This window comes from Electrona antarctica (assembly GCF_951216825.1).
Source record: "Electrona antarctica genome assembly, chromosome: 8".
NCBI classification, from domain to species: domain Eukaryota; kingdom Metazoa; phylum Chordata; class Actinopteri; order Myctophiformes; family Myctophidae; genus Electrona; species Electrona antarctica.
Window position 1 is genome coordinate 17644207 of NC_136789.1, and position 70877 is coordinate 17715083.

Sequence of the window (70877 nt, forward strand, 5' to 3'; positions counted from 1 at the left end):
TAGGATCTTCACCTTTGACCTTTTCAACGCAAACCTCAATCATCTCTTTTTTTATTATTATTCTCTCTCGATTTTAACTAAAGTGTCTTTACACAGTCAAGAAATGCATAGATACTCAAAATGGTATTTTGTCGGTGTTGCCAAGCACACAACAACATCTTACATAAGTCTTAATGGTACAGCTTTCATTGCCTGGCAGCAACAATTGGTTGTTGTTTTTGTTGTTGGAGTCTCGTGTTTCATTTTCCCTGGCAGATTCCAGGTTACAGCTTTCAGCCTGTACAGTTAAACTTTGCCTTTTGTGTCATTCATTCAGTCAAACAGAAGAGACAGACACAGGCTCTTTGTTCCCTCTCTACATAGGAAGGAGGTCAGATTTTAATAATTAAACAAATAACTTTCTCTCTTTCTAGGCCCTGTCTTTGTAGACCTTGTTCAGAACTCACCAGAAACATGTCCGGCTCCAGAGACTTACCAGGTGCGTAGTGGTTCTGTATCCTGTATCTCAGTGCTTCTCAATAATTTTCCTGCCAACGACCCCCAAACGTATATGTATTTATTTGAATGAATGAATGCTACTATTTAGCAACAAACTCCCCCAAACCTCCATAAGAGACAGGAACTTATTCCAAAGTTTTCACAATTTATTTTGTAAATGTTCAAACATTTGTTTCAGTTGGTCACATTTGTGCACTCTTTGACACTGAGGATTTCCTCACATGATTCCCCCATTTCAGTTGTCTCTGGTTTGTAAATCTGAGTCCTTGATGAACAATTCAATCTTTGGCAGATATAAATTACATATTGCCCATTTTAAACGATTAATCGTGAGAGTACACGGAACATCCACACACCACATGCTGTACATGCTGTAAGTTAACTATTAAGTGCAGAATGCCTACAGTAGGCTAAGCTTACACATTAAACAGCAGAAATTCTCGTTACTCATATTGAGGGATGGCATCTGACTTGGTTTTCAAAGCAGTGGGAACGGGTTTGTCAGTGCTTGTTTTTTACACCGTTATATCAGTACACCAGTATATCAGAGATCACATTAACCAGGAAATAGTCCCTCTCGAGCCAGATGTTCCAATGTCTTTAACTGCCACAGTGCCAAGTGTCCTCTACGATGTCCGTGGTTCTCAACCTCTTTTGGGACAGGGCCCACTTGAACATTTTAAAAGCTTTCGCGGCCCACCCATCTGACCACTTAACCCGGCAGCCGAAAGTGTTCAGATGGGTGGGGATTTTCAGAGCATGTTTATTTTAATCATCATTAAGTCAATCGATTGTGTTCTGACTTGGATCAATGGGACTAATGTAGTATACGTATTGGTAAGTTCTTATTGGTATCACAATGAAATAAAAAAAAGTTGTAAAGGCATTTTCCTTTACATGCATTCATCTACATAATCAATATTTATGTTATCGTAACATTTACAATCTTAGTGTTAAGTCAATGATTTGATTAATATCCTCATAGCCCACTTGTGGTCCCCGTCTCAACTGGTTGATATTATCACTGCTCTCATGTCCACAGCCATAGAAGGCTCCTGTATGGGAGCCTGGGAGGGATGTCCCTGCCTCTTGTACAGGATGGTAATCACTAGGGATGTCCCGATACACTTTTCTCGTTTCCGATCCTATACCGATACCACCATTTTGGTGTTCACCGATACCGATACCAGTGTTGTGTTTATAGCTATCTAGCTATATATCTCGTGTTGTGTTTATAGCAGACTCCTCACTCAAATGTGCACTTGCAGTTCGGGCAACTCCAAAGCAAACTCCACATGCCCCAACATTTTATTTACTTGCCATAGTGTCAACCCCTTACCCCTGTGTCGGATCGGTGGTTAGACTGGCATATTCGCCGAAACCGATATGACCCGATATGACAAATGGGGCCAATACCAATACTTTTACGATACCAATACAGTATCAGGACTCTCTAATAATCACTGCTCTCATGTCCACAGCCATAGAAGGCTCCTGTATGGGAGGGATGTCCCTCGGGATGTCCCGTCGAGCCTTCAGCTACGACGACAACCTGGAGGCTCCCATGTCCACGCCCCCTCCTGACATCAGCATAAACAACCTGTGGAGACGGCCAATCATACCGGAGAGGAAGTTTTCTAACCTGTCCGAGGTTAGCGGACTATTAGCCTGCACTTATAAAATCCTTGTGTATCTGTCGTGTAGACAAATCCATACATATACTACACGGAAATATCTGAAATCCAAACGCAGCAGCTAGTCTTAACGACTGGGGCTACGCAGAACAATACATGTGAAATACTTTGATTTAGCAAAGATTTGTTGGTTTGTGATTTGTGAGATAGATTGCTTAGGCCGTTCCAGAACCTGGGTAAGGGGGGAAAAAGTGGTTCTCCTAGCTCTCTCTTAACCACTTAAACCCCAGCATCCGTATGCTGGGGTTTAAGCATGAAATAGCAGATCGACAAGCCCACAACATGTCACGTTGCGACAGGTTGTGAGCTTGTCGATCGGCTATTTTCAGCGACGGTATTTAATGTGGAAAGACATTAGACAAGACACTAGTATAGAGCCATGAGGGACTCCGCTCAACAACTTCAACTTCAAAGAACTTTATTTTTCCTTTTGGAAACTTTTGTGCAATGATTAAAAAGACAACACAAATTCACAATACATGGATACACAGATGCTATAAAAAAAGAACTATAAAAACTGCTTTAAAAAAGCACAATATATTACAGTCCATATGGAACAATTCTATATACTGTAAGTGCTGTATTAATGATAATATAATATACTGTAATATGCAAGCTATGTGTTCAGGTGGTTTAGTGGTTACGTTCTTATTTCCCATGGTGTGTGTTTTGCAGGAGGATGGGGCTGTTGTTTCCTCGAGCCAAACCGCAGTGTCGGACACCGCCCCCACCAGGTCACCAGCGGTAGTGAAAACCAAGGCATCCTCCATGATCATGAGCTCTCTCATCACTAGTGAGATGTCCTTTTTTAATATACTGTATATAATTATACATGTATTCTTTTAAGTACACACGGTAAAACTGTTCCCATAGTGAATCCGAACCAATAAGCGGTACCACAGTAGGCGCTTGTAAATGTAACGTTGTCATGTCAATGAATACAATATAATACACACTGTTGGCTCATGCAATAGGTGTGTGGAGGCGTATTCTTTACATTATATGTTGTTCTTGTGCAGTAGTATTTATAAGAATTATTTAAAAAGTTGAATAAAGTTGTATACTGCCTGGAACACTTTCTGTTCTGCCACTATATACACACACTCATTCGTGCCATCATCAACAAGGGAAGCAAGAGGAGGTAGCTGCTGTCTAGTTTCAGGGGTGGGTGGTGAGGATTGTTGTAGTCACACTTTGGTTGCACTTTGGTTGTAGTTGCACTTCATATTTAAAATGTAATATTAGCAATATTCGTTATAAAGTTTACTGTATGTTCTGTGTTTTTAGAGTTTCTTTTTATCATCTGCTGTAATATGAATTGCCAAGTGTGGGACATACAAATGAACTTGACCTCTCTCTCTGTCTCTCTCTCTCTCTCTCTCTCTCTCTCTCTCTCTCTCTCTCTCTCTCTCTCTCTCTCTCTCTCTCTCTCTGAGTAGAGCAGACCCATGATAGCATGTACAGCTTTGAGCAGAAGGCTGGCCTCACTGACAGCGGCTACACTCCACACAAGGGACTCACCGCGGAGGAGACACGATACCACCACCGTATGCCGGACTCCTTCCAGGTACGTTAGACCTTGGCCCCTGGGCCCTGGCACATGCACTCTCTACAATACATGGAACGGTACATGTTTGTGTCGTTCGGTGCCTTGCTCAAGGACACTGCGCTCACACAGGCATGTTGCAAAGCTACGCCATTCATTTTCTGTCTGATGTTGTTATATCCAATAACGAGTGTTAGAGGCGGGGGAAAAACAGAGGGGTCCGCAGCTCAGAGCATGCGTGCTGGCTGGGTCTTATGCTCGCTCACCTTGTTACAGAAGCCCTGTTGGGGCAAAACACTGCACGTCTTTGGTCATTATGAAAGACAAAAATCACACCCATGTGAAGTTAGGTTAGATCTACACTATAGCTGAATATCTTTTATTAGCGATTTAGCCTAAGACCCAGCGTGCACGGTCGGAGCTGTGATGCACTCTGGACGTTGTTATGTAATGTTTTGCCTCTAACCCTCATTATTGGATATAATTACATCAGATTAAGGTAAGAAAGCGGTTAATCCGGAATTCTCCTTTAACACTACAGGATTGTACAGTGTGTGAATGGTCCATGGATTCAACGACCATGTTTTTTGTGTCATGCAGAAAATGCAGATTCAGAGCATGGAGGTAAAGGAGGAGAAACAGACCTCATCCGCTCAGTCCACCCCCTCCAATACCCCCCACAGCTCGCCTAAACAAAACCGCAGGTACGGTATCCACACACAGAGCCCTGCTGTAAGAATATCTAACAAGAAAAACACATGTTAATGGACAAAGGCATTGCTACATTCATGTGTGTTTGCCCATTTATTGTCTGTCAATGTTGGCCATATGCCCTAGTAACATGTGTGCTTGTGCTTGTGCGTGTGCGCGTGCAGGAGCTGGTTCAGTAGCACAGGGTCAGATTTGAGTCTGGCTTCCAACGCCAGTGCGGACAGTGGAGCAGATGGTGCTGCTGCAGGAGGTGGAGTGGTCGAAAGGTGGGGCGTGTTTGGACCGCGACCTATGGACCATAAGTCGACCTCTGACCTGGGATCTGAGTCCACAACCACAGGTAAACACAGACACGCATTGTAACAGGCTTGGGTTGTATGAGAGAGCTTTGTGGGTGTAATGACAGACACAAACACAGGTTCTTCAATTCCCCGCTGGCAAGTGGCCAGGGCATTTATTAAATCAAAACTGTTCAGGAAATAAAAAATTAAAAAAATAAAAGTCTCTGCCCTTCTCTGGGAAATAAACTAAGTTATCTGTCTGTAGAGAGCTCTAAACTAAGTTCTCTGTCTGTAGAGAGCTCCTGCTCGGTCCGAGGTCTAAACACACACAGTTCAGCTGTTGAACTAAAGCATTGCTGATCACGGTTCATAAAATGATGTTTTGAGTAAAAAAGAAGAATAAAAAAAAGACGATTTAATACTGAGGGCTTTTACTTCCGTTCATGACCTGGGGTAATTTTAGCCTTAAGCAAAAAGCTCAGAATGGAAAGACATCGGCATGGTCGCCTGAGGGTGATCTGTGTCTGCACAGACTGGTCAGGGTGGCTGTTCAGTGGGGTGCAGACTGGTCAGGGTGGCTGTTCAGTGGGGTGCAGACTGGTCAGGGTGGCTGTTCAGTGGGGTGCAGACTGGTCAGGGTGGCTGTTCAGTGGGGTGCAGACTGGTCAGGGTGGCTGTTCAGTGGGGTGCAGACTGCACAGACTGGTCAGGGTGGCTGTTCAGTGGGGTGCAGACTGGTCAGGGTGGCTGTTCAGTGGGGTGCAGACTGGTCAGGGGTGGTCAGTGGGGTGCAGACTGGTCAGGGTGGCTGTTCAGTGGGGTGCAGACTGCAGAACCGCGAGCATTAGTGTGTTATTATGCACTCCACAGGGAAGGAAGACTGGCGACATCACTTGCATCAGAGGAGACAGGTTGTCTATTCTACTCCCTAGTCGCTACTTAACTTATCAATAAGAAAAATTGGGAGGGGGAAAAACTCAGAATAAAGCCTTCAAGTACTACGAATTATTTTATTTCTGTTAAAGTTTGAGGGCATACTACGCGTTACCCGCATAATCAAATATTCTACGCTGCCGAGATTGTTTTATTACCTTTTAGATCATACGCTGAAGTATTTGGGCTTTTGATCGACGAAAATAGGTTCCTCCGTGTGTTATTTACGATCGCACCACCCGCCATCTTGGTACGCCACAAGACGGGTGCATAAGACCCTCCTCCATGAGACCGTGTCCCCCGTTCACTTGCATTGGACTCAATTTCCCAGAAGCCCTAGCAGCCCAGCGCATGGGTCGATTTCCGGTTTCGTCATCATAACAAGAAGGTCTCATCTCCAGGTCCGCGGCAAAGCCGGAGTTTCTTTTTAATGATTAAAATACAGCGAATTAAACGCATTAAACAAATAACAGGAATGTCGTATTACGCAGCGGGGGAACACTGGAGTAAACAATTAGCGGCCGTCAAACTATTTTAATCAGGTTTTCAATAATTTCCATCCATATGAAATTATCAGATTCCTGTTTGAGATATTTAATAATTTATACTGGTGTCGACACACAAGGTTTTCCTTCGTCGTTATTGACCATCAGTTTCTATAAATTAGCTGCAGCACAAGTTCAAGTGAATTACTGCGTGAGATACAGCAGAGAAATGAGTGTAAGAAGCAGTCTGTGTAAACATTGCCATACACTTGCAGTTGACCCTGATGAAGGCCTATGCAGTCCGAAACGCATTGGTCGTGTTTTAACCCTTGTTTTTAATATTTAACTAATTAATGAAATAAAGGATTTTTCTACTTCTACTGGACAGAGCTGCCTTGGACCCTCTTTTAAGTTCGCCACCTTATATCTTCTTCCACAGTGACATTGACTCAAGGTATAGAACTTTTTAAGAACTCTTGTGCTTTGCTATATGAAACCCTCTCCAAAGAGCACCTGTCAACAGTTCTCTCTACATATAAAGGACCCACGTAGCGCTTCTTCTTTTCTTTTTTTCTATTGCCATACACTGTTTGAATAAAGGAGCCATTGAATGACCTTCAAACCTAAGGCAAACAGTGATCTGTGCTCCAATTCTTTTTTCTCCCTACACCAACGTCACAGAGACCGTCTTGCACATTTATTACAACTGTTGCAACAACAACAACTCATTTTTCATCAACCAGGGATGTAAAGCTGTGGACTTGTGATGTGTGATACACTTGACTTAATACTGAATTTGGGCTGGTTTATACTGACTTGGAAATTATTGGAATCACTTTTCAGGATGACTTTTGGTAGGTACTGAACACAAAATCACGATGATTGATCCGTTTCTGAAGGGATTCGAAAAATGGTCAAGATCAGCTTCATATTTGTTGTCTCCGTTTGTTTGAGTTTGAAGCCATGCCTTTCAATGTATGGGAAAAGTCTAATTATGTGTATGAGAGACAGAGAAAACATTACAAAACGATGCCAAAAATCTCAGGTAATTTGGGGGGAATTACATTTCTTAATTATTGTTACTACTACTAATGATAATAAATAAGTAAGTTCTGGCTAAACATTTTGATCTAGGATTAAATTAATGGTATCCAGTGGCTTCCTCATAAGTAAACACTGACTGGACATTGGTCAGCAGTAACATCAAATTGACTGCAGTGTTGATTTTTACAGTAACTAGATCTGTATGACGTGTACGTGCCCGTCGCAGTCGGCCACCGGCCTACTTGGGAACGATGCAGCTTGGGAACCTAATGATATACATTGCCATAGCACCCGTTTTAACTGTCAGCCGGTGTCCCACATGGAGATCTGTGTATGTGCCTGTGTGTGTGAAGACTGAAAAGTGTATCGACTAATTATAAGATTTTAGGTGACTAAATCTACAGTTTATTTTGTCAGCATGCAACACTGGGTTGCATGCTGAAAATAGCAGATGTATAAACTCACAACACGTTGCAAAATCAGCACTGTTACCTGTTACCGATCCACTTCATGCCTTGTGGCACATAAGGCCTTCACAGAGCGCTTCCACTTTTCACGGTCAGCTGCTGCAATCCCCACTTCAGACCATGATTTCCGTCCTGCTTCTTGTCGTTCTTTCTCAACGGTGTGCCTTCAGGTGGTCTTTGGTCTTCCTTTTCTCCGTTTCCCTTCTGGTGCCCATGTCAATGCTGTGTTGCAGTCATTGTGGTCCTGTCGTAATATGTGTCCAATCATCTTCCATCTACACAGCTTCACTTCCTCACTCAACGGCTTCATCTCAGCTCTTTCTAGCAGGTCTTTAGTGCTGATGTGATCTTGCCAATGTATATGGAGTATTCTTCATAGGCATCTGTTATGAAACACGTGGGGTGCATACTTAGTTTAGACTAGTCATTGGTTAGACATGGGTTATGGTTAGGTTTAGGTGTGCTGCCCCGTGGGAGGTTAGGGTGAGGGTTTGAGATGGGTTGTCGTTGTAGGACTAATGACTGGTCTAACCAATGACTGTCTAAACCAAGTACTGTCTAAAATCACTAGTGTCCTGTACAGTTTTAGCTTGGTTCTTCTCATGATGCTGTTTGAGCTCCAGGTCTTTTTCAGTCTGATGAATGCACCTCTTGCTTTTGACAAAATCAGCGTATGACTCATGTGTGAGTCATACTGTAGTAGTCAGTCGGCTGGTATGGTCATTTTAACTATTCTTCAATGTCTCCCATTCAAGATGTATAGAGTTAACTGTATTATGTACTGTGTGTGTATAATATAGAACTGTTTTGTTTGACACCAACATTCACTCCAGAAAAGATTGAATCTAATCTAATTTGCCCAAAATGGGGACACCTGCATTAAAGTGGTTAAATATTCCTGCTAATTAATTCAAATGTTATTATTTTCTTTTTTTCCAGCAGGCTTTGCGTTGCAGGCATACCGTGGTGCCCAAAAGCCCTCCGCCATGGAAGTGATGAAGGCCCAAGCCACTCGACTGGCTGACGATGCCGCACAGAAGGCAGCCCCGCCCATCATGGAGATACCCGTGGTGGAGGCCCGGAAGAAGAGGCCCCACAAACTCAAACCGCGAGACATGAACATCCTCACTCCCTCTGGCTTCTAGAACGGAGGTGTCACTCCTCGTCTCACCTCACTCATTAGCTTTCCCAAAAGCAGCTTCACGGTGAATTCACCTTAGTCCCATTAGCAGCAAACTGGCAGCCACATTTCAATCAATATATTACTTTTATTACTTGGCAGTGGTTCTCAAATGTTTTAATTTCACAGACCTCCAGTTGTGTTGTGACCCCTATGATTAGGCCACAGACACTACCCCCCCACCCTCCCCCCCATAAATCTTGAGTGTAGAATTGGAACCCTTTGGTTCCATTTGTATATTCTCTTGATCTACAGAGCTATACAGTTCCATTTGGTTTCCTAACTATCAACAGTTTAGCTGGACACCCAAGGACCCCTGGGGTTAGCTGGACACCCAAGGACCCCTGGGGTTAGCTGGACACCCAAGGACCCCTGGGGTTAGCTGGACACCCAAGGACCCCTGGGGTTACCACGACTCCACTTTGAGAACCACTGGTCTGGTCTGATTTAGAATAGTCTGCTTTCTATCACTACGTGGCAGATTGAACAACAACAGGGCCATCTGCAACAAAACAAGCAAATCACTTTTTTTTGTTTTGTTTTTTTAAACATGTTTCCAATACCTTTTTAAGATTGTTCCAGGGAACCAAGCCCACTTCCAGTAAATCGCCAACCCTCAAGCGTTCCATCTCTCAATGACTTGGGGCTAACGACCAAGTGTAACCTAGCAGTGTAAAAGCACTTTATTTGAAATCCTTTCTTGGTAATTTCTTGGTATTTCATCAGTGTTCAGAAACTAGCTTTTGCTCCCTGTTTACCATGCACTATGGTCCCGTGTGTGTGTTGTGTGTGTGTGTGTGTGTGTGTGTGTGTGTGTGTGTGTATAGTGGATTTATAATATTTTTGCTGTATGTGAATGTCCCTCAGACCTTACCACTGCACTAACCATAGTCTGTCTACTCGCTTGCGTCTGCTTGTCCGTCAGTGATGACCAAGTGCTAATGTTGGTTATTCTGATTTATTAATCTCATCTCACTGCCATTATGTGTAGCCTTCTCAAGACAGGAAAAACACTGATCATCTTCATCTACCCCATTTTAAATCGTTTCCAAATCATTCTTTACTACACATTGCCTTGTGTGTGTGTATATATACAGTATGAAACCCAAAATTGCAAACCTGTTGTAAGGCAATCCATTTGATTGGTCTTGTCTGGTGCTGTCGATCTTGATGTCACGTCTATACCTTCAAAAACCAATTACATGCTTGTAGCTATAGTGCAAGCTGGGGATGCACAATAGTCCAAGTGAAAGTAAAGCTTGAATTATACTTATGGTCTATTCATACTCCAGTTTTAGGTGATAAGGTTGAAAACTGCAACATGACGCGACTGACGTCACACCGCGGTGATAAGAGAATCGCCGCTCTCACTAGGTGATAAGAGACTCGCCGCTCTCACTAGGTGATAAGAGACTCGCCGCTCTCACTAGGTGATAACTTGCTCATCTTTTAGGTGAAAGTTGAGCGCTGAGTATCAAAATCACATTTTAGGTGATCACCCTTTAACCCAGGTTGTCACCTAAAATGGTAGTATGCAGCTACCTTAAGTATACATCAGGCATAAACCCACAGATGGGGGACGAGGGGAATAAAATGCTGGTAATGTATATAATCATTCCTGTGGTGTTGTCAGTGAACCATGCAAACTATGTTTCATTACATCTTTCAAAACCCCTATAGTATCCGTTTACACAAATTAGGAATTTCACCAAGGTTGGGAGAGATGACGTAAGGACAGACAAATTGAGGAAGGCCATTAATGCCGTTTTGAGGTTGAAGCAAAGATGGCTTTGTCACTATTTCTTGATGGATTAACCTAGAACAAATACTAGTAATAGTAATTGGCTGCCTCCTGCTCACTGGGACGTTCCACTTTATTGTTTAGATGTTTATTTCGTGTTCCTGTTGCAATGAATGATCATGTTCCGGTGTATATAGAAGTAAAACAATTCATTTCAGAAACTTGAGATTATTTGTATGAAGTTGGGTTTTTGACATTTTATAACTTTTTTTGTTTTTGTTTAAAGCTGGATTAAATATTTTCACATACATGTGGGACAAAATATAAGTCTCAAGATAACTCTTGTGGTCACATGTTTTAATGCACTCCTGTAACTCATTTCCAATTGATTTCCAAAGCTGTTGATGGCAGAGGTTGTTCAAGCAAAATCAAACCAAATGGAAAAGTTTGAAATACAAGATTTTTTCAAGAGTGCAATTAACCCGAATGAAATGTCTTTGTATCTTGTGTTGTTTACCCTTGCAAATGAAGTAAAGTTATCACTTTGTCCGCTTGTCTTACTGAATATTGTTGTTAGTGGCCGAGCGAGGCTGCAGTGCCAATCACATTCCCAGAAATCTTTAGTTACATTTAAAGTATATGATTTGAGTAAATAACCTTTAAATCATCCCTGACTGTAAAAGGGCACATTTTAAAACGTGCCCACTCTACTGCCATGTGGATTGAAGTTGGCTGTGTGATGTTTTGGATTGATCCTTGATTTTGTTTGTTTGATCAATGTTCATGCGTGTATATGACTGAAAATCCCCCATACACGTGTTGTAAATATGGGAATAAATTCTATTTAATTCTCATTACACTGCCTTAGCTATTTTGATTTGAGTGACACTCTTAAGGACTTATTGAGTAAGATCCTGGAAAATCTAGTTTTGCAAATAATAGTTTGAGTATTATAGTGGGTGTTATAAATAAGGTTACAGACATTTTTGAAAGGATAAGCCCAGGGCTTGGCAAATGGTAAATGGTGCATTTATATAGCGCCTTTATCCAAGGCGCTTTACATAGATTGTGCATTACATTCACCCATTCACACACATTCATACACCGATTGCGGCGGAAGCCGTGCAAGTAGTGCAAGGTACCAACCAGCACATCGGGAGCAATTTGGGGTTCAGTGTCTTGCCCAAGGACATGTAGACAGGAGGAGACGGGATTCGAACCGCCAACCCATGGATCATTGGACGACCTGCTCTACCTCCTGATCCACAGTCAGTGCCATTATGGTCGTGTGTATTCAATTCATCAAGACAATAATATACAGTAATATGCAAAAACAATCTGTTCGTACCACATGCATAGTTCGACGTGACTATGAGTGACTATGAGTGTTCCAGCTTAGCTAGTGTCCTCACTCCATCCTCAGTGTGTTCCTAGTTCCTGAACTGACCACCACCGAGGAGATCCTGAATAGAAACCTGTTCTTTGGTTGACTTTTTCTGATTACAGGACAAGTCTCTGTTCACCTCCACCACCTGTATCTACAGATAGGATCTCATCATCCAGCCCACATCAAAGCATAAGCAAGTAACAAGTTAATTCATCATATGAAAAAACATTTCTATTATGAGTGGTCTCTTCCAAGATGACAATGGGTCGGGTTGATGAGTATATGCAAATGGTAATGATGTGAATAATTATATGCTTTCGCAGTTATCGATTGATTAAAAATCAATCAAATTAGTCATCAGATCTCAACCTAGTTGGGCCAAATGAGGGAATATCTTTTCCCTGTTTATTTATCTTGTTGAAATGTCTATCTTGAATTCCTTTTCAAAATGTGCCATTATTTGAGTGTCATCATCTCTCTAGTCTTGTAGATACAGAGCAGTGGTTCTCAACCAGTGGTCCGGGGACCACTAGTGGTTCTCAACCAGTGGTCCGGGGACCACTAGTGGTTCTCAACCAGTGGTCCGGGGGCCACTAGTGGTTCTCAACCAGTGGTCCGGGGACCACTAGTGGTTCTCAACCAGTTGTCCGGGTACCACTAGTGGTTCTCAACCAGTGGTCCGGGGGCCACTAGTGGTTCTCAACCAGTGGTCCGGGGACCACTAGTGGTTCTCAACCAGTTGTCCGGGTACCACTAGTGGTTCTCAACCAGTGGTCCGGGGGCCACTAGTGGTTCTCAACTAGTGGTCCGGGGACCACTAGTGGTTGAGGGGGTTCCAGGTGGTCCCCATGCTAAATGATGGAGAGTTGGTAAGCAAATGGACCCTTATAGATCTTTAACCCTTGAGAGTTTAAAATGAAACCAAATTAATGGATTTGGTTTCACTTTACACTCTCAAGAGTTACATTATTGTTAAACATCTGCATTACATACGTTAATTTACAAGCAGTCTACAGTACACAATTAGAGAATGTAGAAGAATTGTTATTTTGGTCAATGTGTGCCTGTTATCTCTCCTACTTATGGTACCAACATCAACATACTCTAAGGTGGAAATGTGTATTCTTTAGTTTCGAGTCAAATGGTGGTCCGTGGCTCAAATACAGAATATATAATGGGCCTTGAATTGATGTAGAGCAGGGGTAGGCAACCTCAGACACGGTTGCCAACATCGGCACAGGGGAGTGTGATCACTGGCATAAGTGTGAGAGATAGTTTAAAAAAAAAAGTTAAGCCCACTCACATACAAATTACAGCCTGCACATCATTTGACATTCATTCAAACTGATAACAGACTTGGGAGGGAGTCTTGGAGCTAGGTGGGTTATTGCTCTGAGTCTAATGATAATTAGGCTACATCCTGATGGGAAGTAACATATACATTGATGTATAGCCTATGGTCAGACAACAGTTATAATATGTAATTTTTAAGTGATGTCGTATTCAAACGTCATGTTGATATGGCACACACACTGACTATCAAGAAAATGAAATGAAATGAAATGAAATGATTACTATATTTACCCAGGGTATCTGGGCTAAGCTCAAGAACTTGTTTCCAGCCAGGCCCTGCTCATAGAACACATTTCATCGTAGTGGTTCAATGCCTTGTTCAAGGGCACTTCATGTCAAAACGGTTGCTGGCCCCTGGTGTAGAGCAGGGGTTCTCAACCCGTGGGTCGCGACCCCTCGGGGGGTCGCCAAATTATTTTAGGGGGTCCCCAAATTATTAAAAAAAAAAGATTTATTTTTAAATTTTATTTTCACTTTTTTTCAAAAATAGCAGACCTACAAGCTCGTAGCGCGCCACTCGGTGGCGCGCTATGAGCTTGTAGATCTGCTATTTTTCAATAGCTAAATTATAACAATGCTTAAAACACTAAAAGGGGTTCCCGCCCAAAATGGTTTAAGGTTATTGTAGCAGTCAATTTATATTGGGGGTCGGGGGGGGGCGGGGCGGGGGTCCCGAGACATTGCCAAAGCATTTCCGGGGGTCCCCGGCCAAAAACGTTGAGAACCCCTGGTGTAGAGTATGGTAGATGTCCGCCAGCAGGGGACGCCAGCTCGCTTCTGAAAGAATTCGAAGACGAGCCGTGCTCGATGCATCCCGGACATGACGTCACGCTGCCGGAGGAGTGGAGGACTGGGGTACCATTACAGTTTTGTCTCAACAACATTCTGAAGACCGTCAGAAAACCATCGTTGAACTGAACCCACTCCTCTCTGCGGAGGTATATTTATTTACATTTAAACCCTGTGTTATTTGTTTTTGCAGGGGTGTTTGTTACGTTGTCACAAATGGCCCAGAGTTGCTGCTGTTGTTGACGCCTCAATGCAGGCTAACATGATGTGATGCTAAACGTGTTAGCACGAGCGGCGTTGTGGCTCAGAGAGGCCTTGTTATACCTTCTGTCGTTACTTTGTTCTCTTGGTGGCACTTGGTTTAAATCCACTGGAAATCCATTCCAACCAATTCACCCATATTTAACGGACTGACACGTCGCTTGATCGCATGCAGGATCAGATAACGTTTGTTTCCGCTAACATGGCTAGCAGCATTAGTTCGTGGCTAACGCTAGTCAATGCAGAAACAGACAAGTCGGACACTCACAACAAGGTCGCATTTCGGTGTCCAGTGTGATCTTTTAGGTTCTTGCCATTATGTTATGCGTGCGATGGATTATTATAACTGGCCCCAAAACGACCGTACTTTGTCTTGAACTAGGTATAATGTTCCTCACTTGCAGGATCATTTAATAACTGTACAGATAGATCTACCCCCTGTCATGACACTATTTACCTTTAGTGTATTTGCAGGTTTTGTAGCATTTGTTGACTGAGAAAGGCTCGTAGTCACGATGCCAACAAACATTATTTTTCCAAAAAATTGTAGCATTTGTTGAAATATTTGGCCTTAAATGTATTTTAACATAACATTAAAGTCCATAGGCTTGGCTGGCAACAGGGAATTTATAGTTAAGCCAAGCTATGACGTAATTTCAGAAAGCCATGCATTGGAGGTACTAGGTGCCCCTCAAAAAAGCTAGAAAAGATACATCACAGCCCATAACAGTACCTGACATTTCATAATGTTAAAATAAAAGCTTTACAGTGAGTCACTAACAACTTTCCATACTTGTTTATCTAAACAAGACTGTACCGAACCGAAGAAACATATTATGGAAAACTTGGTATTCTATTTATACTGACGTTTGTGTTAATTTCTCCGGACTTTCAGACATGTCGGACTTTATCGAAAGTGAGGCGGAGGAGTCTGAGGAGGAAGAGTTTGAAGAGAAGGACCTGAAGCCCAAAAAGACGCAGAGGTTTATGGAGGACGACGGTAAGATGAACTGAATCTTCTGCTGACGTGTTCTATGGAAGCATGTCAGCTATTTTCAGTTATTTGTTAATTTTAAGATCAAAGAGTATTTGAAGTGATCCAACTATCAATAGAATACATTTCCCATGACATGAATGCTCTCAGATCATTATAATGTCATAAAAGCAAAAGGTTAAAGATGGAGTGCCACGATTGTTTCCCACCCTAAAACAAGATCATCAGGTATTATTATAATATAAGGAGGAATAACTTTTTCCAAAAAGTGTACAGTATTTGTTAAAATCATGCTTTTATGTGGACACGCCCACCAGTTCATTAAGTATGCCTGGTGGGTGGTGATGGGTGGTGATCCACCTGAACTGAAGCCGCACCCACAGCTGTAGTTGTATGATAAAGGGAGAGGGGTTAGGGGAGGGGCTGATAATGTGATGTATTACTGTTTATTTCATTGGCCCGTTTGACTGTCAGCCTCCAGGAAGAAACCCTAAATACAAAGTAAATACAACATTGCACATAAAAACGACTCCAGGGTGTCTAATTAAGTACTGTCACCTCATAGACACATGAAAAATACAAAAATTGTGGCACTCCATCTTTAAAACCTCCAATCTGCTTGGCTGTGTGTGGAACAGCAGAGCAATATAGCTTTAGAATGATAATAATAACTAAACATCATTACATCATTAGACTTTCATGAGATTTTATTTAGCTTTATTCCATGTGTTTGTCTGGTTTCCACTTTCCAGGCTACCTGTGATTGTGTTTGTTTTACTTAACATACATCTGAAGAACAAATGTCCCCACAAGTATAGTAGAGTTTGAGAAATAGACATCGTTTGAGGACCATTTTCAATGTTCAAGAGTTTTGGTGATGCCACGCAAATATATTCTGCCATTTTCAATGCCGTCCTTAAATTCACAAGTATCATCATCACCTTTATTTATACTCGGAAGTACAATTGATGGCAAGCCCTCATTTTCAATGTAGCCGAGGTTACAATATTGTACAATCAATACATCCAAAACAATACATTATAAATCAGGGTAAATTACAAAGTAACTTTATGCAGAGCAACCAGTCAAACAAACAAACAAAATAACTCAGTTGAAACAGGAGCAATCACAGTTAAAACGGTTTTGAAGCATTCCTTTGAACTGACCGAATGATGGCAGGGAGCTCACTTAAAGAAATGTGAGTTCATTCCAGGATGTTGGGCCGCTGACAGTGAAGGCTGACTTACTAATGCATGTGTGAGTGAGGGCTGTTCGGGTGAGCTTGGGACTGTGTGGTGACAAGCGGTGTGTGAATTCTGTTATTGATCCACTCCTCCTGGGATGTTCCACAACAGATGAAGATGAAGAGGAGAACACAGAGGACCAGGACGAGAGGGGAAACCTTAGAGGTCTCATTGATGATGGAGAAGAAGAGGAGGAGGAGGAGGGAGGCGGTGGTGGTAGCGGTGGTGGTAGCGGCAGCGGCGGTGGCCCTGCAGGGAGTCGTAGTGGTGGGAGTCAAGCAGGCAGTGACTCCGACGAGGAAGTCAAACACCGACGGAAGAAGCGCAGTAAGTGCCTCCTGACCTAAATCTGACTAAACATGAAAACATAAGTGCATTTAAACCATAGGTCTTCCAACGTTTTTCCGGACAGACTCAAGTAGCTAAGAGAGAAAGATGAAGCAGCCCCTCCCCCCCCCCACACTAATTCACGTGTCATACTGTACATATTGGTAGCTATATTAATTTTGCTGTTAAATAATAGTCTATAAAGCCAACACATCTCACTTGAATATGTTGATAAAACCGTCTATCAGAAGCGATGCTGTGCAGCAGCACTACTGTGGTGTTCTTATGAAAAGTGTGTGTGTGTGTGTGTGTGGGGAGACGCGTCCGGACCGTGTGGAGACGCGTCTCGACCGCATCCTAGTGAAATCTTGCAGTGTGTGATCCCTTGTCAGCGACCAATCGTGTAAAACCACAACGATAAGAGACTTGTGTAGTGTGACATACTTAACGATTCCACGACTTTAAAAAGTACTACAGTGTGTGTGTGTGTGTACCTGCCATTAGTGTCATTGTCCAACTTGGTGGATATATTAGTAGTCAGCCAGAGACCTGGGGTGGAGGGACGGACTAGGGAGCTTCTAAAATGGTTTATCACACCGTTTTATAGATGTGTTCTTAAAGATTCCAGCCAATCATAATGAACATTTAAACATGTGTATATGCTGAATTGAAGCACTACAAGGGCTATTTCAGTAGCCTATAACAATAAGCACATTAATGCCAAGCCCCATTTTCATTTTGGTTCTCATTGCTGTGTTACTACGTCAAAACTATCAAACTCGAATATATGCAGAAAGTAGCAGATCTACACGCTTTGGAATACCCTGCAGTAATATGTACTGTGGTCTCTCTGGACGTTGCGACGAGCTGCACTTGGGAGGCATTAGGATCTACCAGATTAGTTTTTATTCTAATTAAAGATTGTGTCGGTGAAATAAAAAAACATCTTGATTTGTGACAGCTAAACTGCTGATTTCTGTGCATCTACTTCCTCTCATTCAGGCACAGGCCTGAAAAACTGTGTTTCCAGGGAACTGTCTTGAGACTTAATCTTCTCTTTTGCAGGTTTTGATGACTTAGACCTAGATGACGACGATCTAGACCTCATTGAGGAGAACTTAGGTGTTAAAGTGAAAAGGAGGGTAAGGCCATATTTCTGTCTTTACTTATTGTGATGATAGACAAATGTTTATCATCCCATATTTTGATCACCTGCTCGCAATCAATTCCACCTACCTAGTTTAAAGAATGCAGTAATGGCATTTTTTCATATCAAGGTCCATTATTTATTTGAGCCACGGACCACCATTTGATGAGATTTAGCCTTTCAGACCCAAAACATTGTTGGATAAGATTTTGACCACAATTCCATGCTGTATTGAAGTTGATACATGGTACCATACGAGAGATAACAGAGAAACATTGATCAAAATAACAATTCTTCTACATTCTCTAATTTTATAGACTTATCCTAAATAAAGTAATGCAGATGTTTAATTAATAAAGAGTTAAAGATCTATAAGTGTACATTTGGTTTACCAACTCTTGAATCATCATTTAGCTGGGGACCACCTGGAACTCCCTCAAGGACCGCTGGTGTTCTTCCCCGGACCACCGGTTGAAAACCACTGCCATATATAATAATCATAACCTCATAATAAAAAAGTGTAAACCTAATGTAATGCAAACCTATTTTTTCATGCCCTTTTTCCAGAAAAAGAAGTATGGCCGCTTGAAGACCTTGGACGACGATGATGACGATGATGATGCGAGGGACATGATCGCCGGCGAGATCTTCACTGGCGAAGAGGGGGACGGCGAGCTGGAGGAGGGAGAGACGGTCGATGCGCCGCTTCAGCGTGCCGATGAGGAGGAGGGAGAGGATGAGGAGTCAGGTGGGTGGACACAAGGGTGTATTCCAATGGTGGGGAATACGGGGTGCGCACGCTTATCCGACACACCAAAAGTCCGACATGCGCAAATCACCCGTTGGTCCGACATGCGTTGCATCGTGTTTGCGGTTTGGGTTTGGGGTAGGGTGTCGGACTAATGACTGTTGGACTGTTTGTCGGAACTTATGCCTGTACACGGGAATACTGCAATATAGAAATATCATCTACAAGTGAAAGTCCGGAATTCAAAATATACTTGAGTAAAGGTACAAAAGTAATGACATCAAAAATGTACTTAAAGTACATTCAGAATGTCCCGTTTCAAGTTTTCAAATGTATACAAATCTTTTGAGAATAGATGGATCTACGAGCTCACAATGTGTCGCGATATGACTCATTGTGAGCTTGTAGATCGGCTATTTTTTCAAATATATATATATATATATATATATATATATATATATATATATATATATATACACCTTTCAAATGGCTGAAAGGTATATAGGGCTGAAGTAGTTAATGTATGTTTTGTAATAATCAAAATCTACGTAGTAACTAAAGTTTTCAAATAATTGTAGTGGAGTAAAAGTACAATATTTGGATCTGAGATGTAGTGGAGTAAAAGTATTGGAAATTATAAATACTGCACAAATACCTCAAAATTGTACTTAGTTACTTTCCACCACAGGTTTATTCAGAACTGGTGAAGCTATCATGGAATACCAAACTTCATCTCATTTTGACCTTTTCTTTTCAGAAGGACTCTTGCACACTCGGATCTTTACTGTTCTTTTTTTTGTATCTCCTTGTAGACATAGATGACTTCATTGTGGACGATGACGGCCAACCCATCACCAAGAAGAGGGGCAAGAAATTCTCTGCATACACTGACGCGTGAGTGTCAGCAGAGTAGCGGGGAGGTTCTCAAGCAGCCCTAAAATAGTTAACTTTAGCTTGGTTCAGTTTGAAGTGAATAGGAAATGACACATCAGCTGACGTAAGAAGAGCACAGGGCCTAACAAGTGTGTTTTAAAACGGCAAATGGAATAACGCAAACAGGAAATTAGGAACTAAATAGACGGCGTGACAAAGCATACAGTCGGTGATAACGAAATTAAACTAAAGGAGATGCTATGAATATATAGTAAATAAACAGGATGTTGGGCAGTGTTCATTTTGACAGCAAATTCTGATTTAGTCTTTGTCTTTTGAATAACACATCATTTAGTTTTAGTCCTGTTTCTGAAATTGTTTAGTCTAGTATTATTCGACTAAATATCAAAACCCTTAGTCTTTTTGTTTTAGTCTAAAGCGCGACCACACCAATGGGTTGAGACGCAACAAAACTGTTTTAGCGTTCGTCGCAGCACTGTCTTGTTGCATGTCACCGCATGGTGGCCCATGTCGACGCAAGTCAACCCAAGTGATTCAATTGGTTCAATTCAATGGCTCCTTGCAACTACATGTGTCAACATGCGTGTGCTCGCAACCGTTTGGTTGCAAGGCGACCCATTGGTGTGGTTTGGGCTTTATTCATGCTACTGTTACATCACCGTCCCGTGTCGATGTACCCCCAGAGCCCTGCAGGAGGCCCAGGAGATCTTCGGCGGAGACTTCGACTACAACGACTTTGTGACCGACGCCTACGAGGGGGGCGAGGAAGAGGAGGAGGACCAGGAGGAGGAGGGCTGGGACCGACCCAAGAAGCAGACCAAGAGGCGGCAGGGCAGGAAGAGTATCTTTGAGATCTACGAGCCCAGCGAGCTGGAGAGCAGTCACATGACAGACCAGGACAACGAGATCCGCTCCACCGACATGCCCGAGAGGTTCCAGGTGTGTGTTCTACGGCTGTCACGACTGACATTTTACTTGGCGATTAATTGTCACTCAAATTATTGCGTCGTTGAACGGTGGAACATTTTGAATCAAAATTACATTTCAGTTTACCTTTTAGCCATCGTAAAAGGCTTGCACAGGTGGGGCAGATATGACAAATAACACATATTTAATGACCTTAATACTTAACCTTATACGTAAAAAATAAACATTAAATAGTGAAACTATCCGATCTAGAATAGACCTGCTATTTCCACTATTTTTGAAGTTTTGGTAAATGTATTGATATTTTTAACTTCTCATTCAAATATAAATAATTGTGACTATCTCAAATGGTTGCCATTATGTAATAATTGTGACAGGCCTATTTGTGTGTGTTCTTGTACCTGCACTGTTTGGTTTTGGTGCGTTGTGGGTGCTTTGGATCAGTCAATCGACATGTATGACATCTGAGACCTTTCGTTTCTTTCATCTGTTCTCTCACCATTTTGTGTTCCGTCACGTAGATACGCTCAATCCCCGTTAAGTCTGCTGAGGATGACGAGTTGGAGGAGGAAGCAGAATGGATATTTAGACATGGCTTCTCCACCTTAACGATTTCCATGCAGGTACTACTGTCAGCTGTGAAAACTGATGAGATATACGCACACGGTTGTCATTTTGTGCCAAGATATACATATTGTGTTCCCAGTTGCACGTCTGTGTCGATGTGAGACAAACAACCATATTAGAAAATTGAGGCTAAAAGTTTGTTAGGTGATATTGTGTTAGCTTGAAGGAGAGATCATTTGATTTGTGTTAACTTTGTTATAACTATAATATTTACATTGCCTAAGAAAATTACCAGCTAAAGATTAGCAGCTTGTTATACAAAATGTAACTCATGCCAATTTTCATTATCCCACAAGATCTATAGATTAACATGTGACGCAATGTGAAACGTCTGTTTCTTAATCAGGAGAGCACGGATTACCTAGACAGAGGGACGACCACAAACTTCAGCAGGAAAGGCCCAAGCACAATTGCCAAGATTAAGGAGGCCCTCAACTTTATGAGGAACCAGCACTTTGAGGTACATATTATCTGTCTTACACTGAACCTTATTTCTTTCCTCATCTCTTCAGACTAACCCATACCATGTTGTGATCTATACCAGAACTTAAGCACATGGCTAGTGTTAAAGCTTGTCAAGATGGCTTAACCCATTAAGATTTGAGGCCGAGGCCTGGGCCATGGCTCAGTGGTCCAGACACCTTGGCTGGTAATCCAGTCTGGCAGTGTGCCGCGGGTTCGACTCCTGATCCCGACGGCCTTTACTGCATGTCTTCCCCCCCATCTCTCTCCCCATTTCCTGTCAGCCTACTGTCTGTCCCTCCATAAAAATGGAGGCCCAATTGAGGCCGATTCCGAACAGTTTTCTGAAAAACCTACGTTGCTATATCAGTGGTTCCCAAGCGTTTATAGCATGTCTATATTTGGCTGCCTACTCCCATCTCAAAATATTTTGTTCCAGGGAACCCCAGAAACAATGATTTGAGTTGAACAAAATAACATATCTGCTTGATGCTTTCTCAATTTGAATGGGTTAAAGACAGGACAAATGGTACGCTGTTCAGAAACCAGTTTAATTGTGTGGCTGTCTCTCTTGTCCAGGTTCCATTCATAGCGTTCTACAGGAAGGAGTATGTGGAGCCAGAGCTTAACATCAATGACCTGTGGAAGGTGTGGCAATGGGATGAGAAGGTATGATTTGTGTATTGCTCTGTAGTATTTTACCATGTCATGACATTTCGCTAGACAACAATTATTCCAATTATTTTTAATACTTTACTATGAGAAATAATTCACCCAAAAATGAAAATGATGTCATTATCCTCCCACCTTTATGCCATTTGTCTGTGCAATGCAAGGAATTTGCAAGCAAAACTTCATAGCAGCTTTCCACCAAACAGATGTAAAGTAAACAGTGGCCAGTCTTCTCTAAGAGTTCCAAAACGGCAATAGATGACCATAAAGTTACTCCATACAGCTTTCGCAGTATGATACTCTTCAGAAAACAAACAATTGTGTGTTCACACTTTGGGTGTTTACATTTGTTGAGATCTACACCACACAAAGCGAAAGAGCTGTTTGCGGTCTGGGTGTGCGCAAATCAGTGGTGGGTTTTGCGCTTTTTGTTCACTTACTGGCGTCCTAATCAACAACTTACTAACCCCCCCCCCCCCCCCCCCCCTCCACCAGTGGACTCAGCTGAAGAACCGCAAGCAGAACCTGACGCGGCTCTTCCAGAGGATGCAGTCCTACCAGTTTGAGCAGATCTCCGCAGACCCCGACAAACCCCTGGCAGATGGCATCCGTCCCCTGGATACCTCCGACATGGAGAGGTATCTATACTATGGTTAAACATTTAACCCATTGAGACCTGGAACGCATCCATGTCACGTTAGTGTTAGCGTTTTAAACATTATGTTATAATTTAGCTATTGAAAAATAGCAGATCTACAAGCTCATAGCGCGCCACCGAGTGGCGCGCTATGAACTTGTAGGTCTGCTATTTTTGAAAAATCGTTAAAATCTTTCCGAAAATTGTCATGATTTAGAAAACTTTTTTTTTTATTTCGACGTCAGGCCTGAATGGGTTAAAAGAACACCCGCAATTGACCTAACCGACTACCGAGGCGCTCAGCCAGGGAACTCGGATCATGAAGATAGATTTATGACAAAAGCTGTTGTGCTGTTTTGCTCCATAGGCTGAAAGACGTCCAGAGTCTGGATGAACTGAGCGACGTGTACCACCACTTCCTGTTGTACTACGGCCGAGACATCCCTAGGATGCAGAACTCTATGAAGGTCGTCAAGAAGAGACTCAAGAAGATCAAGGAGGTGAACGAGGATGGTAAGAAGGATTTATTAAGGGTGGATGGGTGGCAGTGTTCATTTTGTACTAAGGTTTTTGATATTTAGTCGACTAAGACTAGACTAAGGCTAAACAATTTCAGATGACTAAATAGGACTAAAACTAAATGGTGTGTTATTCACTGACTAAATCAGAATTTGCTGTGAAAATTGGATGGTGGATAGAAGGACCAGTGATGGAGGGATAAAACGCTTGTGGTTTGGCAGGTGAGGAGGAGGAGGTGGAAGTAGAAGAGGAAGAGGAGGAGCAAAAAGCACCAGATCTGAAGCAGGCGTCACGCAGGGACATGTACACCATCTGCCAGAGCGTGGGACTTGGTGAGTCTCACAGTCTTCACATTTCACTGGTCAATTCTGTCATCACTGGCCCATAGTTGTACAGCACAGTCAGACTTTTTCATTTGAAATTATTTTTAGAAGAATGCCGATGCACACCTCAAAGGATTGTCTGTCATGATGAAGGTCTTACGACCGAAACGTCGACTTAATAAAGAGCACACTTATTTTTGCAAGTTCCAGATGGAACTGTGCGGGACCTCCTTTTTTAAATTTGATTATCAGAGATCCCCTTCTGAACATTGACACCGGGTGCAACCTATACATTGTTTTACCTTTGAATCCGGATGCTACCTCTGTTTCTCATTAATTATTGCTATACATGTAACATCATTATTTTATTGAGCGGTGCGGTTAAAATGATTTATTGATTGATTTACAGTATCTAACATCTCTCACACACTCTTGTTAACGTTTCGTGTTACACTCTGCCTCTATCAGATGGTTTAGCCAAAAAGTTTGGCTTGACACCAGAGCAGTTCGGAGAAAATCTGCGAGACAGCTACCAGCGCCACGAGACGGAGCAGTTCCCAGCTGAACCTGTGGAGTTGGCTAAAGATTATTGCTGCAGGTTAGATCCCCTGCCGTTCAGACCCTTAAAAACAACATCTCTGCATATTTATTCTCAGACCTTGAGGGTGGAAATGGAGAGGAAAGAAATATCACACACTGACTGATTGCCACCCCTCTTGTTTATTCCTCTAGTCAGTTCGCCACTCCCGAGGCAGTGCTTGAAGGGACCAGGTATATGGTGGCAATGCAAATCGCACGGGAGCCACTAGTTCGACACGTTCTCAGGCAGACTTTCCAGGAGAGGGCCAAGGTCAACATCAAGCCGACCAAGAAAGGCAAGAAGGAGATAGACGAGGCTCACCCTGCCTACTCTTTCAAGTACCTCAAGAACAAGCCTGTGAAAGAGCTGAACGGGGATCAGTTCCTCAAGATGTGCTTGGCTGAGGAAGAGGGGCTGCTGACCATAGATATCTGTATTGACTTGATCGGCATCAAAGGGTTTGCCGGTGACCAGACATACTATGATGAGATCAAACAGTTCTACTACAGGGATGAGTTCAGCCACCAGGTGCAAGAATGGAACAGGCAGAGGACCTTGGCCATAGAGAGATCCCTCACCCAGTTCCTCTACCCTCAGATGTCCAAGGAGCTCAAGAACAAGCTCATTGCTGAGGCCAAGGAGAACATTGTCCGGGTAAGTGAGCCTGATATTAGGAATGTGTAAATGTGTCCAAAATGAAAATCGATTAGTATAATTCAATATTATCGATTAATCGGACCCATCCCTACCTGATATCTGATACTCTATGCATGATTGTGCACACGCAGTGCACTGCACATCTCCTGTATCATAACCAAGGGGCTAGCATTCGGCTTGTACATTGAAACCATATAGGAAGTGACAGTTCATAGGCCTGTAGTCTCGCTGTTTCCCCCCCTGCTGGGGTCCGAAGCAATAATGCTCTATTCAAGCAGATGGGTTTTTGGATGAATTTACACTTGATGCTTCCAGTTGCTAGTTTAAAGTCCTTTTTCAATCACCATGAAAAGAATAGGGTATGCTGTACTCTACGAGGGGTGGGCTCACCCATTGACCCATCCCTGCTCTGGTCACAACCTGTAGCATTTCCATTCATTTCCGGTTCCATTTCGCGCCCGTTTATAGAAATCACTGAAAAATTCGCTACATTTCCGGTCTGTAGAAACCAATGGCGTCACGCTGTCCCTATTCTTTACGGTGTGTGTGATCACAGCGCTATCTGTCCCTATTCTTTACGGTGTGTGTGATCACAACGCTATCTGTCCCTATTCTTTACAGTGTGTGATCACAACGCTATCTGTCCGTATTCTTTACGGTGTCTGTCTGTGTTTGTAGTCCTGCTGTAGACGGTTATACAACTGGCTGAAGGTGGCTCCATACAGGCCAGACCAGCAGGTGGAGGATGATGATGATGACCTGATGGATGAGAGTCAAGGCAAAGGCATCCGAGCCCTGGGAGTTGCCTTCTCTGAGGGCAGGTGGGTGTATACTAGTATGGTTATAATCTGTTTTTTTTTTGTATGGAGTAAAATATAAATCATGACTTGCATCCTTGCATGTGGTTGCTACAGGGATACGCCAGTGTTCTGTGCTCTCATCAACGGTGAAGGAGAGGTGATTGACTTCCTACGTCTGCCCCACTTCATGAAGAGGAAGAACGCCTTCAGAGAAGACGAGAGAGAGAAAAAGGTAGGCAACGAAAAAAGCGGATTCAAGGGCCATGGCCGAGGCAGCCGCATTTTCTGCAGAAAATGCTTGAACATGCATTTGAACTTTATTTGAACTTTATTTACAATGTGTTGGGCTGATATTATATTTGAACTTTATTTACAATGTGTTGGGCTGATATTATTTCTTCCTATCATTCTCAGGCTCTTGATATTGAAAACCTGAAGAAGTTTCTGAAAGGCAAGAAACCTCATGTGGTGGCTGTTGCTGGAGAGAATAGGTGAGTGTTTGATTCCCTTTCCTTGTTCTATTTTATTTATTTTAACCCAGATTCATTACGGGTGGTTTTCTTGGTACTGATGCCAAGCTTGTTTTTCACATGTCTGAAGAGATGCTCATATGATAATGGAGGACATCAAAAGGGCCGTCGCTGAGCTTGAACAAGAAACGTCTCTGTCCCCTGTGGGAGTGGAGCTGGTCGACAATGAACTGGCTACACTGTACATGAATAGCAAGAAGTCTGAGGTAAATAATAGGACACACACACACACACCACCACCAGTGTTTTCCCCAGGAGCCTATGTAAGAAGCCTATATAATCAGGTTTTAGCACTAGTACCTGTGCCAGGTATGTATTCAGTGGCTCAACACAATTCGCCAAAACAATGTTTCTGTACCTGAAAATCATATGCTATGATGTATTTCAAGTCTGCCCAAAAGTTGACGAACACCCACAAGTTACCACAGCATAAACACACACTGCCACAGCTAATGGTGTCATCTTCTTCTACCAGATGTGTTGTAATATATGTGTGTCCTGTCCTCCCTCTCTGTCTGTCCCCCGTGTGTCCAGGCTGATTTCCGAGACTACCCTCCCCTGCTGCGCCAGGCTGTGTCCATAGCCAGGAAGATCCAGGATCCTCTGGTGGAGTACTCTCAGGTCTGCAGCACTGATGAGGACATCCTCTGCCTCAAACTGCACCCTCTGCAGGTGAGAGGGGACGGGGAGGGTGGAGGTCAGGCGGTGCAAGTGCTATATGCATTGCTCCCATGGCCATGACATGCTTTTTGAAATTAGAAAAACTGTTTTCCAGTGTCACGAAAAGGTTTGGCATTACTCAAATGTTTTGGAAAATGTTTGTATATTTGTCTCTGTCGGGAGGAAACCTCATGTGTCCAAAACATTTTTTTTTGCAAAAGTAGTAGATCTACAAGCTGAAAATGTGTTGCTTCGTGCCGTGTTTCGACGTGCTGTATGATCAAGTAGGGTGTCAATTTACAAAAAACCCACAAAGTTCAAATATGGAGATAAGACGTTTCTGCTAAATACATTGGTTTGTCACGTGACACCTTCGCGCCAGTCTGTCTTGGTGCATTGATAGCACACTGGTTTAAACGCCGCCTCATTGCACCGTATGATTGCTATATGCCTGGAAATATGGGGTAAAATACTTTGGAAAAGCTATGCAAACAACTAAATTATTCAGGAAAGTTCTGTAACGTTGTAATGACTGTAAACAAACAAAACAAAGATAGTAAACTGAGGGTCCTTGAAATGAAAACGTTTGACAATCACTGATCTATATGGACCATACTTTGGACGAGAGTGCAGTCCTTTAACTGAATAACTGCAATGTTACCCTAACTGAATAACTGCAATGTTACCCTGTCCCTTTTTTGTTGTTTTATTTCCCCCGTCCATCAGGAGCAAGTCGTGAAAGAAGACCTGCTCAACGCTCTGCACTGTGAATTCATCAACCGGGTCAACGAGGTGGGAGTGGATGTGAACAGAGCCATCGCCCATCCTTACACCCAGAGCCTGGTCCAGTTTGTGTGCGGCCTTGGACCCAGGAAGGGCTCTCACCTCCTCAAGGTGTGTGATCCTCCTCAGGATTTCATGTTATGTCAGCATGATCACCTATTAATATGGGACAGGCCTGGTTCAGATGTGACTGGGTGTGGACTGTGGAGCAGGGCATGTTATGAGCCAAAGATTGGTAACATGCAGTTCTGTTTCTGAATTCAAACTGCACCGGCTACATGTGAGATTTCCTTTTCTGAGCTGCATTTTACTATACCTGCTAGGGGTGGTAAATAAAATCGATTATTTTAGTATTGTAGTCGCAAATCACGATGCATCGGTAATCGATTTATAATCACATCGCAGCCCTCCGAATCGTAATCGAATCGTCAGGTACACAGACATTTTTGCCCCTAATACCTGCTATATATTAGTGGGCCTATTTATGCAGATCATCCATTTAGTTTTCCCCTGTCTTTTCAGATTCTGAAACAGAACAACACTCGTCTGGAAAACAGGACCCAGCTGGTCACCATGTGCCACATGGGGCCCAAGGTCTTCATCAACTGTGCCGGTTTCATCAAGATTGACACCGCGTCACTCGGAGACAGCACAGACTCGTACATCGAGGTTCTGGACGGTTCCCGGGTCCACCCGGAGACGTACGAGTGGGCTCGGAAGATGGCCGTGGACGCCCTGGAGTATGACGAGTCGGCGGAGGACGCCAACCCGGCCGGAGCCCTGGAGGAGATCCTGGAGAACCCTGAGCGTCTTAAAGACCTGGATCTGGACGCCTTCGCAGAGGAGCTGGAGAGACAGGCGAGTGTCCCTGCGGAGCACTAGTGTTTTTGACAGCAGCAAATTTTGACTTGGTTTTAGTCATATTTTAGTCACCTGAAATATATTTCTGTTATTAAAAGGTATTCTCGTCAATGAAACGGAGTGGCATGGCGTATACTGTACGTCATTATGACTGTATGTTTTGTTTGCTCTGCCCCTGTAGGGTTATGGTAACAAGGGGATCACTCTTTATGACATCCGCGCTGAGCTGAGCTGCCGGTACAAAGACCTGAGAGTTACCTACAGAGCCCCCAACACCGAGGAGGTCTTTAACCTGCTCACAAAGGAGACGCCAGAGACCTTCTATATAGGTAACCCAAACGCTCTAGATTAGAAGAGACTCTGAGATGAGAATAATTTTGCAAACCGCTGGGCGGATGATTGCCAAAATTCTTGTATCGGTATCATGTCATCTTGTATCATACGTCGTAGATGCATGAGAGCATGAAACATAACAGCAGAGTTTATTAATGGATTCAATTTGGGGCTGTCCCAATAAAAAGGAAGCAATAAGTAGTCATATGAAGCACTTATTTCACTGTGCATGTATTTCAGTCTTTAGAATCTTTTCTACAAAAGGCAGCTGCTGCTGTATCCATGACGGTAATGAACACCCTTTTCTTTGATTCCCAGGGAAGCTGATCACCAGCAACGTAACGGGCATCGCTCACCGGCGGCCCCAAGGGGAGAGCTACGACCAGGCCATCCGCAATGACTCCACGGGGCTGTGGCAGTGTCCCTTCTGCCAGCAGGACAACTTCCCTGAGCTCAGCGAGGTGTGGAACCACTTTGACAGCGGCTCCTGTCCGGGCCAGGCCATCGGTGTTCGGACCAGGTTGGACAACGGCGTCCAGGGCTTCATCCCCACCAAGTTCCTCAGCGACAAGGTGGTCAAACACCCAGAGGAGAGGGTCAAGGTGGGCATGACGGTCCACTGCCGGATCATGAAGATCGACATCGAGAAGTTCAGTGTAGACGTGACGTGTCGCACCTCCGACCTGATGGACAAGAGCAACGAGTGGAAGCTCCCCAAGGACAGTTACTACGACTTTGACGTTGAGACAGAGGACCAGAAGAGGGAGGAGGAACTGAAGAAGAAACAACAGCGAACACGTCAGTATGACAGAGCAGCAACGCAGTCTGCTGCAATTATTAATTATTGTTATAACTTTACTTTATTAGATTTTTTGATTTGTTTCTCTTATGAACACATACAAGTACAGAAAGCAAAGAGTCAGTAAAATCAAGCAGTAATAACAGAATAAATGGCTTCCAGAATTTGGAACAGATAAATACTTGAGTGTTCAAGAATTAACCAAGTAGATTACAAATCCTATTACACTCGCCATGACAATGGATGGAATGTGTTGGCCTGCAATCGAGAGTGATTCGCTCCGTTCTGCATACTTTTTCTCACTTTGTCTGTCTGGCCATGGTCCTATTTGACTCGTATTTCCAAATGTCACCAATTACATAGGCAAGTCAGGAAGTGACTCGAATTTTACATGGGAAGCCACTGGTCCCAAACCCCCCACCCCCTCACTGACCTATCAGAAGCCGTGGCAGGGGCTGAATCTTGGAAATTGGATCAGTACCAGACTTACCAACTAAGTGAAAAAATAAAATAAGAACGCAGAACGCTATGTGCACTACAAATAACTAATGTGTTCTCTTCCAGCCTACATAAAGCGTGTGATCGCCCACCCCAACTTCCACAACATCAGTTTCAAGCAGGCAGAGAAGATGATGGAGTCCTTGGACCAGGGAGACCTGGTGATCAGGCCCAGCAGCAAAGGGGAGAACCACCTCACTGTGACCTGGAAGGTAAGCACTGATGCTTACCTTGTCATTCCGGACAGCCAGTGAAAGGAACTAATTATCAACGGTTGGGGGATCAATCATAGTGGACATAAATATTCTGTGACTACTTAAAAAGTAAGAAAAAAAAACGCAAAATCACTGGCACTGGGTGAATTAAAATATTTTGTCTGGCATTGAATAAGTTATGGTATATAACTGCAAATCATAGACTGTGCATTCACTTTATCACAAATCACGATATATACGATATCTCTGAAAAAAGGCATATCGTCTCGATGATATTTATCACCATATAGCCCATCGCATGAAAGAAGATTCTGGAAGCTGTTTTTGTCATTTCCATTCACTTAAAAAAATAGCGAGAGTTCCACTTTACTCCCGGTTTGTTTTCAGCGCTTCCGTTATACAGACTGTATGCATTTGAACATTGTGGAAGGCTCAAGAAACGTAACACTTTAAGAGCTCCCTGGTGTTCATTTGAAATGACTGCAGGCAGCCAGGGTATATCTGTGTGTATTCACGCCAACCACTTCCGCCCAATACAATGAGAGGAGGAGCAAAACGTTTTTTTTCGAGCACCAGCCAACAGGTCTTAGTTTTCACCTCAAGCAGTAATTTGGCTGGCGTGATGCGATCAGAAATCACTATTTACATCTGAACGTCGGGCGGATTGGACTAAAACTCAACTTTGGAGTGTTTTTCGGGGGAAAACGAGCAATAAAGAAACGACAATGAGTGGATCCTTATAGGAGGCGCGTGCATTGATCCTCACGATGGGAAGAACGTAGGCGCTGTCTAGCAGCCTGGGCAGCACGAAAGGTTGGTGTTGAGCTTCAGCTGCTTGGTATTGATTATAAACCTTACTACCCGCCATCTGACGGGTTCGGCGACCTCCGGGGTTAAATCTTAACACGTCATTTGACGGGTTCCGAGGCGTTCTGGCGTCCATCGTGTTAAGTACCTGCATGCACACCGACGGTTGTCTCTGGACCAAAGCATTTGCTGTACACCCATAATGTATGGTTATTGTGACGTCTATATAGCCCGATTCAGAACCTTTGTATATTTGGTCCTTTTGTGCTCAGTCTATGATGGCTGTCATACCCACAAGTTGCAGCAGCGAGACAGAAATGTGTTCAGTTTTTAGAGTGCATAGTATTCTGCAAATACTGTAGAACATAATATTTTTTTACATGGTGCATCACAGTGATTATTGAAATGGTGATATTTGTTTTGGTTTGAATTTCGTCACTGATGTTTTATCTGATGATCGCTTGATTAATAATTTCCCCTGCAATCGTCAGAAGACTCAGAAGAACCCTTGGTAGTTAGCCCAGACAACATTCAACTGTTACAGAAGGGTGCCAGAACCAGTGAGCCACAGGCCATACGGCATAATTCTTTGTTATGCTGTGATTTGGTAGGTGGGAGATGGAATTTACCAGCACGTGGACGTGAGAGAAGAAGGCAAGGAGAACGCCTTCAGCTTGGGACACACGCTATGGATCCACACAGAGGTTGGTGGCACTCGCTTGTTATCGTATGCGGTGTTCATTTTGTCGACTGTCAACAAATAAAAACTAGACTAATATGTTATGTTCTGGGACTAGTGGAGAAGAGATCCAGTAGAATCTACTCCTACTGAGTAGGATCTACTCCTACTGAGTAGGAACTACTGGATCTCTTCTGGACTGCACTAATCCCTACATAATATTTTAGATCTAAGAAAACTACAGTAAGTCATGTTATGCTTGGCTATGTGTGGGCATCACGCTCTGAAAATAGCCGTTCTACCAGCTCACAACACGTTCCATTTAGTATGACTACTACATCAAACTGTGCTGTGAAAATGAACACTGATTGTATGTATGTACAGTGGGCGACGTGCTTGTGCGTGTACAGTAGAATCATGGTGGTGGCATCGTGCCTCTGAAAGAGCTGCTGCTTTCTTCCTTCTGCAGGAGTTTGAAGATCTCGATGAGATCACCGCTCGCTTCATTCAGCCAATGGCCGCCTTTGCCCGAGATCTACTAACACACAAGTACTTCCACGATTGTGATGGAGGAGACAGGAAGGTAATGTTAGTGAGTCTTTGGCTCAACTGTAATTTACTGTATTAACTGTGTTTTTCTCATGTTGTAGTTAGATAATACTCAACCTTGTACTACTGCCCTTTTTTCAGTGCTGATTCTGTCTTCCTTTCTCCACTAGAAAATGGAAGAGATGTTGATCAAGACGAAGAGGGAGAAACCCACGTTTATTCCATATTTTATTTCAGCCTGTAAAGACCTGCCAGGGAAATTCATTCTTGGCTACCAGCCTCGTGGGAAACCACGGTCAGTGTCAATGTCTTCAACTTTTCTCTTCAATCTGTTGTGAGAAACAGCCTAGCTTCTACATTTGTCCATATAAGCACTCACTTTGGCGCAGTGTTTTGGTGTTGTAAATGTTTAGCCATCATTTTCCTGTCCATTTTGTACATTGAATACATTTTTTTCCCTCAACTTGAATGATAAATGTAGTTAATTACATTTTTTGGCATTGCTGTTGCTTAATACAATTTAAAAAAAGGGCTATGCAGGAAAGCTAATTAACATTAAAGCCGATGTTTTGATCTTTACATGCTGTCGTTACTGTGGTGCTTCCTCAGGGTTGAATATGTGACCATCACCCCAGATGGATTCCGTTATCGCTCTCAGATGTTCCCTTCAGTTAACGGACTGTTCCGCTGGTTCAAAGACCATTACCAAGAGCCCTTACCAGGTGTGTAACCATGCTAGTACTACTACTAGAATGCACATATTTACAGATGTCAAGGTTTATCAATTCCCTATCACACCCTATTTATTTTACATCATATTTTTATTTTTCTGTTAAAGGCATCACCCCAAGCAACAGCAGCAGAACAAGGACACCTGCGTCACTAAATGCCACGCCGGCTAATATTAACATTGCGGGTAAGTTACCGGGTTTTGCCTCCATGGATGGCTTGGCTGGGTTGACAGAATTAGCTGGGAAACTGGTAGGGTTTGGGTGAACTCTGTCGCTGCATTAGCAACTCCTACAGGTCGGGGGAACCGGGAAGGATGGTGTGTTAACGTCCTACTGGTTCTATCTCACATGCTGTTTTGAATTAGTCCAACTTTTTTTTTTCTCCTCGTTTCTTCCCTACCAGACTTGACGCGAGCCGTCAACGCACTGCCACGCACCATGACCAACCAAATGTTCAGTGCCATCGCTGCGGTGACGGGCCAGGGCCAGAACCCCAACACCACGCCAGCTCAGTGGGGCTCCAGTCAGTACGGTTACGGTGGCAGCACCGGGGGAGGCGGCGGAGGCAGCTCCTCGGCCTATCACGTGAGTGTGAGACGGGGAGATGTTTTCTTCACCGTAAAAGTGAAATGCACAGCCATGTGTGTGTGTTTCACTAGGTGCTTTGCAGTGTCAGGGATTTATAAAGGGCCCATTGTACACTTGGCGGCACACTGTTTTGCCTGCAGAAATTGGCAGGTCTACAAGCTTGCGCTGAAACATTTTGTGCGCTTGTAAATCAGCTATATTCAGTGCGCAATAAGTATAAATCAACCTTGACAGACACGCCACTATGGAAAACGGAAAATAATCATAACTAATTTATATTATTGATCTATTATTTGACTCTTTAAGCGTTATATTTTGTAATATAACGCAAAGATGAACTCCAGTCAAACGACCCACCATGTTCCTCGCAGGTGTTCGCCACGCCTCAGCAGCCCATGACCACGCCCATGTTGACGCCCAGCTACTCGTACACGACGCCCAACCACCAGGCCCAGGGCACGCCGCAGTATCCCGGCTCCACCCCGCAGCCGGCTCACGCCCACTCGCATCACGGCGGAGGAGGAGGACACTCGTCGCACCACGGCGGACATCACAGCGCTCACCATAGCGCACACTCGTCCGGCACACCCTCTTCCACCACCTCGTCCAGGGGCCGCACACCGGTGACGCCACAGCCGTCGCAGCCAAAGTATGTAGAGCAAGTAGTTCCTGAACTTTTTAGCCTGTGACCCTAAAGGGAAATTTGATGTCTCCCCCGCGTCCGCCGTGTATTGAGCTTGTCACTTCCACGTAAAAGTTACATTTGTGGAATTTTTGGAATTTATTTTGACTGTTTAAAATGTATTCATGCAATTCTTTGGAAAATTGTTAGATTTTATTTTGAATGTATGAAAAAGGAGGGAGATATTCAGTCGCGACCCATAATGTAGAGCAAAATGAGTTTAAAAACAGTTTAAAGCACTTAAGCCCTATTTTATTTTTCGGCTATTTGAAGATTTAAAAGCTCACAAGCTTGTAGATTCAAAATCAACTAGCTCAATCTACAAACTTTGTGAGCTTGTAGAAAGCCTATTTTCAAAACGTTTTTGACAAATCTTTGCCAAACATCGAAAAATGTCTTAAGGGGGACCCAAAGGGGTGTCCAAATACATATCAATATGGGAATATGGGGATCCTTTTTATGATGTTTGAGAACCACTGATTTGAGGTGTGTGCGTACGCATATGCTGCCCGTGTATGCATGTGCCAACGTACACGCGACACTAATAACAAGTCATTCAACAGTGTGCTACAGTGCATTGTCCCCTCACATCACACTTAAACGAATGTCTGTGTCTATTTGCAGATCCAGCACCAGCAGCTCAGCGGTGGACTGGGGCAAGATGGCCGAGCAGTGGCTGAAGGAGAAGGAGGCAGAGGGGAGGAAGAAGACACCACGTATGACCCCACGGCCGTCGCCGAGCCCCATGATCGAGAGCACGCCCATGTCCATCGCTGGAGACGCCACGCCCCTGCTGGACGAAATGGACCGATAGGACAGGCAGAGGGGGCTCTGCTCCCCCCTCACCCAAGACCCTCTGCTCCCCCCTCACCCAAGACCTTAGTCCTTCAGCTCTGCTCCCCCCTCACCCAAGACCTTAGTCCTTCAGCTCTGCTCACCCAAGACCTTAGTCCTTCCATTTTTTACCATCTCCTCATCTACATACACTTCATTAGTTGTCATTTGTTCCTCTCTTTTTTGGTTGGCTTTCCAACCAACCAGTGTGTTGTTGGACACCCCACGCCCGCCCCCTTCATTGCATCCATCTCGTTGTCCACCTGCAGTCAAACTTTTACTCCCATCTCCTGCAACAGTGGTTTTCAAAGTAGGGTCCAGGGACCCTCAGAGGGGGCCCTTGAAATGAAAAGGTTTGAGAACCACTGTCCTGCTGGCATCCACACCCTGTATGAGTTTATTTTATGTTCCCTTGTGTCCCATCGGTTTTCTCCTATCTTGCCTGTTCTTTTAATGAATATCTCTCCTCCCTCAGCTTCTGTTGCTGTTTCTGGCCACATGGTATTTTATATAGTAAACATAACACTGCATCATGTCACTCAGCAAGTCGTGATAATGACACAAATACACTTGAAATGACTGACTGCGATTGCAAATAGGACATGGACCTACTGTATATATTGATAACATCCGTTATCATCATCATTGGTAATTGGTGGCTTTCGTTTGGTTAATTTAGTGGTTTTGACAGAGTGGGCAATCATGACTTTCCCCCCCTAGTTTGTAGTTTCAAAAACCCACCAGTTCCCCCGCCCCCTCCTTGTGACGGGTGGATTTTGCCAAACGAGCGCTTTGCCAAGCTGATCAGCTAATTGACCACGTTGTTTTGTTTTCATATGCAACATGAATAAAGACACCTTTTTCCAGTTTGAGCCAGAAACCTGCACTCTTCACATCTGTCAAGGCAACCACACAACACAGATAGCACATGCAGACAGTCTGGTCTGTCTGTTATTCACTGATAATGACTCCTTCAAATGAGGGGGCTGAATAATATCTAGAAACCAGGGAGAAGTGACAGGGGAAAAAACATTCATGGCACCTTTAAGTTTCTCCCATGTGTAACAAAAGCCTGCTAGTGGGTCTACCAACCAGGAATCGTATTATCAGAGAGCCTAATATGTATTTTGATAAAAGGTCTTGACTCTTTATATGTATTCTCGTGCCGACTGTTAAAGAGGCCCTCTCTAAGAACTGTTCGTATGATGGAAATGACCATGTTAGATAAGTATGGTAACATTGCTTGCATGACGTTAACTTGAGAGTTAATGGTGGAATAGTGAGGAGTTACACTTAATACTTTTTTGTTGCTTTTGCTGTGTCAATTATTTTGCTGGCAGATGTAACGTGAGTGTTCCCTGCTGTGTTGAGTGTCCATGCTAGTTTAGCAAAGCATCAGTTTTTAATGTGCTTCGTCTGGTTAGTTTGCAAATCAGTGGATGTTTTACATTTGCCATGTACACTAGCATTTGATCTCATGGTACATCATTACTGAACTGATCCCCCAAGTAAAAAAAAATGGAGTAACGTGATGAAGGTCATGGCAGGTATTGTGCTTTTTGAAAAGAGGTGATTACAGCTGCCCATTAAAAAGCAGGGGCCCAGATTTATTTAAGCAAAAATAACGATTAAGAAATTATCTTACACTAAGAGCAGCAGATGATTACTGACAAAACCAGTTAATTATCCAGCTTAACTCCACAACGGTAGAATATTCTTTAATATAGTTTTAATAGTATGTTTGAAAACATTGATTATCTTTTATGATCTCCATGAGCCATTTCTTGGGCTGTCGGCATGCCTCACAAAATGTTAAGCATTCTGGCTAATGTTCTTTTTTTATTTTATTTTATTACTGTGTGTGTCCCAGTCCAAACAAATGGCGCCAGTATGCATTGCTGAGCTTTATTTAGGAGACTGAAAAGTAACGGATCAATAAACGTTTATTTTTAAACAAGAAATGGCTTTGAGTAAATTCCAAATTACTTTAGAGTACGAATGCATTGTGACCTTTCTGTGGTGCATTTACTGTGACTATCCAGCTATCTCCCAAGAGGTTGTGATTGGTTATCGGTGGTAGTAGGTGATTTCTCTGCTATTCTACTGCTGTTGACCTTTTCCACCTGTGATCCCTTTAATAAAAGTGTTAATATGGAATCCCAAGGCTTGTTTGTTGTTAATATGGACACAAACACTGCAACACTGAAGCCCAATTAGTCATGGAGTAAGTCTGTGCTGGAATGTATTATTTGTAGAACTGGGATCACGCCGGGCAAAGAATGTAGGGAATTTCCGTATATTTGCCACAAGGTTATGCAATTTAGTCATTTGACACTTAAAGTTATGCAATTTAGTGTTCCTATTTTGAGAAGGAAAATTGCAGCAACAATATCTCTGGTATATCGTTTATAATATAATCAATGATCCATAAGAATATATTGGTCATCCTTTTCATGAGGCACAAACATACACATATATGATGTGGTTAGTGCCAGTTAGAACCATCGGGTTTATCATACAGAGCAGCACAAACATACACATATATATGATGTGGTTAGTGCCAGTTAGAACCATCAGGTTTATCATACAGAGCAGCACAAACATACACATATATATGATGTGGTTAGTGCCAGTTAGAACCATCAGGTTTATCATACAGAGCAGTGATTCATGACTTTTAGGCCATCATCAAAAACACACTTTATTGATGATATAACCAATACTAAATGTAAAAAGTTGTCATGGCATGTTTTCTTTTAAAACCTTCTTTTAAAATGTGTTTTCATTTGTGATATGCCTACAGATAAATAAGATTTTTTTTCCATTGATCCAAGCCAGAACACAATCGATTGATTGATCATTAAAGGTTTCATGACATACATTTTCATTTATTTTTATTTTAGGTTTTATGACCTCAATTACACCCCCACAACCTGAACTTTGAGTGGATTTTCTGTGGTCTGGAATTTTCTTTGTGTGTTCTGAAGCCTTTTGAGCTGCAATGAAAACAGGCAAAACCGTGAAAACTGGCAGATTCCTATGTCATATGGGATTTGTGGACTTTTACCTCACAGGCAAATCAGAGCACTTGCGTGAGCCAGAAAACCCCAGACCACAGAAAATCTACTGAATGTTAAAAGTTTGTTTTGGGTGCAATTGAGCTCAGAAAACCTAAACCCAAACTTGCTCTGAAAATTCACGAGGTCCAGCCATCTGACCACCACTCCGTGTTAAGTGGACAGATGGGTGGGCCGTGAACGCACCCAACACATGCTTTATTGTTTCCTGTGGGAGAGTAAATCAATTGGTCACAGATGTAAACACAGTCTCCAAAAACAATCCCTCCATTTTTTTAGATCATGAGAGTTCCTAATGTCAGAGGAAAGACGAGCCGTGCGGAGTACTGAGAGCGGTCATGGGAGACGGTGTGTGCATCACATTAGCACAGAGAGAGACACATGACAGCCAGGAGGAGAACACAAAGAGACTTTATGTCCGTTGCTGACGTCTTATCCACACGCAGAAGACATTTCGCCTCGAGACAGCCAAGTAGGGTCAACCACTCTTTGCTATTGATTGAGGCCTGGTGGTCAAAGTTCACCAAAGTTGAACTCCAGGCAAAGCCGAAGGTGTGAATTTGCTTTGCCACCGCAAATTACATTTCCTCCACTCTACGCTCACATACTAGTAGTAGATGGAAGTGAACAGGAGCGACCGTGCCCTTATTATACTTTACTTTTCAAGGGCACGACTAAAGAAAGACAAAGTCTGTCTTGTGTTTGCGCGTGTTGTTGGCACTTAAGTGAATTATCTGATCCATGTGCTTTTCTGTTTTTCTTGTCGGTCGTGAGTTCAGTGACTTCAGTCGTCCCTCGAATCTCCAGAGTGGCTGTAGTTTTTTTCTTCTTTCAGCAACAATTAGCTTTCCTGTTGGTGGGTTTCTCCTCTGTGCTCCCAGTGATTCCTGGGGAGAGTAACCAAATGAAATCACGTGCTGTACATTTCACATTAGGAGACACTTTGAAACATGTAACATGAAAATGAACTTACAGTCGAGATCACATGCATTCCAAGCAAGCAACACAGTACACTGTTTTATATGTATATGAAATTTGAAGATGCTTAATTTTTGTCTGCTGACACTGTCAAGAGACACTTGTTTTACAAAGCCATAGGAAAGTCACATAGCCAGCAAAGTCACACAATTGGCCTATGGTTTGGTCCCACTTCAAAGTTATTACATGGCATTCACAGTTGGTGGTTGACAGTTTTTCTTTCTGTATGTTTAATTGAGTGCTGTTACGTGACTACAGTTTTTGCGTATCTGTACTTGTCTTTGCTTTTTTAAGCATACAGCATTACTTTTCAAAGACGAATATCATACTTTTGACTACATTGACACTACATTTCTAATAAGGGACCCGTGGGACCCCAGCATGCAACAATATGTTATGAATTAAGCACCTATTTCAATAGTGGTATCGCATAGTGAGCTTGTAGAATCGGATGGTTCCTGGTTCAATCAAAGGACTACCAAGCACTAACCCATGGGTTAGTGTCGAAGCGTCCTAACTACACCGACAATCAGGTTGGTGCTTTGCATGGGTTCCTCTGATGTTTGGTGTGCCAATGGGGGTGTGAATGGCTCCATCTACACCAAATGTATTTATTTGTTTATTTCAAACAAATAGCGGTTCCTTTTCATTTCCTACAATTTAAAAATATATATATTTCAAATGATTGATTTTCAGATATTTTTACCAGCCACACTTTTTGCCTCTATTTTTTTCAAAAGAACTTCATATATGAGGAAATAAATGAATGAAACTAGCCTAGTAAAAATAGCCCATCTACAAATTTGGGAATCACTGCTATAGCGTATTGCCTATAGAGCGTATGCACGTGACATCATCATCGTACCCGGAAGTTGTCCGGGAACGCCTACTGAGTGGCAAAAACTACTTTCTGGCCTTGGTAGCCCTTACATCCAAACAGAACATTCCTATCTGATTGCAAACAACGTTAAACTCACCTTGCCACTCGATTTGCCACTCACTTCATACCCTCAAGCTCACTTTGTAGATCTAGTATTTTCAAAAGACTAACAAAAATTTTAATATATATATTGAAACAAAATCTTGGGATCCCTTGCACAAAATATTTTCAGATCGGGGTCATCAGCCAAATGCACGTTAACTCGGGTGTCATGGAAACGGTTGAGAACCACTGGATTAACGAGTAATTATTTGAGGAAGCCAACTCACGGATAATATCACCCACGTTCCTCGAGCCGTTCCTCTCGAGCTCCGACAGGACGTTGGCTTCAAACGTCAGAGACGCCACGCGGAAGAATAAGTCCCTGATACCGTCCCCTGACAAAAGAAAGAAGACAGAATAAGTCCCTGATACCGTCCCCTGACAAAAGAAAGACAGAAATATAGCTGTATATGAGAAGAGAAGTTAAGCATACAGGCCTCTGGACAGGGCCCAATTTATATCTCCATATATGGAGCTTGCCTGTTCTGACATCACAATGACACAAAAGCCTCTGCCCGGGCTCTGGACAGGGCCCAAATTAGCCAATTGATCACACCTGATCACCCCTAGATCTCCATATATGGAGCTGGCCTGTTCTGACATCACAATGATGTTAACGGGCACCGCTCTTGTGTTAATAAAATTGCCATTGTGAACTTTTTCCATTTGATGTCCTCACAAGTATATTCATACAAACGTGTGCGACTGTGTGTGTGTCCCACCTGACTTGGCGGACACAGGCCAGTACTCGGCTTTGATCTCCTCTGACAGTCTGACAGCCTCCTGCTCTATGTGAGCCAGCTGCTCAGGAGACTGCAGAGAGAGAGAGAGAGAGAGAGAGAGAGAGACAGTGCATGGTGGAGTTTACAGCAGGGGAAAACACAGAGAAGAACAGGCAGGTGAACCACAGGCTCCACCAACACAACCATGTCTCTCGGTCAGTGCCAAATTAGCCATTGGGCCAGTGGGGCTGGGGTCCAGGGGCCCTTGGCTCTCAGGGCCTTTCGGGGAAACTGGACTGTGTGGTACTGGGTTTGAAGCCCTGAAAAGGGCTTGTGGGGCCTTCATTGGCTGTTGATTGTGTTAACTTTAGGTCAGAAAGATAATAAAAATCACACCCGTGTGAAGTAAGGGGCGCTCTTATCATCGTACATCATCATGGCGATGTCGATTTGCTCGTCCACGTACATTCTCCATTCATTGTCAATGGGAAATTAATATTATTTTGTGTAAGATGAAAATCTACAGATACATTTGTTTTAGTTTTTCTGAAGAATTCAGATTCATTTTTTTTAATTAGATTTGCGACCCAAAAATGGTTCCTCCTCCCAGGCCATGGTTTGGGAATCAGTGCTCTATCCAAAAATAAGACGTTCACACGGTTAAGTATAAATGATTATGCATTGATTGGGTGGTTGAGTTGTTAATGCCACCCACACTGAGGTCCTTCTTGGTACCGACAAGGAACAGCAACACACTGGATGGGTCATTCTCCACCATAGCATCCTCCAGCCACTGCCTACACAACACACGCACACAGAGAGAAGGGGGGAAAGGGGTTACAAATACTTAAATAATTGATATATAATTGTGTAATAATGTACTTCAGTTGCATAAGATAACAATAATAAGGCTTACCTGGCATGTACTAAAGACCCGACATTGCTCAAGTCAAATACCACTATGATAGCTGGGAAAATATGAATGGACAGGCACATTAGTAACAGTAGTAGTACAAAGAAATGATTGTGTGTGTGTGTGTGTGTGTGTGTGTGTGTGTGTGTGTGTGTGTGCGTGCGTGCGTGCGTGCGTGCGTGCGTACACGTGTGCTTGAGTGAGTGTATATCACATTTTTTATGTCATCATCATCATCACCTTTATTTATACTCGGGCAAATATAGGCAGGGAGCAATAGCTTTATATAAATATAGGTACCAGTGTTTATCTCGCCTCTCAGTCCTACATTGTTCGATGTTTCATTTTTTTCATTGAAAGAGAATATTCACAACAACCTCTGTAATATGTAGGACATTTACCCTGTGCTCCTCTGTAATATGTAGAGGACATTTACCCTGTGCTCCTCTGTAATATGTAGAGGACATTTACCCTGTGCTCCTCTGTAATATGTAGAGGACATTTACCCTGTGCTCCTCTGTAATATGTAGAGGACATTTACCCTGTGCTCCTCTGTAATATGTAGAGGACATTTACCCTGTGCTCCTCTGTAATATGTAGAGGACATTTACCCTGTGCTCCTCTGTAATATGTAGAGGTCATTTACCCTGTGCTCCTCTGTAATATGTAGAGGACATTTACCCTGTGCTCCTCTGTAATATGTAGAGGACATTTACCCTGTGCTCCTCTGTAATATGTAGAGGACAGAGGACATTTACCCTGTGCTCCTCTGTAATATGTAGAGGACATTTACCCTGTGCTCCTCTGTAATATGTAGAGGACATTTACCCTGTGCTCCTCTGTAATATGTAGAGGACATTTACCCTGTGCTCCTCTGTAATATGTAGAGGACATTTACCCTGTGCTCCTCTGTAATATGTAGAGGACATTTACCCTGTGCTCCTCTGTAATATGTAGAGGACATTTACCCTGTGCTCCTCTGTAATATGTAGAGGCGATGCACTTGAATCGCTCCTGTCCTGCCGTGTCCCACCTGACCACAGTGACAGAGAGAGAGAGGGAACAGAGAGTTAGTGACCCTTAGCGGTTATGTCTCACGTGTGTGTGTGTGTGTGTGTGTGTGTGTGTGTGTGTGTGTGTGTGTGTGTGTGCGTGCGTGCGTGCGTGCATGCGTGCGTGCGTGCGTGCGTGCGTGCGTGCGTGCGTGCGTGCGTGCGCGTGTGTGCCTTACTATACTTGTGAGTGAGTTGTGAGGACCGAATGTCCACCAAATTACAAATGTCCCCACGAGTATAGTAGAGACATATGAGAAATGGTTGTTTCATGGTTTAAAGAGGATTTTAAATACAGGTTTACAGTCAGCTACATTACAGTTACATTTAGGATTAGACATGTAGAGGTCAGGTTTGGGTTTTCCCTATTTTTTTGCAGCGAATGCCACAAACCAGAAAATAGCTGATCTACGAGTTGGCATTCATAAAATCGGTGTCCTAATGTTGTTAGTATAGTAACTTGAACGTGTGTGTGTGTGTGTGTGTGTGTGTGTGTGTGTGTGTGTGTGTGTGTGTGTGTGTGTGTGTGTGTGTGTGTGTGTGTGTGTGTGTGTGTGTGTGTGTGTGTGTGTGTGTGTGTGTGTGTAAAGTTCCATGATATATGCTCACAGCTGTAAACTGAAGGGAACTCCTAGCACCTCAAAGCGCTCCATCTCAAAGTCCACCCCTATGGTTGCCTTGTAGTTCTTATCAAACGCATTCTTGCAGAACCTACAGGACAGGTAGAAACGGAAACCGCTTGAAACCGTGAACGTTCTCATTACACCGGTGCCATCACTCTAATTTACTAACAGAGAGCTGATCCACCTGTCTACAACAAAACGACCTCACAGGACATCAAAGAAATTATGTCCATTTTCTTCTCTCACACCTGTTCAAACCAATTAAGGAACCCATGCACAAGTCCCAGAAACATACTGTAAAGCGTTGTTTATATTATGTTTAAAGTTTGCAACTGTTCAATATTGAATGGATCTCAAATCTTTTCATGTCAAGGACCCCCACATTGGTATGAATTTGGCTGTGGATCCCCATCTAAAATGTTAACAACAATAATCCAAAATGCCAGTGTATTCACTGTATTCAAATGTTAATTACAACAAATTGACGTTTTTGCAGGCACATATTAATCAGAGAAAGAACCTGCCGTTGTACCATTGTAGTCCAAACCACATTCACAGGTGAAGACAGATTGTACACACCAGCATATTAATACGCTTTGAGCTTCGGCCTATGCCTTTTCGATCAACCAAAAAAAGAAATGTGGCATGTAACATAATTTTACTTGTTATAGAGTTGATGATGATCGAAATAAAGTAAAGTAAACTAAACTAGAAGCACTGCACTAGGGTTCACGTGGTGAACACAAACAGTATCGGCCTGGATGAATCCTGATAGCTTCCATACCTGCTGATTAGACATGTCTTCCCAACCGCAACATCACCCACTACAATCACCTTGGCAATGTTTAAGCTGGGAACACAAAAACAAGAGTCCATATAAATACTGATTCAATCAGTCAGTCTGTGTGCGTGCGTGCGTGCGTGCGTGCGTGCGTGCGTGCGTGCGTGCGTGCGTGCGTGCGTGTGTGCGTGCGTGTGTGTCTGTGTGGAGGGGGGTTCTCACCCCTCTGTTGAGGTCTTCTGTTCTTGGCAGGCAGCCGTCACCTGTTTATGGAAGCCATCTTTGGTGTCCAGCGCAGCATTTGGACTAAAGGCCTGCAAAGGTCAAACACAACAGGAACAGGGGGGATATACGAGGCTGTGAGATTAACCGGATATATATTAAAACAAATATTTAGAACAAATAACTGACCTAATCTTGTGCGTGCAGGTTAATACAATAATCTAGGACCGGGTTTTACATTTTTTCCTTATCAACAAATGATGTTTAACCACTTGACTTAATCCTGTTATTATACTTCATTGTACAACAGTGGTGTACACAAATAGTGTAAATAGAGCTACAAGCTCACAACGTGTCCCATCGCAAGCTTGTAGATCTACAATTATTTAATAATCGTTCATTAATCGTAATCGAGGCAAAGGTCACAATGCATATGGGGGAGAAGATCCGCCTAGGTGATGGCAGACGGCAGACTGCTGGGCGAGCGCTGGGCTGGCGCCTTGGCATGGGGGGTCAGATCAACATATAGAATTAATTCTGTACTGGCCATATATGGAGCGTGTTTTGAGTGTACAGGGTTTGATGAGGTCAGATCAACATATGGAATGTCAGAAAAGGAAGGACGGGTGGGGTAGGATCAACATATGAAATGTCAGAACAGGTCAGCTCCATATATGTAGAAGGGCCCCTGTCGCGACTACATACATGCCCATATATGGAGATCCCTGATTATGTCACGTGATGTCACGAGGCATGACCATATAGGCATGGGGTGGGTGACGGACAGACGGACTGACAGGAAATGCACGTTTTCATAGTAAATGCGACCTGGGGTCGCAATAAACCATCATATCATATTAAGTACTGATTATACGATGCTTTACATCATAAAGCATGCCAGAAGAGCTGTAATTTGGGATATTAGTGTGTAGTGTGTGTGTGTGTGTGTGTGTGTGTGTGTGTGTGTGTGTGTGTGTGTGTGTGTGTGTGTGTGTGTGTGTGTGTTCTACCTTAGGGAGGTGAGTAATGATCCGGTCTTGTTTCACAGGCAACATAGTCTGAATGAGAGTGAAGCAGATATGCACAACCTCAGGTCTTCAGCAGCTTTCACTCACACTGACATGACGTCACTCACGTTCACTAGAAGAGGCAGAAAGAACACATTTTTCTTTTCAGCTTTCAAGTTCAACAACACCTAAAGAAAATTGATACCAAGTTTGGGGTCATTTTAATGTCTAGTGTGGTGTCAGGAATGAAAAATGTAAATGAATAAACACAGTCCCCTCACTTATTAGACAATATCAGTCATTAGAACCAAGGACGGGTGTTTTCAATTAAACTAACATGACAAAAGTTTGAAGTTATAAAGGATTCATAGAATCATATAGAAAGGGGGCGTGTCAAATAAAATATCAAATATCTAAATACCGAATCGAGCAACGTATAAATTGTCTTGGGTGTTCACAAAAGCAAGAGTAGACTATAAAATGAACCCAAACATGTTTGAAAGTCCATCTAACTGAGAGTGTTCCGTTTGTACATTCTAGAAGTTATAATATATAGCCTACACACCCTACATAGTATAAGGGTCCATTTGGTTCCTAAGTCCTAACCTATCATTTAGCTGGGGAAACCCGTGTTGAGAACCACTGGTTTTTCCAATTGTCTTCTAATCTACAGTAGAGTACAGTGGTTCTAAAGTGGATTCCCAAATCTCTCAGGATTCCTTTAGTTAGATTGATTGATTGAAATATGTATTAACAGTTTGCAAAATTTCAGTACATTTCAAGCACAACTCAATACAAAGACTGTTAACTGCGAGTGGACGACCCAATAAAGCATTACACTTGTTTACAAGATGGTCTAACTTGACCCCTCTAAGTCTGTAACTCTGACAGTATACAAAGGGAACCTTGGTTTCATCCATTTGGTTCCATTTGTATTATATACAGGGGAGACCTTGAAATGTAAAAGTTTGAGAACTATTGTTCTCTAGACTAGACAATTAAATTACCTCTAGGCTCCAGGGGTAATTTATCTGTTAGCAGCTGTCTCCATGACAAGAGCTGCAGAGCATGGCATGAGGTAAACATTGTCATTATGTTTGCCCTGTCACAATGGTGTCTTTTAGTCACTATCTCAGCACTATAATAGGCAATCGAGCATGCATAATCAACAGACTCATTTGGCCAATGCAACATGTCTTGTCTACTGTATGACTATGAGGTGCAAATATGGAACCATGTATAGCAGCATTGCTTAGTAGATTGTCAAAGTGACAGAATGTGTGGATTCATCATTTGTTAAGTTGGACTACTAGGCACATTGATTGATTGATTGAATAATTTATTAACAGTTTGCAGAATTACAGTACATTTCAAGCACAAACTCAATACAAAGGCTGTTAACTGTGAGTGGACGACCCAATTAAGCATTACACTTGTTTCCAATAGGGTCCACCATGTTCAAATCATCAAAACATTTAGAGACGTACAAATAGACACTTCTATAGACAGAACAGGAATTCATCATAAAGGAGGTAAAAAGGGAAAAGAAACATATACAGTGAGGGGGAAAAAAGGTTGCATTGGTGGATTAAATTAAAGAGCAGCAGAGGATATAGTTTAGAAATGATGTATTGAATGTAAAAAAGCAATTAGGCTACCACATCACTCACAAGACAGAAAAGTTATAGAACTTATATAGTCTATAATCGTAGAAGTAGGTTTGAATAAAGATCCACACATATGTACCTTGAAGTTTAGGCATTTTTTGAATGCTGGCTGTTGGGGGGAAAATGCAAACAAGAAGATCGACGTGTAAAAACATGGAAAAAAGGAAAACAAACAGTCCAGTTTTCTTAGAAACATTCATCCGGTTACTCCTTTGATCTTGTAAGACAGTAGAAGTCCATAAATAATAATAATAATAATGCACTGCAGGAAGGCCGACTGACGGTGGTTAGAGAGGGAACGGGAGAGACATCTGTGCTGGTCTCTCGATCGTCTCTGTGATCATGAAACCATGGTAACCATCACTCCTCCCTGCTGCTGTGGTTCACTTTGAAAGTCCACCTCTTTTTCACGGTTTGTGACCGAATCTCGTGGTTCTCAACCTTTTCAGGCTGTGAACTGTGTGAACTGTCAACTGTGAACCCCAAACATATTTGAGCTGGGGGCACACGACACACCACGCCTAGATTTAGACTCTCGTAAAAAGTCGTAGCTGTATCGATTTTGACCTTTTCAATCTATACGAGAGAGAGGTGTTAATTTCCCTGATGGGGAGAAAGGACAACAGCTAGCTGAGATCTTGGGATTCCGAACGAACGGTAACCTGTACCTGCAGGTACAAGTCAAATGCAAAATATACCTTACCCCTCTGATGCCCCAAATGTTAGAGAGGCCGCCTACCTACGGGGTAGGGGCTTGTACACTGTATTAGTCCGTAGTTTTCAATAAAGAAGTGTTTAATCCCGTCTGTGGCCGATTCTGCCTTAGGCTGTCACACAACCGGACAATAACTCTTGCCTGGAATGTAGGAGTGGAGGCATTCCATTTAGTTTGACTCGGTTCCACTTCCAACCGTTCCACTTAAGTCTTGTGAAACAGCAGCAACAACAAGAATATGCTAACAGTTACAAAGGATCTAACGACGGATCTCAAAACAATGAAGTTTATGAATATGATGGTGGTGGTGATGATGATGATGCTTTACTTTACTATATTGTATGTGCATGTTAGGCTCTACGAAATGCGTTTCTGGAGATATGGCGCCATCTAGCGAAGGCTTTCACACTGCATTAATGCATTGTCATTATCACGGTTATATTCAATTTACAAATACTCGAACGATGTTGCATTGTTTTATTGTATAAGTTTCCCTGCTGTAGTTCACTTATTCTTTTTTTGTATTACGCTGTGTTCGCTCGCTGGTTGGTTGCATTGCATGGTTGGTTGGAGGCAGTTTTCTTTTTTTTCCTCGTGTGTGACGCGTTATTCAGGCGACGGTAGACTATAAATACTTTGAGACCACGCTGTCGTTCCTCTGACCGCGCCTGCTCTCCGTGCTGTGTGGACGTGTTTTTATGTTGCTTCTGTTATTATAGCCGTACTTTATTAGGCTAGCTCAATAATACCGTTGGTGTTCGTTATTTAGAAGGACTGCTGAACTATAGGCCGATACGATGCCCCTCCTGTTATGCAATGGCCGTTAATTGCGATCTAGACCGCAGAAAGCCATTAAACAACTGTATGTTAGTTGAGCAACTAAACGAATGGATTTTCCCCCATTATAGCAGCATGCATTCATTCAGACTCGTAAGTTTGTGAATAAAATGCTGCTTTAGCTAGAATTCTCCATGAGCGTTGAGGAAGGTAGTCCTTCCTCATGCAAGGCCCTCAACTCCTCGAGCAGACGTGACGTAGGGCAAGATATGGATGCATCACGCATGTAAGTAACTACTATAAATCAAACTAGCAGTGTCTCAAAATATATTTAGTTCTAATTGTTGTAATGAAACCTAAACTGAATAAGCTGGAATTACCGTCAAATTGTTTAGTGGTGATTTAAAGGTTTTCTGAAACATCTGAGAAGTTTGTAATAAGCATTTCTCTTATAATAACATTATGCATGTCTTCATCATTCTGCCCACTTGTGTTTTTCTCAAGGCTGGTGATGCTGACCCAGTGCAATACAACATGTATGCACAGAGTAGTGGAGGCTGTATGGCAGTAAGTAAATATTTGCTGTTCATTTAAACTATTAGCAAGCCTCATCATCGTGTCTGTTATGATGAAATCTAAACTGAAATTAGCTGGAATTACCGGCAGATTGTTTAGTGGTGACCCTTTGGTTTTCTGAACACTGACAAGTTGTTATGCAGTGTTAACTGTCAATCACTTTACTCACTCATTCTCAATCTGTTTAAATGTTCATTCCTTAGGTGGAGATTCTGATTGAATGCTGACAATGGCTGCCTGGATGCCTGGTGTGTCTGCACTGCATCCAAGGAGAAATCAGGTAAGGCTTGTTGATGAATGAAATGTTAAAATTGCAGATTAATAAAGCTTTGTCGGTGATGACAACTTTAATAGGAAGTGCCGTCCGATGCGACAACTGACGATTTTCCTCATGTTCTGAGACTTCAAAAAGCTTAAATCTGTTAATTTAATGAACAAGTTTACTGTGTATTTGATCAAAACCTTAAATTACCAACTTCCATTTACAGATGTTCTGCCTTCCATTTTTAAAGGTGTCATCCAGTGCTCCATATGAATTGAAGTTTGCAGAACACAGATTTCACTGACTCAGGTATTTTATTTGGTCCTTACATTTAACTGTGGCGAGATAATTGGCAACTGTTAACTGTGATGAAATCTAAACTGAAATAGCTGGAATTACCGTCAGATTGTTTAGTGGTGAGACTCGGTTTTCTGAACGTTAACATGGCATAAAATGCTTGTAGCTCAAATCTTAAACGATTCTTGGTTTTCACGGGTTAAATTGTCGTTCCTCAGGTAGAGTTGGCATCCTGGAGCTAAATGCTGCTAATGGCTGCTAGCCTGGTGTCTGCACTAAGGATACCACATATCTTGTAAGGTTTGTTTATGAAAAGGCTACAATGAAATGTTTTGCAGATTGTTAACTGTTGTGATGAAATCTAAACTGAAATAGCTGGAATTACCGTCAGATTGTTTAGTGGTGAGACTCGGTTTTCTGAACGTTAACATGGCATAAAATGCTTGTAGCGCAAATCTTAAATGACATGGTTTTAAACGGGTTAAATTAATGGTCATTCCTCAGGTGGAGTTGGCAGCGCCCCGGTGATGCGCTACCGGTTAAATTCCGACAATGACTGACAGCCTGGTGTGTCTGCACTGCATTCAAGGAGAAATCAGGTAAGGCTTGTTGATGAATGAAATGTTAAAATTGCAGATTAATAAAGCTTTGTCGGTGATGACAACTTTAATAGGAAGTGCCGTCCGATGCGACAACTGACGATTTTCCTCATGTTCTGAGTCTTCAAAGCTTTACACTTTAATCTTCAGTGTTCATTTAATGAACAACTTTACTGTGTATTTGATCAAAACTTTAAATGACCAACTTTCATTTACAGCTGTTCTGTCTTCCATTTTTAAAGGTGTCATCCAGTGCTCCATATGAATTGAAGTTTGCAGAACACAGATTCCACTGACTCAGGTACTTTATTTGGTCCTTAAATTTAACTGGGGTGAGAGAATTGGCAACTGTTAACTGTGATGAAATCTAAACTGAAATAGCTGGAATTACCGTCAGATTATTTAGTGGTGAGACTCGGTTTTCTGAACGTTAACATGGCATAAAATGCTTTTTTTAGCTCAAATCTTAAACTATTCTTGGTTTTCACGGGTTAAATTGTCGTTCCTCAGGTAGAGTTGGCATCCTGGAGCTAAATGCTGCTGATGGCTGCTAGCCTGGTGTCTGCACTAAGGATACCACATATCTTGTAAGGTTTGTTTATGAAAAGGCTACAATGAAATGTTTTGCAGATTGTTAACTGTCGTGATGAAATCTAAACTGAAATAGCTGGAATTACCGTCAGATTGTTTAGTGGTGAGACTCGGTTTTCTGAACGTTAACATGGCATAAAATGCTTGTAGCGCAAATCTTAAATGACTTGGTTTTAAACGGGTTAAATTAATGGTCATTCCTCAGGTGGAGTTGGCAGCACCCCGGTGATGCTCTACCGGTTAAATAACGACTGACTGACAGCCTGGTGTGTCTTCACTGCATTCAAGGAGAAATCAGGTAAGGCTTGTTGATGAATGAAATGTTAAAATTACAGATAAATAAAGCTTTGTCGGTGATGACAACTTTAATAGGAAGTGCCGTCCGATGCGACAACTGACGATTTTCCTCATGTTCTGAGTCTTCAAAGCTTTACACTTTAATCTTCAGTGTTAATTTAATGAACAAGTTTACTGTGTTTGATCAACCTTAAATTACCAACTTCCATTTACAGATGTTCTGCCTTCCATTTTTAAAGGTGTCATCCAGTGCTCCATATGAATTGAAGTTTGCAGAACACAGATTTCAATGACTCAGGTATTTTATTGGTCCTTAAATTTAACTGGGGCAAGAGAATTGGCAACTGTTAACTGTGATGAAATCTAAACTGAAATAGCTGGAATTACCGTCAGATTGTTTAGTGGTGAGACTCGGTTTTCTGAACGTTAACATGGCATAAAATGCTTTTAGCGCAAATTTTAAATGACATGGTTTTAAACGGGTTAAATTAATGGTCATTCCTCAGGTGGAGTTGGCATCGCCCCGGTGATGCGCTGCCGGTTAAATTCAGACCATGGCTGACAGGCTGCTGTGTGCACTGCGTCCAAGGAGAAATCACACCTTGTAAGGCTTGTTAATGAATTAAATGAAAAGGCTATAATGAAATGTTAGAATTGCAGTTGAATAAAGCTTTGTCGGTGATGACAACTTTAATAGGAAGTGCCGTCCGATGCGACAACTGACGATTTTCCTCATGTTCTGAGTCTTCAAAGCTTTACACTTTCATCTTCAGTGTTAATTTAAATGTAACCAAATGGACCATACAGGACATTTGTAGTTGATGAACAGAAGTTTACTGTGTAGTTTATCAAAACCTTAAATTACCAACTTTCATTTACAGCTGTTCTGTCTTCCATTTTTAAAGGTGTCATCCAGTGCTCCATATGAATTGAAGTTTGCAGAACACAGATTTCACTGACTCAGGTATTTTATTTGGTCCTTAAATTTAACTGGGGCGAGAATTGTTAACTGTGATGAAACCTAAACTGAAATAGCTGGAATTACCGTCAGATTGTTTAGTGGTGAGACTCTGTTTTCTGAACGTTAATATGGCATAAAATGCTTTTTTAGCTCAAATCTTAAACGATTCTTGGTTTTCACTGGTTAAATTGTCGTTCCTCAGGTAGAGTTTGCATCCTGGAGCTAAATGCTGCTGATGGCTGCTAGCCTGGTGTCTACACTAAGGATACCACATATCTTGTAAGGTTTGTTTATGAAAAGGTTACAATTAAATCTTTTGCAGATTGTTAACTGTCGTGATGAAACCTAAACTGAAATAGCTGGAATTACCGTCAGATTGTTTAGTGGTGAGACTCGGTTTTCTGAACGTTAATATGGCATAAAATGCTTTTTTAGCTCAAATCTTAAACGATTCTCGGTTTTCACTGGTTAAATTGTCGTTCCTCAGGTAGAGTTTGCATCCTGGAGCTAAATGCTGCTGATGGCTGCTAGCCTGGTGTCTACACTAAGGATACCACATATCTTGTAAGGTTTGTTTATGAAAAGGTTACAATGAAATCTTTTGCAGATTGTTAACTGTCGTGATGAAACCTAAACTGAAATAGCTGGAATTACCGTCAGATTGTTTAGTGGTGAGACTCGGTTTTCTGAACGTTAATATGGCATAAAATGCTTTTTTAGCTCAAATCTTAAACTATTCTCGGTTTTCACTGGTTAAATTGTCGTTCCTCAGGTAGAGTTTGCATCCTGGAGCTAAATGCTGCTGATGGCTGCTAGCCTGGTGTCTACACTAAGGATACCACATATCTTGTAAGGTTTGTTTATGAAAAGGTTACAATGAAATCTTTTGCAGATTGTTAACTGTCGTGATGAAACCTAAACTGAAATAGCTGGAATTACCGTCAGATTGTTTAGTGGTGAGACTCGGTTTTCTGAACGTTAATATGGCATAAAATGCTTTTTTAGCTCAAATCTTAAACGATTCTCGGTTTTCACTGGTTAAATTGTCGTTCCTCAGGTAGAGTTTGCATCCTGGAGCTAAATGCTGCTGATGGCTGCTAGCCTGGTGTCTACACTAAGGATACCACATATCTTGTAAGGTTTGTTTATGAAAAGGCTACAATGAAATCTTTTGCAGATTGTTAACTGTCGTGATGAAACCTAAACTGAAATAGCTGGAATTACCGTCAGATTGTTTAGTGGTGAGACTCGGTTTTCTGAACGTTAATATGGCATAAAATGCTTTTTTAGCTCAAATCTTAAACGATTCTCGGTTTTCACTGGTTAAATTGTCGTTCCTCAGGTAGAGTTTGCATCCTGGAGCTAAATGCTGCTGATGGCTGCTAGCCTGGTGTCTACACTAAGGATACCACATATCTTGTAAGGTTTGTTTATGAAAAGGCTACAATGAAATCTTTTGCAGATTGTTAACTGTCGTGATGAAACCTAAACTGAAATGGCTGGAATTACCGTCAGATTGTTTAGTGGTGAGACTCGGTTTTCTGAACGTTAATATGGCATAAAATGCTTTTTTAGCTCAAATCTTAAACGATTCTCGGTTTTCACTGGTTAAATTGTCGTTCCTCAGGTAGAGTTTGCATCCTGGAGCTAAATGCTGCTGATGGCTGCTAGCCTGGTGTCTACACTAAGGATACCACATATCTTGTAAGGTTTGTTTATGAAAAGGCTACAATGAAATCTTTTGCAGATTGTTAACTGTCGTGATGAAACCTAAACTGAAATAGCTGGAATTACCGTCAGATTGTTTAGTGGTGAGACTCGGTTTTCTGAACGTTAATATGGCATAAAATGCTTTTTTAGCTCAAATCTTAAACGATTCTCGGTTTTCACTGGTTAAATTGTCGTTCCTCAGGTAGAGTTTGCATCCTGGAGCTAAATGCTGCTGATGGCTGCTAGCCTGGTGTCTACACTAAGGATACCACATATCTTGTAAGGTTTGTTTATGAAAAGGTTACAATGAAATCTTTTGCAGATTGTTAACTGTCGTGATGAAACCTAAACTGAAATAGCTGGAATTACCGTCAGATTGTTTAGTGGTGAGACTCGGTTTTCTGAACGTTAATATGGCATAAAATGCTTTTTTAGCTCAAATCTTAAACGATTCTCGGTTTTCACTGGTTAAATTGTCGTTCCTCAGGTAGAGTTTGCATCCTGGAGCTAAATGCTGCTGATGGCTGCTAGCCTGGTGTCTACACTAAGGATACCACATATCTTGTAAGGTTTGTTTATGAAAAGGTTACAATGAAATCTTTTGCAGATTGTTAACTGTCGTGATGAAACCTAAACTGAAATAGCTGGAATTACCGTCAGATTGTTTAGTGGTGAGACTCGGTTTTCTGAACGTTAATATGGCATAAAATGCTTTTTTAGCTCAAATCTTAAACGATTCTCGGTTTTCACTGGTTAAATTGTCGTTCCTCAGGTAGAGTTTGCATCCTGGAGCTAAATGCTGCTGATGGCTGCTAGCCTGGTGTCTACACTAAGGATACCACATATCTTGTAAGGTTTGTTTATGAAAAGGCTACAATGAAATCTTTTGCAGATTGTTAACTGTCGTGATGAAACCTAAACTGAAATAGCTGGAATTACCGTCAGATTGTTTAGTGGTGAGACTCGGTTTTCTGAACGTTAATATGGCATAAAATGCTTTTTTAGCTCAAATCTTAAACGATTCTCGGTTTTCACTGGTTAAATTGTCGTTCCTCAGGTAGAGTTTGCATCCTGGAGCTAAATGCTGCTGATGGCTGCTAGCCTGGTGTCTACACTAAGGATACCACATATCTTGTAAGGTTTGTTTATGAAAAGGTTACAATGAAATCTTTTGCAGATTGTTAACTGTCGTGATGAAACCTAAACTGAAATAGCTGGAATTACCGTCAGATTGTTTAGTGGTGAGACTCGGTTTTCTGAACGTTAATATGGCATAAAATGCTTTTTTAGCTCAAATCTTAAACGATTCTCGGTTTTCACTGGTTAAATTGTCGTTCCTCAGGTAGAGTTTGCATCCTGGAGCTAAATGCTGCTGATGGCTGCTAGCCTGGTGTCTACACTAAGGATACCACATATCTTGTAAGGTTTGTTTATGAAAAGGTTACAATGAAATCTTTTGCAGATTGTTAACTGTCGTGATGAAACCTAAACTGAAATAGCTGGAATTACCGTCAGATTGTTTAGTGGTGAGACTCGGTTTTCTGAACGTTAATATGGCATAAAATGCTTTTTTAGCTCAAATCTTAAACGATTCTCGGTTTTCACTGGTTAAATTGTCGTTCCTCAGGTAGAGTTTGCATCCTGGAGCTAAATGCTGCTGATGGCTGCTAGCCTGGTGTCTACACTAAGGATACCACATATCTTGTAAGGTTTGTTTATGAAAAGGCTACAATGAAATCTTTTGCAGATTGTTAACTGTCGTGATGAAACCTAAACTGAAATAGCTGGAATTACCGTCAGATTGTTTAGTGGTGAGACTCGGTTTTCTGAACGTTAATATGGCATAAAATGCTTTTTTAGCTCAAATCTTAAACGATTCTCGGTTTTCACTGGTTAAATTGTCGTTCCTCAGGTAGAGTTTGCATCCTGGAGCTAAATGCTGCTGATGGCTGCTAGCCTGGTGTCTACACTAAGGATACCACATATCTTGTAAGGTTTGTTTATGAAAAGGTTACAATGAAATCTTTTGCAGATTGTTAACTGTCGTGATGAAACCTAAACTGAAATAGCTGGAATTACCGTCAGATTGTTTAGTGGTGAGACTCGGTTTTCTGAACGTTAATATGGCATAAAATGCTTTTTTAGCTCAAATCTTAAACGATTCTCGGTTTTCACTGGTTAAATTGTCGTTCCTCAGGTAGAGTTTGCATCCTGGAGCTAAATGCTGCTGATGGCTGCTAGCCTGGTGTCTACACTAAGGATACCACATATCTTGTAAGGTTTGTTTATGAAAAGGTTACAATGAAATCTTTTGCAGATTGTTAACTGTCGTGATGAAACCTAAACTGAAATAGCTGGAATTACCGTCAGATTGTTTAGTGGTGAGACTCGGTTTTCTGAACGTTAATATGGCATAAAATGCTTTTTTAGCTCAAATCTTAAACGATTCTCGGTTTTCACTGGTTAAATTGTCGTTCCTCAGGTAGAGTTTGCATCCTGGAGCTAAATGCTGCTGATGGCTGCTAGCCTGGTGTCTACACTAAGGATACCACATATCTTGTAAGGTTTGTTTATGAAAAGGTTACAATGAAATCTTTTGCAGATTGTTAACTGTCGTGATGAAACCTAAACTGAAATAGCTGGAATTACCGTCAGATTGTTTAGTGGTGAGACTCGGTTTTCTGAACGTTAACATCAAGCAGCACTGAAGATTGTTGCCTGGAAAATCATTTATCAGAATTTGACTCTAACTCTTTCCATAGATCAGACTACTGCCATGGTCAACGTGTTGAAGACTGGTTTTGGGATTGATGTGTGCATGTATCCTGTTCCACAAGGCATTTTTGGAAGATTCTTTCTTACTTTTGCATGTTTATGGACCACCGTGTGAATCTCTTGAGATATTGGCTTGATTCAATATTTGAATAAAAAAATGTATTGGACAGAATTCGTCTTGTTTGCATTTAATACAATCAAATGCATGTAGTTGAGAAAATACAATTCAATGATTAGACACTAGGTATAGTATGACATTGTATACTAAATACTTTGTATTCTAGTGTTGTGCAAAACTGGCTGATTTACAAGTTCAACCTGATGTGAGCTTGTAGTTCTGATATTGTGAAAAATATCCGGTCTATGTGTCCAAAAGATGCTTGGTTGAAGGAAAGTAGGTTTTCAATCTAAATGTGCTAACATGAGTTTCTGACTAAATCCTTTGGAACAGGTTTTTTTTTCTGCAAGTAGCCTATAGTATCAAAATCAGTGAATATGTACAGCTATATTTTGCCACAAATCTATAGCCTACTAGGAATTGAGATCTGTACAGAGAAGGCTCTTCATCTGTGTGCTACCTACAGTACACAATCTGTTACCCTGTCAAGCCAGCTAGGGTTCCCAAACCGTTCCAAGGACCCCAATCTCAACATTTATTGTGATCTTTCACATTGGCATTTTTTGAGTGGATTTCAAATGACATGTCACATGCCCAGAATAGGGATGCCAGGTTGTACGTGGTTAAACTGGCAGTCTGGGCTTAGTTGGAGAAAGTTAGCGATGTGGTAAATTTGCAAAAACAACCCTACCACTATAGCTTTCTTTACAAAATGTGTTCATAAAGGTGTCTTATCACCCAATTTGTTCCAAAGCTGCTCCCTTGGGACACTTGACAGCTCAGCTGCTGAAAGTTGGGATGCTATTAACGACCCATATATGGCAACTTTTAGAAAATAGAAAATGTCATGCTTTAAATTAAGTAGCACTAGGGTTTTCATGATTTGGCACAATATGAACTGAATTATTTAAGATGTCCTCCCTTGACAAATGGCACTCCCTGGTGGCCGTCACGAACCACTGCTGTAGCGTTACATCCTAGTAGTTAATATATGGCAGAGAAATTAGACGTTTTCCCGGTGGCCGGGACCCTATAGGCTATAGTGAATAAGCAGATTCAAGCTAAACGTGTTGCGAGCTTGTAGAGCTACTTTTTAAACACTTAGCCTAATATTAACCAGTAAGACTCATGTGGGCGAGGTCACCTGCACGCATCCACCTGGTTGATGGCAGACTGCTGGGCGAGCGCTGGCACTTTGGTATGGGAGGTCAGATCAACATGGAATGAATTCTGTACTGGCCAGGCCATATATGGAGCGTGTCTTGAGTGTACAGGGTTTGATGGTAGGGCCTGGCCTTATTTGGTTGGCCTGTTGAGAACTGTAGTTTTCGCCGGCTCCTGGGCGCGGCTGCACTAATAACTTTGGGGCAGGCCCGTCTAGAGTTTAAATGGACTGGTATCAGTCAAAAGAACAGGTCAGCTTATGGAGATCTAAGGGTTTGAGGTCAGACATAGAGTTGCTGGACAATCAGGGGATTTCCATATATGGGCATTCCCATGTGGGCTTAATATTGATGACATCAGCTTTGCAATAACTGACCTTCAAGAAGGGGGGAAAAAAAAGGAAAAATATGACTGCTTGACTTATAGAATCTGTCTGTCTTCCACTTCCCGCTCAAACTACACAGGCGTCTTCTTGGTTCTCACTCGTCTTTCCTTTCCATCTTGACTAACAACTCAACAACTTCATCAATATTTCTAAAGCTCAAAGTTCAGATGCACAAAGTTGCATATTTCAGAATAAATTAATTAAAGTAATCATATAAACCTACTGAATGAAAGAACTGAGGTATAGTATATGTCCTTTTAACAGGAATATCATTCGTATAGTATAGAGTGTAGAACTTCATGGCCTTTTACAGCGACAGATTGCAGGTGGCCTAGTCTATAGGTCTTCGAGTCTATTTATATTGCTTTTTGTGATTTAATAATGCCTTTCGTTTTGTGATTGAATGCAAATGTTACCTTCACCTCCATTTCCACCCATTGGTGGTAGACACTGGCCAGAAGGCCAGGTCTGGTGTTAAGTCATCTTTATACTGTATTTTATATAATATATTATTATACTGTGGTGTGGCGATTAATAACTAACTGTCCGCCGTTAAAATTATGTCATCCGTAGGCATATTTTGACATGGTTGTTTTAAAGGACCTTCTTCATCTCGTCGTATAGCACCAGGACGAAAGCACCACCCATGCCTCGGAAAACGTTGGACAAGGCTCCCTTGAAGAAAGCCTTGGAGCCCTCGTCACGCGCAATCTTTCGCCAGCAGTCAATGGTCCCAGTGTACATGATGTCGGCTTCTTTGCGCCCAGACTGCATCATCATGCGCCTACGGACCGTGTCGAAGGGGTAGGACACCAGGCCGGCAACAGCGGTCACAGACTGGGCGATTGCCCAGCTGACCAAGATGTGTGTGTTCTTGGGATCTCCAGGAAGCATACCTTTGGCTGTGTCGTACATGCCAAAGTAGGCAGCCCTGTAGATAATGATGCCCTGCACGGACACATTGAAGCCCTGGTACAGGCCTTTAGCACCGTCAGACTTGAAGATCTTCCCCAGGCAGTCTACCAGGCCGTTGAACTCTCTCCCGGCGCCGGCCTTGCCGACGTCGGCGGCCAGACGGGTTCTGGCAAAGTCGAGTGGGTATACGAAACACAGGGAGGTGGCTCCGGCCGCGCCACCGGAGGCCAGGTTGCCGGCGAAATATCTCCAGAACTGGGTCTTCTTGTCGACACCATCAAGGAAGATCTTCTTGTAATTGTCCTTGAAGGCAAAGTTGAGAGCTTGAGTGGGGAAGTATCTGATGACATTGGCGAGGTTACCTCTCCAGAAGGAGAGGAAGCCCTGCTCCTTGGGAATGCGGACGAGGCAATCTATGATACCCTTGTACTGCTGATCTGCTGCGATCTGCTTGCTGACATGCTGGACCTGAAGGAGAAGCTTCACTCTCTCAATGGGGGCGACGGCGGTCTTCGAGATGGCAGCCGAGACGCCGCCAGCCAAGAAGTCCTTGGCGAATGACACAACGGTTTCATTCATGGTTGTAAAGATGTTGAATATAGATATTACGACAAGCAACAGGCAGTGCAGACAACGTGGATGCACACAGACAGAAGAGACTGAGAGTGGGAGCACGCTTTTAAACCTAGTTTCCTCATATCTCGTCATCATAACGAGATATTATAGCCCATATATGGGCCATATATATGGGCCATATATGGGCATAGAAGTCTTTGTATCTGTCTGTCTCTCTGTGTTGCTGTGTCGTGACATTCTAAATCCTACACGGGTTGTGCTTATAACCACGCCTGCTTCTGTGGCCAACATAAGGAATCCAGCGAACTTGAGCCAAGTGTTGTGAAGTTCAGCTGACTCAGGACCGTTTAATTTGTGACCCGATATGCAGAGAATAGTCTCTTGAGACAGACTGTTGACTCACTGTTTCCCATTGTTTTGCAGATGGGTTCCCAGATTGGGCAGCGACTAGTAAATCATATTCTGGCGAGAGCGTTTGCCCCGACTCCCACTCAAAGTTGCTACTGGCCAATCACAGCGCGTCCTATTGCCTAACCGTCCTATTGCCTAAGATACTATGGCCTCCATTCCCATCCTCTGTCTGTGGATCTAAACCACATTTTAACCTTTGCATAAGACTTCAAGGTCCCTAAAGCCGGCCTAAACACTATATCATAATGTTATGTCTTTTACAGAAGCTGACCTCAGTGTTACAGGAACTGGAAAATGAATTCAGCCTTCTTTCTGAATACAATAAATGTTTGTATTGTGTTGCTGGCCAGTACAGTGTCTCCAGGAGGAGGCTGACAGGAATGTATCGCAGGACAGACAGACAGTCCCCTGCATGGACGGATCATTTCCCACTGCTTCTTGGCTCCCACAGCCGGGACATTTACTGTATATGTCACTTTGTCTCAATTACTATTTCTTTCTCTCTGCTCCCCTCCCCTCTCTCTTTCTCTCTGTCACACTCCTCTCTTCTATCCCCACTCCACTGCCAGCGTGGTAAATTTAGCTCCACCATCAACCAGCTGAAAGTGATCCTGTGACGTTGATAGAAGAGGGACGGCAGTGACGGTGTACAAATAGAGACGCTTGTTCAGATTCCTGAACATTGCCAGGAGCAGCCACCACAGCAGGGAAACGTGGAAGGGGGAGGCACATCTCTGGAGAGCAGCGAACCAACCAACGAACGAAAGGGACGTCTGGCACGTAGGCACCAAGCCACAGCTTCACCCATTCATTCATTCAGTGAGGACAAGAGGACATCATGCTGGCTCACATGGGACATCATATGAGTTGTCCACAGGTAAGAGACTTGGGGATGGGACAAGCCGGTGGGACAGGGGGCACCATCTGGAAAACAAGGTGTAGACCTGCTATTTTTGGTGAAGAGGTTTGCTGAATTTACCAGAATAGGGATGCTGCCATGCTGGCCTGGGCTCTAATGGTTAAACATCGATTGTTTTTTCAGTCTGTCCTAAATGGGAACTGATATTCTCTCATACTTGTGACATACTGTATCTTATAGGGAAACTATGTGCATATTCATGTATACCATAATATGACATAAATTATATGTAAGGTATAAAAACAATGTAATTCAAGGGTGCCGTGGATGAAAATGTTACTTAGCTAAGCAGTGGTTCTCAAACTAAGTCTTAAAGGGGTGACCAGAGACAAAGTTTGAGAACCACTGCTTTAGCAATCCCAGCAAGCCGAATGACATCATGATGACGTTCTCCAGTGACGTTCATGACGACCCTCTTGTAAACAAGTGTAATTCTTTATTGGGTCGTCCACTCACAGTTAACAGTCTTTGTATTGAGTTGTGCTTGAAATGTACTGTAATTCTGCAAACTGTTAATACATATTTCAATCAATCAATCAATTCAGGACTAGGCCAGATCACAGCCCATATGGGGATTATCTTTACGTCATTTCTAGGACGTCTTCACCAGTTGAAATAATATAGCTTATTCTGGGCCAGACCACAATCGAGACGTCACCAATTAAACCAGTATCCCAATTATGGGGCGATCGTTTGGTGAAAATAGCAAATCTACAAACTGTCCCAAGAGCTTGTAGAGCAGGGATTTTCAACCGATTGTGAACCAGACATAAGGCTCATTCATAGTCTGGATTTTCGGTGGTGAGGTGACCACCGCTCCGGTGGTGAGGTGACCACCGGAGCTGAAATAACGTTGAGCGGTGGTGAGTAAAAACAGAGAGAAGGGCTGGGGCGGTGGCGGTGGTTTGCTCTTCACCGCGGCTCATGACGTCATGTTGTAGTTCGGTGGTCACCTCACCACCGAAAATTCAGACTATGAATGAGCCTTTAGAATCAACCTGGGGACCACTGTTGTGCTGGGTTGACTGAATCATGGTTGTAGTTCCTGGTATACCTGGCTGTGATGTTTGCAAGGGCTGTCGTCCAGTCTTGTGTTACATGTATCATCTTGGTGGCAGTTTATTTGAGTCTAGCAGTGTTCAGTACTGGAGTCAGGAGCATTCATTCACCCTGGGGCATGCAGCAACACTCTGGGGCCCACATAGGACACACAGACAGGGTCACGATCAACCAGTGTTGATTTTGACAGCAAATTTAGATTTAGTTGTAGTCTTTTGAATACAATTCTTTTTAGTTTTAGTCATATGAAATGCTTTAGTTTTGGGCGACTAAATATCATGTGATTTTAGTCGACTAAATCTACAGTTGATTTTGTCGACAAAAATGTATTTTGGTAGGCCTTGATGGTGTCGTAATGTCATATTTTAGACTTTGTTTCATGCTGAAAAAAAGCCGATCTACAAGCTCACACCATGTCACAGTGCAGCGCGATCAACTTAGATGTTGGGAAGGTGTGTCGGGTGGTACTATGAGTCTTGACTTGATGGAAAAGTTACAACTTGGCCCCAGAGTTAAATGACGTAAGAATCATCGGTTTTGTTGTTGTTTTATGTTGAATAGCCTATTGTAGGACAATTAGGGACACAAAAACATCTCTCTGGTCTGACTCGGGTCGGGTGATAGCCTTATTATATTGAATGCACGTGTATTTAATTATTTGGATGTCAAAGTGGGGTCTAACCGTCTAGGGACCCTCAGGGTACCTTGAGGGGGTTCCAAATGGACCCTTACAGGTCTGTAACTCTGAGAGTGTACAGATACGAGGATCCTTGAAATGAAAATTCATACATGAATGTCACTCAAAGTGTACCTCTGACACACACACACACACACACACACACACACACACACACACACACACACACACACACACACACACACACACACACACACACACACACACACACACACGGAGGTCGCGTAGTCTCCTGCCACCCACTCTCCATGGGTCGGTGCGTTGGGTTGACGTCATTCGCACTAGGAGGTCTGTCCAAAGGTCCCTGCGAGGGGAAACCAAAACCTCACATCCAGTAACACAACACAACAGAGCTGTGCAGCTCCCAGCCTCTCGCTCACTCGCTCAGGGGAAAAAAGCAGCAGCCTGTGTGAGTATGTACTGTAGGCCTCGCATTCCTCCTGTCCATGTGGTCTGTTCTCTTCTCTTAATTCCTTTCTCTTCTGTTTCTCCCACATCCGCAGACTTGTGTACAGTCGTCATGACAGCTGCTGCTGGGATATATCTCTCTCTCTCTCTCTCTCTCTCTCTCTCTCTCTCTCTCTCTCTTTCCAGGAAGGATGTATGAGATTACTCAGATATTTTGGCAGTGAAATTGGACAGTTGTTTTTTCTTTTTTTTCCTCCCTTTTTTGTTCGTTCTCGTGGAGTGGAGAGATTTGGATTTGGTTGCCAGCCAGGTTGATTTGAAATGGATGAGTGACAGGTATGAACTGTCTAGCCCCTATTTTGCACATTTACATTAGGAGATGTAAATGTTTGCTTTGACAGCATGGTAATGTATTTCACTTCAAATTGAATTGTTCAACTTTCAAATGTTTTATTGGTGCTCCTTAACAATTGCATTGTTTGTTTGCCTGGTGTAGGGCTTCTGTTCTCGTATACTGTAGGTAGGTCTAGGCAGGGTTTGACTTTTACCCAGATGATAAACGGATTCTGCCGGCAAGCTTTATCTCAGTGTAATATTTTTAGTTAAATCTTTTCACTTAAAACAGCAATTTTGTCCTTGATTTGAAGTGAACCACTTTGCGGGGTCCCGACCCTCAGGGCTCTATACTAGTGTATTTTCTGTTTTCTTGCGTCAGGTTGTGACCTTCTCCATCTGCTATTTCCAGCAATGGTATCCCCCACAATACAGATGCTGGGGGTTAATGGTTAAGTAATATTCAAATATTGTATATTGTTCAGCTGAGAAGCCATGGTTAGAAGCCTCTGCTTCGGGGAAGTTGTTTTATATGACTCTGTGCCGGTCCATCTGTAAAGCCTAGGCTATAGCCTTTGATTTCAGGTGAAGATGACATCACCATCATCTGGAAGTCATTTACCAGAAAGAATCTCAGTGATGCCGGCTTTGAAAACAAGTCCGGTCATGTAGATTTGACTTGGCCCTCGACCACATCTGATTCCCCCTGGCTGGATGGCTGGCTGGCTGCGTCGGTTCATACGTCGAGCAGAATGCCTTAAAAGGCACAGAGAGATTAGAGAGAGGACAGAGGCAAACACAGACAGACTGACTGACTCTCATAATCAAATCACCTAAGGCAGCCGTTCTGTCCCTGTTCCTGTCTCAGAGCAACAGAAAATAAAACAAAACGCAGAGCAGGTGATCAAATAGTAAACGTTATGGATCTTCTGTCGTTGAACGATCGCCCTCCTCCATCCTTCCAGCTGGGGTCGTCCGGCGGAGCCTTTCCTCCACCACCTTCGGCCACGCTGTACGGGATGATGAGCGAGGGAGACGTCACCACGCTGTCCGGCGTGGCGGGGGACGTCCTGCTGCCGCGGCTTGACCAGCGCTCCCTGACCAGACTGTACTGCCAGAACGGAGGCTTCCACCTGAGGATGCTGCCGGACGGGACCGTGAGGGGAGGCAGGCAGGACAATGACCCCTACGGTGAGACAGAAACACATGTTTGATGTATTTTACAATGGAAAACCTTATAGGTCCCTTGGGGTGGGGTCACGGCCAAACGGCCATGTTTGGAGGTAATCCAAAATATTAAACATGTATGGAAATCTTTTTTTTTTTTCAAGAATAGTCAACATTTTTCAAGATCCAAAAAAAAAATATATATATCTACAAGCTGACAACGCAACACGATGTGAGGCATTGTGTGCTCCAAGATCTGCTATTTTTGCTATTTGCTATTAGAATAAGTTTACCTTTTGTGTTTGTTTGTTTGTGTGCACATGCACAACACGTTTGGGATGTCTCAGCGTGTGTGAGATGTAGGAAGGGGGCTGGGGGTCCAATAAAAATAAGCGAATAGATATAATTATGCTACAGAGTGGGTAGAGGCAGGTGTCATCAGGAGCCCCCTTCAGTGAAGTGACATGAAAATTATTGTGTTGTTTAGCTCAATGGCAGCGAGGTGAACCTACATACAGCAGTATCTGTAGACATTGACTCATTGGTCTCTCTGTTGTGTGTTGGTTCCTGCAGACATCTTGCGAGTGAAGGCAGTGAGTGCAGGGGTGGTTGTCCTCAGGGGGGAGGAGACAGGCCGCTACCTGGCCATGAACACAGACGGACACCTCTACGGATCGGTGAGTATAGGCTCGTAGGTCAAATATTGATCCATTGGTTTTCTATTGGTCATTTAGGCCAGGGGTTCTCAACGTTTTTGGCTGGGGACCCCCGGAAATGTTTTGGCCATGTCTCGCGACCCCCGCCCCCAATACAAATTGACCTCTACAATAACCTTAATAATAGAGAAAATACATCTTAAATAAATACTGAAACCATATATAATCATTAAGGAAAGTTTATGCATGCACTATGTGTACTATGTAAACTCTTAATTTACATTTTCCAGCCATTCAGTTGTAAATAATCTGGTGACCCCCCCGGGAGGTCGCGACCCACGGGTTGAGAACCCCTGATTTAGGCAACTCTTCTTGGGCGCCGGGACATATACGGTACCAAACATCAACAAACAAATAACTATTCCGGACATTCATTCATTATAGCCAAACATAAAAAAAGAAAGACATGTCCACACAGTAGGTAAAAAGGTCAGGGACTCTGCAATGTTGGTTAAGTATAAGGTAAACTTATGTGTCAATGGGTACATTTATTTTGTGAAAACAGATCATTAAATTAGATAAAGATTCACAGCGATATTTTAAAGAGGCCATTTCTTTCCAACTTACTGCGGAGCAGTGGAAAACTACTGAGTAGAACTATTTAGTATTTTCCCCATAACCTTTTAATCAGCATGAGCAACAGTGAAAGTGGTGCCATGGGTCCATAATGCTATAAATCATAAGCTGATGAGTAAGGTAGAACGCCTGATACCTTTAGATGTGACGCATTAAACTGTTGCTGTGCGTACAGTGCATACGTCATACACAGTAGTTAAATATGAACTGTACATTGTGCTTGCGTCATACGCATTAGTTAAATATGAACTGTACATTAGACTGCTGTGCGTACAGTAGGCTACATATGTCATACGCAGTAGTTAAATATGAACTGTGGTGGAAGAAATACTATGATGTTTTACTTGATAAAAAAAAATCCACAATGTAGAAATACTCTGTTACAAGTAAAAGTCCTGTACTACTCAAAAGGATCATTTCACAATAATATTATTAGATTGTAATTAGTAATGCATTCATGTTTAATGTTACAGGTGGGGCTGATTTGAATTACATTGTGTGCTGCTGCGGAGCTTAACCTATAACTCATGAGAAACACTCACGTCAAAGTAGATTAACCTTTTATTGCAACGAATGGAATATAGTTAAACTTGGAATATAGTTAAAACTGAATTTTGACTAATCACCATGCTAACCAAAATCAGGGAACGTTAAGCAAAACCCTCATAGGGATACGATAGCAATACATTGACATTGATATTTAGCTTGAATCAGCTAAATGGTGTTTGAGCCTATGCCAGACTCTGATCAAAAGGTGGAGGCTGGGGTGGAGGAGGCAGCTAAGCATCAGCGGATGCGAAGCAGGCAGCAAGACAAGCAGAGATGAAGTGAATGCAAAGCCGTATTTAAAGGGACCGCTATGTTTGAGCGTGATCTCTGATTGGAGTATGGATGTGTGATGTAATGATCAGCTGAGATTTTAATGAGGATTTAGGAAGCCAAGGCTGATTGATACAATCAGCTGACTGACAGCTGATTACATCTGAGGCGTACGCTGTGCTTCATCAATACATAATCATTTAACCAGTGAATGTATGTTTTGTATTAATAATGCATATTGTAACTGCAGTTTTTCCAGTAACTTTGCAGCTGTCAAATAATCGTATTTGAGTCAAAGGTGTAGTGGAGTAGAGCAGTATAAGGTGCCAAGAAAAGGAAACACTCGGGTAAAGCAAAAGTACCTCAAAACTGAACATGAGTGTCTCTTGCTCGCAGCTGGCATTGACGGATGAGTGCTACTTCTGTGAGAAGTACGAGGAGAACCACTACAACACGTACCGCTCTCAGAAGTACAGCTGGTATGTGGCTCTGAAGCGGAGCGGTGAACCCAAGCCAGGACCAAACACCCACCAGGGGCAGAAGGCCATCTATTTCCTGCCCAGGCCTGTAGGCAGCCTGTAAATCAACTGTGTGTGTGTGTGTGTGTGTGTGTGTGTGTGTGTGTGTGTGTGTGTGTGTGTGTGTGTGTGTGTGTGTGTGTGTGTGTGTGTGTGTGTGTGTGTGTGTGTGTGTGTGTGTGTGTGTGTGTGTGTGTGTGTGTGTGTGTGTGTGTGTGTACACAGCGTATTCCATCTACAAAATAATATCCACTTCATGAGAAACTGTATATAATAGTGAAAGTATTAGCCAGAATGCTTAATTTAATATATATACACAGATTAATTTATTCTGTATAATGCAGGTACATATGCAGGGATATTTAGATTCAATTTATAGATAGATTCAATAAGAAGTAAGAAGGGCATCCAAAATGTGTCTTTGATGATCAGCTAGAATCTGTTCATTCTGCATGGCTCAGACAGGACAAGCACACCAGCAAAGCCATGAACGACCAGTTGTACAACACACTGCCGTAGGATAGTGGTCACATTTAAACTGCCGCGATAACCTAGTTTAGTATTTCTATTTCCATCCCAAAGAGTCGGTCCGGACCCATTTGTGGGTCGCGGACACATTTTTATGGGTCCCTATTTTTTCCTATAGGCCTACCATTTTGTTTTGAATTATTATCATTTCAAAACATTTTTTTTTTAAACTCCAAAAAAGCAACAACTTCTCATGAATTAAAAACATCTTCTTTCAGTAATTTCATGAAGAAATCAAAGACAAATCTAAGCAATTCCGTATATTAGAAAACAAATGTTTAAATAGTAGTGAGAATAGGCGATCTACAAGCTTACAACGTGGCGCGAAGTGATGCCGTGGTCGCGAAGTGAGCTTGTAGATATGCTATTTTCACTATAGTTTGGGACCCGGGGAGAGAGAGAGAGTCCCGGGGAGACATCAAATGTCTCTTTTGGGACACAGGCTAAAATGTTTGGGAACCACTGCTCTAGAACTGCTGGTTTTCTATTCTACCAGGACCTCTTGTAATGCTGGTTTTCTATCCTACTACTAGGACCTCTGGTTTTCTGACCTACCAGGACCTCTAGTACTGCTGGCTTTCTATCTTATTAGAACCCAGGACTGCTGCTAGTTTTCTATCCTAGTTAGGTCTGATAAATAAGTCACCTATGATCAAAAATGGTTGTTGCCTTATTCAAAAGATCAAGAAACGGCTCACAGCCTCACACATAACCATATTTAGTACTGTGTTAAATGTATGGTGGTTACAACAAAGTAATAATGGACCCTGTGAAACGTATTCCATTATTATCTTTATTCCCTTTCTTAGAACAAGCATATTGCTTTTCATACAATTATTGTCTTAATTGTCTTAAAGTCTTAATTGTGAATATTTATTGATGTCATTCATTTATGTTGAATAATGATGCATAGATTGTGTTTATGCAATTTATATATATATATAATTAAAGACCAAAAAGGACTGTTCATCTTCAATCTTTTTAAGTAATTACGAATGTATGAATGCAATATGTTAATGCATACAGTGGAGACCTATAATATGAATTATTAATAAAGTTATTTTCTACTCTTTATTGTGTGTGCCACAGAATTACCACAGCACAAACACACGATGGCGCCAACGTTTTTCTTTGAGTTAGGTATGTGTCCACTCCTGTTGCTCAGAATTGAGTTGAGTACATGGAATGCTATCTCTTAGGTTGGAAATTAGAAGCATTTCCACCCGGTCAAACATCTCTGGACTAAAAAGTCCAGGTACATTTTTGATGAGCTCACACTTACATCGCATTAGTGAGCTTGTACATCTGCTTGAACATTTTTGAAAAATCACACGTGTGAAGTGAGGGGCGCTCTTATCATCATACATATCATCATACATCACATTCCATGCTCAGCCAATCAAATTATCACAAATGTCATTCCAGCCAATCACTTTCGGCATCTTCACTGTGTGAGGGCACAAACCTCACTTTTTATCCTCAATATGTACTTTTCTCAGCCAATCATATCATCGCTATGGGTGGGGTGATCAGCCAATAAAATCGTGTTTGTGTTCACACAAACATACAAAGCTGGCCATAAGAAGGGCTATAGCTCCCCACAAAAATACCGGTATATTGAAACTGTTTGGAAACACAATCTTGTCTTCTGGGGGTCCCTGGCTGGCACAGAAGTTAATGTTTTACTTTACACTTACTGTACCTTTTTATTTAGTAGTATCTAGTGTCTCCTGGGTTTCCTCTGTTGCTGATCTGTACCTGCATGTCTTGTCTAACCAGTGAGTAGGCCTAAGTTCACCTGTGTCTAGCTAGTCCTTGTTTATGCATACCTCTGTTCCCAGTGCTTCCTTGCTATATGTTATGTCTTGACTCCACTGCAGTCGTCGTGGCTTAGTTCTTTATTTCCTTGTGTTCCTTCTTAAGTGCTTCCAGTGTAGGGGTAATCGCTATTCTGGCTTGTGGGATGGACTGTGGACACAGTGCTGGACTGGGTCAAAAATTCGGCCCCGGCCCAGGCCGGCCCACCACAACCGGCAAGCAGATACTCTACCTGGCTGTAAATCAAGTGGCCAGTCCAGGCCTGGCCTGGATGGACATTTTTGTCAAAATTCAATTTTTGCCATGGACATATACACCGTGAGTCAGGGACGAATAGTTTTCATAATCCTCATGGCGGGGCCCGTGCCACCCCCTGCCCCCCCGCTCTGTGTTTTGTCGCTGGGACAGCGGAAGGTTTTAACGGCAGGCTGGCAGGGTAACGGGTCAGGTCGCCCCAATTCCGACCTCACGCCGACAGCTCGGTGCGGCGGTTCTTGTATTCTTTATTTAGTTTTACTGAGAATAAGGTTAGAAATAAGTTTAGGGTTAGGCATAGTTTTACTGGGGTTAAGTTTAGGAATAGGGTTAGGTTTAGGCATCGTTTTACTGAGGTTGAGGTTAGGAATAAGGTTAGGTTTAACCGTTTAAGCATAATTTACTTAGATTACTTTAGGAATACCAGGCTGCGC

At 42.5% G+C, this 70877-nt stretch overlaps 5 protein-coding genes and 1 long non-coding RNA gene across 11 annotated transcripts in view; 4 read left to right on the forward strand and 2 right to left on the reverse strand.

The window, feature by feature from the left end:
* Positions 1 to 11437, forward strand: part of LOC306928379 (putative monooxygenase p33MONOX) — a 20456-nt gene extending 9019 nt beyond the window's left edge. For 2 of the 3 annotated variants that reach the window (XM_079508436.1, XM_079508435.1), the window contains exons 3-9: positions 414 to 478; positions 1980 to 2149; positions 2868 to 2985; positions 3632 to 3759; positions 4339 to 4442; positions 4614 to 4789; positions 8599 to 11437. In XM_079508436.1, coding sequence (XP_079364562.1) covers positions 454 to 478; positions 1980 to 2149; positions 2868 to 2985; positions 3632 to 3759; positions 4339 to 4442; positions 4614 to 4789; positions 8599 to 8804 — 927 coding nt within the window. In that variant the 5' untranslated portion in view covers positions 414 to 453 and the 3' untranslated portion in view covers positions 8805 to 11437. The remainder of the gene's footprint in view (positions 1 to 413; positions 479 to 1979; positions 2150 to 2867; positions 2986 to 3631; positions 3760 to 4338; positions 4443 to 4613; positions 4790 to 8598) is intronic. The other variant, XM_079508437.1, reaches the window with a different exon arrangement.
* A 2648-nt stretch (positions 11438 to 14085) lies between these two features.
* On the forward strand, positions 14086 to 36357 carry LOC306928438 (transcription elongation factor SPT6-like). Its single transcript, XM_079508542.1, has 33 exons — positions 14086 to 14258; positions 15266 to 15370; positions 16720 to 16935; positions 18001 to 18077; positions 18650 to 18830; positions 19643 to 19724; positions 20408 to 20663; positions 21173 to 21274; positions 21625 to 21738; positions 22320 to 22409; positions 22908 to 23050; positions 23417 to 23562; positions 23790 to 23900; positions 24360 to 24489; positions 24624 to 25125; positions 25807 to 25949; positions 26043 to 26160; positions 26343 to 26419; positions 26529 to 26664; positions 26993 to 27130; positions 27845 to 28012; positions 28424 to 28759; positions 28944 to 29091; positions 29414 to 29893; positions 30459 to 30604; positions 32026 to 32118; positions 32563 to 32676; positions 32813 to 32937; positions 33252 to 33364; positions 33481 to 33558; positions 33777 to 33958; positions 34333 to 34610; positions 35268 to 36357. The coding sequence occupies exons 2-33, from the start codon at positions 15268 to 15270 to the stop codon at positions 35455 to 35457; spliced, it is 5316 nt and encodes a 1771-aa protein (XP_079364668.1). The 5' UTR covers positions 14086 to 14258; positions 15266 to 15267; the 3' UTR covers positions 35458 to 36357.
* Positions 36358 to 38319: 1962 nt separating this feature from the next.
* On the reverse strand, positions 38320 to 47716 carry LOC306928467 (ras-related protein Rab-34-like). The gene is made up of 11 exons (XM_079508603.1): positions 47581 to 47716; positions 45838 to 45967; positions 44828 to 44919; positions 44609 to 44674; positions 43811 to 43912; positions 43118 to 43182; positions 42153 to 42204; positions 41952 to 42033; positions 41237 to 41327; positions 40742 to 40849; positions 38320 to 39441 (listed from the first exon to the last, which is right to left on the reverse strand). The coding sequence occupies exons 2-11, from the start codon at positions 45880 to 45882 to the stop codon at positions 39386 to 39388; spliced, it is 759 nt and encodes a 252-aa protein (XP_079364729.1). The 5' UTR covers positions 45883 to 45967; positions 47581 to 47716; the 3' UTR covers positions 38320 to 39385.
* A 1173-nt stretch (positions 47717 to 48889) lies between these two features.
* Positions 48890 to 57223, forward strand: LOC306927496. Of its 4 annotated transcripts, XR_013790523.1 has the most exons (15): positions 48890 to 49279; positions 49498 to 49560; positions 49773 to 49849; positions 50058 to 50140; positions 50347 to 50423; positions 50633 to 50727; positions 50970 to 51028; positions 51238 to 51314; positions 51524 to 51616; positions 51831 to 51913; positions 52122 to 52219; positions 52521 to 52579; positions 53634 to 53710; positions 56769 to 56845; positions 57049 to 57223. It is a non-coding gene; the product is annotated as an uncharacterized lncRNA (long non-coding RNA). The 4 variants fall into 4 exon arrangements; XR_013790524.1 differs by lacking the exons at positions 53634 to 53710; positions 56769 to 56845; positions 57049 to 57223 and adding exons at positions 52779 to 52855; positions 53064 to 53150; XR_013790525.1 differs by lacking the exons at positions 53634 to 53710; positions 56769 to 56845; positions 57049 to 57223 and adding exons at positions 52779 to 52855; positions 53064 to 53150 and having other exon boundaries at positions 51855 to 51913.
* Positions 57224 to 59322: 2099 nt separating this feature from the next.
* LOC306927996 (ADP/ATP translocase 2-like) lies at positions 59323 to 60222 on the reverse strand (the record flags this gene model as incomplete). The annotated part of the gene is made up of 1 exon (XM_079507916.1): positions 59323 to 60222. The coding sequence occupies one exon, from the start codon at positions 60220 to 60222 to the stop codon at positions 59323 to 59325; it is 900 nt and encodes a 299-aa protein (XP_079364042.1).
* A 4744-nt stretch (positions 60223 to 64966) lies between these two features.
* On the forward strand, positions 64967 to 69296 carry LOC306928640 (putative fibroblast growth factor 1; the record flags this gene model as incomplete). The annotated part of the gene is made up of 3 exons (XM_079508901.1): positions 64967 to 65237; positions 65787 to 65890; positions 67721 to 69296. 3 exons carry the CDS (start codon positions 64967 to 64969, stop codon positions 67904 to 67906), a joined length of 561 nt encoding a protein of 186 aa, XP_079365027.1. The 3' UTR covers positions 67907 to 69296.
* Between the last annotated feature and the right edge of the window lie 1581 nt (positions 69297 to 70877).

Coding starts and splice junctions, on each gene's coding strand:
- LOC306928467 (XM_079508603.1), bottom strand. CDS start 45,882: ATGTTGCCTGTGAAACAAGACCGGATCATTACTCACCTCCCTAAG. Junction 42,034..42,152: donor GGGTCTTTAGTACATGCCAG/GTAAGCCTTATT, acceptor TGTGTTGTGTAG/GCAGTGGCTGGAGGATGCTA. Junction 39,442..40,741: donor GAACGTGGGTGATATTATCC/GTGAGTTGGCTT, acceptor TACTCTCCCCAG/GAATCACTGGGAGCACAGAG.
- LOC306928438 (XM_079508542.1), top strand. CDS start 15,268: ATGTCGGACTTTATCGAAAGTGAGGCGGAGGAGTCTGAGGAGGAAGAG. Junction 28,013..28,423: donor AGGGCTCTCACCTCCTCAAG/GTGTGTGATCCT, acceptor CTGTCTTTTCAG/ATTCTGAAACAGAACAACAC. Junction 34,611..35,267: donor CCACAGCCGTCGCAGCCAAA/GTATGTAGAGCA, acceptor GTCTATTTGCAG/ATCCAGCACCAGCAGCTCAG.